This window comes from Lissotriton helveticus, chromosome 7 (genome assembly GCF_964261635.1).
Source record: "Lissotriton helveticus chromosome 7, aLisHel1.1, whole genome shotgun sequence".
Classification (NCBI taxonomy): Eukaryota; Metazoa; Chordata; class Amphibia; order Caudata; family Salamandridae; genus Lissotriton; species Lissotriton helveticus.
Window position 1 is genome coordinate 1,543,599,914 of NC_136068.1, and position 72,089 is coordinate 1,543,672,002.

General features: G+C 43.8%; 1 protein-coding gene across 1 annotated transcript; it reads left to right on the forward strand.

The window, feature by feature from the left end:
* The first annotated feature begins 23,862 nt into the window (after positions 1-23,862).
* Positions 23,863-50,304, forward strand: LOC144767532 (galactoside alpha-(1,2)-fucosyltransferase 2-like). The gene is made up of 2 exons (XM_078650955.1): positions 23,863-23,958; positions 49,194-50,304. Exons 1-2 carry the CDS (start codon positions 23,951-23,953, stop codon positions 50,251-50,253), a joined length of 1,068 nt encoding a protein of 355 aa, XP_078507081.1. The 5' UTR covers positions 23,863-23,950; the 3' UTR covers positions 50,254-50,304.
* Positions 50,305-72,089: the final 21,785 nt, after the last annotated feature.

The window sequence follows — 72,089 nt, forward strand, 5'->3', positions numbered from 1 at the left end:
TAGGGGGTGGGCGTGGCACTCCCTTACTTATGGCGTGTGCTCATGACAGCCCACTTACTAATTCGCCCGCACAGGGGGGGAATTAGTTCCACGTAGGCGGAATGTGGGCGGAGCGGCAGTTGATGATGGTTCCGCGCCGTCATGAGCACACGCCACCCGTGGCTCATGACGGCGTGGAGCCATCATGAGCATGGAAAGAGTTAACTCTTGGTGAGAGACCCAATGCCTTTCAGTGAAACGATGAAGTGCCACGGCACATATACACTAATTTCCCATAGATGTCTTCATCTGTCTGTGCGTGTTGTACTTATTTCAAGGCGTGAGCAGTATATTTAAATAAAATGATTTCACATATCGGCCTAAATTCTAAATATATGCACACACCTTGGTTAGATAATAAATAATTATATTTCGGTATTCGGTATGGCTCAACAGCACCGCTGTTTCCAGATAATACCTGATAACCAAAAGAGCTTTCAGGAGTACTACACTGAGGAACTGTGGCTCCGTCCAGGTGTCGTTCACTTGAGTAAGGCTTTTAATTTGGCTAAATCTGCGTTCTTCCACAGAAAGACTTCTTTCCCACCAAGCAGCCATGTGCAAAGTTTTTTAATTCATTTATCAAGCTGCATGAGCCACTTAGAGATGGGGCTTGCTCTTTAGATCACATGCATATCACTGCGAACAACCAATGTCTCCTAGGTAATTAGATAACTAAAATGTTGCTCTTCTCTTGCAGCAGCACGAAAGAGAGAAACAGTCAGAAGGAATGTGTTACTGTATTACAGTCGAGCACCTTCCCCTTCCATCATCAACTTCAGAGCACAGTTGTGGTCAATGAGAACACAGTAGGCAGTTTGTGTGTGCAAAGTGAGCATGGCCTGAGTGACGGGTGAGTGTGCAGGATGACAGGTGTTTAAGGGCAAGGTGATTGGTGTCTGATTGCACGGTGAGCAGTCTGTGAGTGTAGGGTGAGCATTGTGGGCGTTTCGGCTGAGTTTTGTGTTAGTTTATAAGGACAATGCTATGTGTGCAGGGTCTGTTGTGAGAATGCATTGTGAGCACTGTATGAGTGTGCAGAGACTTGTGTATGCAGGCTAAGTGGTATGTGAGGGCAGTGAGGTGTGATTGTGGTGGATAAAAAGAGGGTAAATGAAAGGTGAGGGGCCAGTGTAAGTTCTGCTTTAGTGGTGTGTGAGAGCATGGTGAGGTGGGTGAGTGGTGTATGAGTGCAGGATGAACAGTGGATTAGTGGAGAGTGAGCAGTATATATGTGTGTGTGTGTGTGTGTGTGTGTGTGTGTGTGTGTGTGTGTGTGTGTGTGTGTGTGTGTAGAGTTCACAGTGTAAAAGTGCAGGCTAAATAGCTTGTGTCTACTTGGTGAGGGAGGGTGAATGGTGGGTAAGAGGTGTATGAGTGCATGGTAGGCAGTTTGTGAGTGCAGTGTGAGTGGTGTGCCTGTGTGATTGCAATGTGAGTGATGCAATTGTATAAGTGCTGCGTGAGAGACTGTACAAGTGCTGGGTGGGTGCTGTGTGAGCGTCCGTATCAGTGCTGGGTGAGAGATGTTCCTTTGTGAATGCAAAGTAAGTTGCATGCTTTTCAACAACTGGATCACCTTCTGCGCTGACTCCCCGGCCCCCCTTAAATACAACAAGATCTAGACACAAAGCCAGTTAGTAAACAGTGGAACTCAGTCAGATGACTCAAAAATAGCATATCAAGATGCAGAAATATTGAGTTTTAAATATAATGATGCACAAATATCACTGACAAGATTATCGATTTTAAGGTAAGTAATATCAATGTTAAAAATATCTATGTTGTTTATTCCAAATGCTAAATGCTACGCTATGTTGTTAATATCTTTACAAAAATATTGTTGTTAATAATAAAGTTTTTTAATTATTTTGATGTAATATAGTATATATTTTAATTACATATGTTATAAATTGTATAATTCTTGTTTATGTTTTTTAATATAGTTTGTAAAAGTTTAGTTGTTTTTCAATTTAATGTAACAGTTTATTTTTATTTTTAGTGTCACAGAGGGTTGTGGAGTTTATAGGAATACAGTGTGGGAAGCACATAAATGATATTTAATATTTGATTTTTAATTAATACTAAATATTTAATTGATCATTGTGTATCTTTGTATAACAATGTTCTATTATTATGTTACATTTTTGGTGTGGGTTGTGGGGTTTGTAGGGGTATAGTGCGGGTAGTAATTTAATTATAATTATTTATTAATTAATTTTAAATTATTAATCATTGTTTCATTGATAATTATGTAAATTGTGCAATTCTTTACTTATTTGTTGATATTTTTGTTGTAGGTTGTGGTTTTTGTAGGGGTAAGGGATGCAAAATAAAGTTCTAATAATATTGAATAATTACTGTTAATTGTTATATGATTGGGCATTAATTATGTAAATGGTGTAGTTAAGACATTTTTAAAGTTATATATCAGGTGTGGGTAGTGTTTGTAGGGGTAAAGGGTAGAAAGTTAGTTGAAAATAATGAATTTAGTATTAGTTAATTGATATTAATTGTTTCATTGAAAATTAATTATTTAAATTATGCAATTAAGATATTTTTTAAAATATAGATTAGGTGCACACTTGGGTACGTAGCGATAAAGGGTGGGAATTTAAACAAACATAATTATTTTATTATTAGTTAATTACTATAAACTGTTTAATTGATCATTAATTATGTAAAATGTGTAATTATTATACATTTTAAGACACATTTTAGGTGATTGTTGTTTACTTTGTAGAGGTATAAGGTTGGAAGTTATTTAAGTAATAATAAACATAAAAATAGTTATTTATTGTCTAGAAAATTTGCTATTTGTTATGATATGTGCTAATTGTGTTATACTTTTTAATAGTAAATAACATTATATTTGTTGGTTGTTATGATTGGGAAAATATAGTATGGGATTTTAATTATATTATTTGTTTTATTGTAAAATATTTATTAAACATTGCAATGAATATGCAACTCTTTCATTTTTCATTTTTTTATATATATTTTATATGTAAATATTTATATTTGTTGTTTTTTAATGTAGTTGCGGAAATATTTTATTTGTGTTAAGTGATCTAATCTCTCTCTCTCTACTGTTGCACAGACTGGAGCTGAAATAGTAAATTTTACCCCTCTGCATCCAACGCTTTACCTACTGTTGCTCAAACTGAAGTAGGAATAGTACATTTTACCCCTCCTGAGTCCAACCCTTTCCCTACTGTTGCACAGACTGCAGTGGCAATAGTAGATTTGACCCCCACCCCGCAATTCAACACTTTCCCTACTGTTGCACAGACTGGAGTAGGAATAGTAAATGTTACCCATCCACAAACCAACACTTCCCTTACTGTTGCACAGAGTGGAGTGGGAATAGTATATTTCATCCCTCCTGAGTCCAATGCTTTCCCTACTGTTGTACTGACTGGAGTTGGAATAGTAAATGTTATCCCTCCACAATCCAACACTTCCCCTACTGTTTCACAGAGTGGAGTGGGTGTAGTATATTTCATCCCTCCTGAGTCCAATGCTTTCCCTACATAGCACCGACTGGAGTTGGAATAGTACATTTTACGACTCCGCAATCCAACACTTTCCCTACTGTTGCTCAGACTGCATGCGGGAATAGTAAACTGTTCCCCTCCTGAGTCCAATCCTTTCCCTACTGTTGCATGGACTGGAGTGGGAATAGTAAATTGTACCCCTCTGCAATCCAATACTTTCCCTACTGTTGCAGCAACTGGATTGGGAATTGTAATTTGTACGCCTCCTGAGTTCAATGCTTTCCCTACTGTTGCACAGACGGGAGTGGGAATAGTAAATGTAACCCTTATTGAGTGCATCGCCTTGCCATCTTTTGCACTGACTGGTGTGGGATTGGTAAATTTGAACTCTCTGCAGTCTAACAGTTTTCCTACTGTGGCAGCTCTTGGAGTGGGCATAGTAATTTGTACCCGTCCTGATTCAAAAGCTTCCCCCACTGTTGCGCAGACTGGAGTTGAAATAGTAAATTCTAACTCTCCTGAGTCCAACGCCTCCCTACTGTTGCAGAAATTTGAGTGGGAATAGTATATATATTTTTCCTACCATTTTATAGTTTTGTTTATATTGTTTATATTTATATTGTTATGATTTTCTGTGTACTTAACATTATATTTGTTTTATTTATTAAGGTTTTCAATATGTAATATATTTTTAATAACATTTAATTGTGTATATTGTTTACTTTTTTATGTGTAATTAATTTAATTGGTTTGTTTTTTAGAATTTTTTCCAATTGATTTGTTATAGTTTTTAATTAGTTGTGTGTGTGTGTGTGTGTATATGTGGATATATGTGTATATATACACACATATATATATATATGTTTTGGTATCTTTTGTAATCTTACACAAAATGTGTAACTTGTAATATAAATGATAAACATTATTTTAATAATAGATTTAAATTATATATGTTTAAATAAACATGCACACATATGCATTTTTTAAATAATTATAAAATGTATATAAATGTTTAAATATATTTATTTTACTTTATATTATTGGTTAATGCTAGTATAGTTAATGTTTAATGTGTTTAAATATGTATATATTAAAAATTATATTTTTGTTCAGATATTAGTGTATAATACATTTTTTCTCGATATTTTTTTATTTACATTATATGTATAGAATAACAATATTTTTGTGCTTAATATTTTTGTCATGATACTTATGTCCCATGATATTTGTGGTGTCGATATTTTGCCAGTGAACAATATGAAACGCCATTACAAACAACTGGAGTTCAAATGGAGAATAAGCCAGATCAATCAAGACAGGAGTATGTTCCAATCCGCCCGAGATGCTAGCACCAAATAATCCGGACCAACAAACGAACCGCTCTGGTGGACCACATTGATGCCAGCACCAACAGAAGCAAACAAATCTTAGCCATTGTGAATATTTCAACTCTCCTGTGGCTGTCTCCAACTTTTAGCACCCCTTCGCAGGACCTCTGCAACAATATCTCTCAATTCTTCAGCAACACAATCACTGTCATTTACAGCAACCTAAACCACAACCGGAACGACACCTCATGATCCAGCGGCCTATAGAAAATATGTCATAAACTATGCTACCTAACTTTATAACACACTCTAAAAATCACCACTTAAAAACATGGACCCATTAACAAAACCTGCCTTTTTTTTTTTTCTTTTTTTTGTTTTTTTTTTAAGTTTGAAGTTTATTGAAGTAAAAAGAGACAAAGTCAGAAAATGAAGAAACAGTCAAAAGTTATAAAAAATATAAGAAATCTCTCTTACACAATGGCGAAACTGATTAAAGCTATCGTATACATAAAAATAGGATAAGCAATAAATGTCAGGAACATATGGGAATGAGGGAACATCTTGAATAATAAAAAACATATAAATGATATGATAAAGCAATAGATGCAATGAACATTCTAAGCAAATAAGAAAATGCAATCATGGTGGTTTACGAACTTCAACATTACGTATTGGAGAGGTGGGAGGAGATCTGGCAATCGTAGATAAATATTCGGTAAGGGGGAGCCATAGAAGATCACGTTTGATTGCTAAGGAAATGGGGGAAACAAAATTAGTGTCAAGACGATGATTAAAACAAACTGCGTTCCACCAAGCAGTAAAGGAAACATCTTTAGCCTGTTTCCAATGTGATGTAATATGGTGAAAAGCAATGGCTATGAAGAGGTCAATTAATTTATGTTTGTGGTGTGTCCCGGTAAAAGCAGGAGAAAGGGAACATAGGAAAATGTGAATGATGGAAAAAGAAAAAGTAAGGTTGAAAATCTTTTGCAATTGGGACCAAACTAATTGCCAGAAACCTAAAATGGGAGGACATTTGAATAACATATGTTTCAAATCAGCCAAAGGGCAGGGGCAGGACCAACAGGTGGAGGGAGTGTCTGGGGAGAATGATGACAGAAGTAATGGAGTAAACAGTGTACGGTTATAAATAAAGAATAAAGTTTGTGTAGTGTTAGCCGCTCTGGATGTACTGTGAACCTTAGACCAAATTTTATCCCATAAATCGAAGGACCAAATTTGAGACAAATCTTTTTCCCAAGCCAACTCAACTTTAGATTTAGAACGATCGTTAGAAGACTGCAGAGATTTATAGATAAATGAGGCAGAAAGGGATTGGTCAAGGGCCCTAGAAATCGAAAGATGTGTGGCAGGTATAGAGTTGGTGATCGGGAGCGAAGAAAGGTATTGGGTAAGGGAAGGAATCAGTGATAAATATTGTTTGTGAGAAGAGGAAGGCAGCGAAAATTGAGTTTGAAGATTGTGAAAAGGAAGAGGTTGAGTATCTGAAAGAAGTTGGGAGATCCATTTTAAACCAAGAGAATGCCAGGTTTTCCAATATAATGAGCGATTACGAATTTTAAGGAGTTTATTATGCCAGATAGGTTGGGTGTGAGTAGAGGAAACAGAAGGGTATGTGGATAATAAATATGGACGAAGAAGAGAACAGGAGTGAGAAAAGATGGGGGAGCGAAGAGATGACACATTAGAGGAAAAGGATAGAACTTCTTCAAATTCATAAGGATGAAGAAAAGAAGATTCTAGTGTGAGCCATAGAGGAGGAAAATGAGGAAGATCAGAAGAAAGCCACCGCAGGGCTTGCTTTAAGGAAAAAGCTTTGTGATATGATTTAAAATTAGGAAATTTGACTCCACCGAGGGATTTATCCTTTTTCAAAGAAGAGAGTGCTATTCGAGATTTTTTACCCTTCCACAGAAATTTTAATAGAAGAGAGTCTATCGACTTGAAATAGTGGTCTGGGATATGAATGGGAATCATAGAAATAGAGTAGAGAACTAAAGGTGCTAGCATCATTTTGATGGAGTCCAAATGACCCCACCAGGAAAGGAAGAGGGGATTCCAACGATTGATTGACGTAGTGATTTTATCAGAGAGAAATATGCAATGGGCTTCTTTAGATTCCCATGTCTTTGAATTAACACAGACAAAGCACATCCCTCTCTTTCACTGCAATATAGTTCAAAATCTTTCTCATAATTCGGCATGCCTAGCGCTGGAGCTTCACACAAGCTTCTTTTTAGATTTTCAAAGAACTCAAACTCAGTTTCGTTTAAAACAATTGGGTCTTTTACATCTGATTTTGTCAATCTCTGTAGTGGTTTTGCAATTACTGAAAATCCACTTATCCATTGTCGACAGTAACCAACCATTCCCAGAAACATTCTGACCTGTCTTTGTGTTCTTGGAGGTTGCATTGCTTGAATCATTTTAATTCTCTCAACTGTCACTTGCCTCTTTCCCTTTGCAATTCTGTGACCTAGATATTTTACTTCCTGTTTACAAAACTGCAATTTAGCTGGAGACACCTTATGTCCCTCATCTGCTAAATGATTTAGCAGTATAATCGTGTCTGTCACACAATTTTCTCTAGTTTTAGCAGCAATCAACAAATCGTCAATATACTGCACCAAAGTTGACCTGCCAGGTAAATCTAGATCTTCCAAAGATCTTTTTAACAGCTCATTAAAGATAGAAGGACTTTCTGTATATCCTTGAGGAATTCTACACCATGCGAGGGTCCTACTCTGGAATCTGAAAGCGAAAATTTCTTGACTCTCAGGATGTAATGGTACAGTAAAGAACGCATTGCAAAGATCAATACCAGTATACCATTCTGCATCATGTGGAATCTGATATAAAATAACTGCAGGATTTGGAACCACAGGACAACATGGTACGACAATCTGATTAATCTTCCTCAAATCCTGAACAATCCTATATGTTCCATTCGATTTTTTAATTCCCATAATAGGTGAATTACAAGGACTACTCTCAATTTCTTTTAAAACACCTTGCTTAATAAATATTTCGATCACAGGAATAACTCCCTCAATTGTCTCCGCTTTCATTTTATACTGAGGAATATTTGGAAATTCTATTCCCTGCTTTAAAGTAATTTTGACTGGATCGACATGTTTCATCAGACCCATCTCATTTCCAGTCAAATCCCAAATTTCAGCTTTTACTGTTTCTTTGAGCTCTTCTGGTAAATTATCTTTTTCAAATGTAGGAAACAATTTTGTTTCTTCTGTTTCTACCAACATCATAGTCATTCGATACAAACCATCTTCCTCCATTGTTTGTAGTTCAACTCCCTCAGGAGAACAATATATTCTGCAATTCATCTTGCACAATATATCCCTCCCCAACAAATTCACCGGACTGCTGTTACAAACCACAAATCTGTGTTTGTCTTTAAAATTTCCAATTTCAACTGGTACTGGATCAGTTAGATCCGTTCTGGTCTGTTGATTACTTACTCCAACTACTTTGATGGTTTCCCCATAGAGAGGTAGGTTTTCAAATTCCACTGATCTAACAGTAGAACGGGTAGCACCAGTGTCCACTAAGAAAGTGATGTCTACATCATTAACTTTCCCATTTACAAATGGACCAGACTGGTCAACCTCAAGAGTGGCTCCAATAACACACTCTTCCCCCTCTCTCGGGCACCGTCAGAAGTAATCATCAGAATCACTTTCTTGTTGCTCAGTTAACAAAAACTGTCCTGAAGCATTTTGCACAATTTCCCTATGGGTTCTTATTACCTGATCATCTCCTTGAAATCCCACACTCGGATTATATTTTTGACTTCCCCCACAATTAGGAAAAGGAGGTTGCGGTATTTGATTTTGCTGGTGATTCAATTGGTTTTGCAGCTGTCGCTGAAGACTCAAATCATTTAAATTCTGTTGCAACTGTAGCTGTCGCTGCAGATCAACATCACTCTGCATCTGTGGATTTAACAATGGACTTTTTAAATTTCTAGGTGGTTTCTTACACTCGTCTCTCCAATGTCCAATTTCTCCACAATTGAAACAAGGTAATTTCTGTTTTAATTCCTCAACTTTAGGATTACATTTTCTGTTAATATTAAATTTTAATTTTCCTTGACCCTGATTTGAATTTTGAGTTTGAATAAAATTAGTATTTTTATTTCCAAGACTAGCAATCTGTTGCTCAGCCACTTTTACTTGAGCCCACATCGCTTTCTCCTTGAGCTTTTTCTGCTTCACTTCTAACTCATCACTGCAGTATTTTGCTTTTCTTAAAATGTCATCAACTGAAAGTGATTGCCAACCGACAATATTATTCCTGATCATTTCTCCAACCTCTGGTCTGAGACCATAAACAAATCTATAAATAAAATGACTCATATCCTTTTCATCCAATTTCTCATAGCCACTGTATTGTTTAAAAACTAACAGTAACCTCTCATAAAATGAATGAACTGATTCTTTCGGTTCATGATTTGTTCTATCTATTTTAACCCAATTAACCTCTTTTGGCGGAATTTTTTGTTTTAACCAGTAAATCACTTTTTCATAAAAATCCATTACTATTGGAGCTGGAGCACCTGTTTCTTTAATTCGTTCAGGTTCCTCTTTTGGCCAACTTATAGAAATTTTACATTCTGTCCAAAGATCTGATGGGACAACAATGTCAAAAAATCCATCCAGATCGATCCACAGAACCTTTGAAACTTTTATAAACCTGTCTACCTGACGGTACCATTCAACAGGTTTTTCTCTTAATCTAGGAAAGTCATTTGTAAACAATAGAATGTCTTGTCTTGACCAAGGGACATGAACATACCCTCCACCTGCAATCTCTCTCATTGGAAACTGTTTTGACATTTTTTCTAATTTCTCATCTTCCTTCTTTCTTGTCCATTTCACTCTCCACTTACTCAACTCACCTAATTTTTTGATGTAAACAATTAATTCTTTTATATGCATTATTCTTCCCATTGAATTCAAATTTTCAATATCCTTTTCTGTAAAATCTAATCTATAATGTTTTCCAAAATTCTTTTGCCTGTTCAAATCAATTTCAAGTTCTGCTGCCAGTTCTTCCAATTGATCATATTTGTTTTTTGTTTTCCACTGAATACTCTTACAGATGAACAGGAGTTCATCATCACGATAAAATTTTAAACTGTCAGGACCAATCGTACCAATAATTAATTCCTCCAGATTTGCTTTTAATTTTGCAACATCGAGTTTAGAATTTGATCTTCTAATGTCAGAAGTTTCAGCATCAGATTCTGCACCCATCGGTGATTTGGAAAAAGAACCCTCATTAAAAGTCAGATCAGGCATTCTCGTTTTTCCCGAATTAATTTCAGATATATCTGAGTAAAATTTTTCAGCAACTTTTTGAATTTCTGCATTTAAAGGAATTGTTAAACCTGGCTTATTAATTTCCCTTTGTTCAAAAATAGGCTGAACAGGACCAATCGTTACTGGAACTGTCACAGCTTCCATGCCTTTTGTCATTTGCCGAATTAATTCTTCTTTTGATCGGAAATATTCAGAAGAATTTTCAACTTCTTCATTTTTACCTTCTCTCATATAGTTTTTTGGAGCTTCCCTTTCTCTTGGAATTAGTGAAAAATGTTTACCTCCAATACAGACATCAGCATTTGTCCCAGATTCTAATTTTTCTGGAGTTTCAAAAGATTCAGAATTATTTGGGTATAATTTAGAAGATTCACTAATCGGAGGTGCACTCGGTGTAGTCTCTGTAGAAACCATCGGAGTAGACCATGATCGAGGAGGTCTCAAAGGTTCATTTCTTTTATTAGAAGTGAAAATTTCTTCTAAAACTGAATCTTCAGTCTCACTTTCTAATGGGGAATTATTTTTCTTTTCAGTTCTTTTTTCACTAGGAGATCCTAAAACCATTTCTCTAATTAAATAAAGTCCTTCGCTCATGCTTCCCTGTCTCCACATTCGCATTCTGTCTTCATGTGTTTCCCTTCTATAGCTTGGTATTTTAGGAGGTCTTTTAATACCACTCGCTTCTCTTTGTAGATGAAACATTTCATCCTCCCATTCAACTAAAGCTTCAAATTGAGTAGGTCTCGGCTTTGGTACAAGAGCATTCATCTTTTCTCTTAAATTTCTTAAAACCTTTACATTAAAAGAACCATCATCCGGCCAAGTTAAAACACCATCATCTTTTGTGTAGTGTTTCCAAATATCAAACCACAAAACAGTATGATAACCATATTCACCTTCCATATACGCTGCAGGTGTTTTATATTTATGAAGTAATTTACCACCTCGCGTTTCAATTTTCTTGTCCGGTGAAATAAAATTTTTACGTTTCTGAAGCAACGTAGGCTTTTTCTCCACATGTTTAAAAGGATAACTCATTTTTTTTTTTTTAAATCAAATTCAATTAATAAAATTGTTCGTAAAATATTTCCGGGATGTTCCGCAAAGTCATCCAATCCGTGCGCGAAACACACCAACAAGCCAATCAGGATTGAGCTATGTCACCACTTTGCTCACCCAATAGAAATAGAGTTTTACTGAAAAGCTAATCAGCTTATAACTCGTCAGAGATTCAAGAACCAATCAGAACACAGTTCGTGACGTATGTCACCCAATCACAGCGCGACCCTGTGACGTACACAGCAGCTGCGGTTTCTCGCGTCTCACCCTCAGCTCTCACCCCTCCTTCACAAAATCTTTTCACAGCGCCATTTTGAAAACACTTTTTTCGATGAAAATTAATTTTAACAACGACAAGAAAGACTCATCTGTCTGTTTCTCTAATAAGTGACAGAATTTCAATCACACAAGAAATTCTTTGCGTGTAATAGACGACGCTATTCTCACAGAATATACATTTGCTAGTAAAGTAATCTCTTTACTCTACCCTTCAAGCAAGTAATTAATGAACTCGTTTTCCCTCAGAATGCACAACCAAGTGACAATTCGAAAGTTCGACTTGAACACAATTACAAAACAATCACGCAATTTTAAACGGAAAGACCCTAAAATCAAACACACATGAAATCCGTACAGGACTCTCACCTGTTTATAGATATCATGTACCGTTAATAAAATAAGCGACGTTATCCGTACAGGACTTTCACCTGTTTATAGATATAAAACATGTATCCCTACAGGACTCTCACCTGTTTATAGATAATCATGTACCGACGTTATCCTACCCTTCATTCAAGCTCGAATATATACTGTTACATTTATCACAGTGAGTTTTATAACAGGCTCATTGTCCCTATAGGAATACAAAAGGGAGGTTGCTGCACTGTTCCAATGGAGAGTGAGAGAAGAGTTAACTGGCATGACCACAGATGTCAGAGTAACATCCTGGGGCATCCATTTTGTTGGATGTAATTGCCTCACACATCCCGAAGGATGTCATGCTTCATCATCGGCGGTTGCTCCTCGTCGGGGAGGCGGTGCAATCCCCGACGGGCTCACCTCAAAGAGGGGCTCTTTGGCGGAGATCTTTTTCCAACAGCCTTATGGTGAGGTGGGGGTGTGTGGGCTGGGCTAGGTGTAATGGTGTGAGGGATATTAAAATGTAGCAAGGGGTACCGGAATTCAATTTATTCTGGGGGTCCCCTGGCTGCAGTTAAAAAAGTGGGGTTAGCTCACTAGGTGTCAGCAGGTTAGGTCGAGTGACCCTAGATGAGACTAAAGGTGATGCTGGTCGACATGTTTCTCGCTGTGGGTCTAGTCACCCGCGATTCATCAGGACCTTAATAAAGTGCAAGGGAAAACATGCTAGTGTCATGTGTGTCAATCGTTACCTCTGTGGGTACTCCTATGCCTAGACATAGAACAGAAAGAGGAGGACAATGGTTAATTACAAATCTGCATGTAAACAACTCAAGTCAATGCCAGGATGTATGACCTGTGGGGCATGCTGTTGGTGCTGGGGATTAATGTGCAACAACCAATGCATGCCTTGCAAATTGAGTGTGCAAAAGTGCATAGTGATCGGCACACACAATTATTGAGTCCGTGAGGAGGTTTGTGGTATAGTGCAGGCTAAAACCATAGGTTTAAAATAGGTAAAGGAAGATTAAAAAATGCAGCAGTTTGAGAGGACTGAACCCGCTTATAGTTGGGTGGTTGCTAAAGCTGATGTTAATAAATCTCAATGCAGAGTTTGGGCTGAGAGGTAAAGGACCTCCACGCTGTCTCCCTCCGTTAAATCCCTGTCTGGTAGACTCACCTCCATATTCCTGTGTCCGCGTAGTCAGACCTACCCTTCTCCGCCGAGCTCGAGTAGATATGGGAGCTCGGCGGCCGGGGCTATTTAAACCGCGCTGACAGGTCGGCGTGTGACGGCGCGTCTCCGCCTCCTCTGTCAGGTCACGTGGTTTGGGAGCTTTATGTGGCGGCCATCTTACAGCGGTGTGCTGGGGCGCATAGCGCTGAATGAACTTGATTCATAGTGGCTAATCTAGAGCATATTATTGTGCCAGGTGGGCAAATAAAGGGGGGTTAAAACGCCCCGTATTACCGGTGATAAATCCCCGCTGATGTGTGTGAGGAGCAGCTTTGTTAATGAAAACATCCTCTCTCATTTATGAATGTCCATGGGGACACGAGGAGCACGAGCCGGTCAGGACCACAGTAAGCTTGGTGGTCAATCTATCTGACCGTCCCCTCACACAGGGTGAGGAAGATGTCCTACAGAAAGGTCTGGGGTTTGTCCCCACACCTAAGATTGACCCGTTCGAACAAACTAGAGAACTGAAATCCTTTTTCAGGAAAATAAGATTGAAAACCTTTTTTGAAGGGAGGCCCTGTGAACCCATTGCTGACTCTGGATTACACAATCCCTCAACCTTCACACCACACAACGGATTGGTGCCGAATGAAGTACTCACTTTTGAACAAGCTGTGCTCAAAGACATCTCCAAACTGAACTTGAAAACACCGCACTGTAACATCTCTGGGAATGAGATGGCCATATTGAAATCTTTGGCGGATGACCCGCTCATAACCATCAAACAGGCAGACAAAGGGGGTGCCACAGTGCTTATGAATACTAAAGACTACGAGTTGGAATGTATCAGACAACTGAGTGACAATAGATACTACACTCCCATTGCCAGTGACCCTACCACGCGCCTACAAACCACGATTACAAGCCTGGTCACCAGCGCAGAGTGTGAGCAGTGGATCACTAGGAAAGAGGCAGACTTCCTGGTTAAAAAAGACCCGAGGGTACCATATTTTTATATCTTACCCAAGATACATAAAGCAACGAGACCAGTACCAGGGAGACCCATTGTGTCAGGGATAGACTCAGTCTTGGAGCCCCTTTCGCAATTTTGCGATCACTTCCTCCAACCCCTTGTCAAAAGCATTCCCTCTTACGTCCAGGACACCACAGACGTATTACGCATTCTGGATAACATCCAGAACACAGGAGATATTGATCTCCTTATCACCCTAGATGTAGAGGCCCTCTACACAAACATTCCTCAGAGGGCCACTCTAGAGGTGATTGAGGAAAGACTAGGCTTGGAGACTTGGGACTCAAACACTCCACAGACCTTTATTATGGAGTGCGCCACCCTAGCCCTGACTGAAAATTACTTCGAATACAGAGGCAAATACTACCACCAGACCCAGGGGACATCCATGGGCAGCACCTTTGCCCCTTCGGTGGCCTGTCTTTACATGGCTAAGTTTGAAGGGTTGCATATACACCACGAGACCAATCCTTTCATGGACAACATCAAGATGTGGAAGCGCTTCATTGATGACATCCTGATTTTGTGGAAAGGCCCACCGATGTCACATGAAGCCTTCCTAGTCTGGGTCAACTCTTTAAATCCTCACTTACGTTTCACGATGGCCTCCTCACCCAAGGAAATTGCCTTCCTGGATCTTACTATTAGACTAGAAGATGGGTCCATTAGCACCACCATGTACCGCAAACCTACTGACCGCAATAGTCTTTTACACTTTAAGAGTCACCATCCGAGGGCCTTACGCACCAATCTGCCCTTCGGACAATTTCTACGAATAAGACGCAATTGTAGTAAGGTATCTGACTATAAAAAGGAGTCCGAAATCCTCTCAAGGAACCTACTTGATAGGGGCTATCCTAGACGCGATGTCCTTAAGGCCAGGAAACGCGCTAGGAACAACAACAGAGAAGCGCTTCTAGAGAGGCAAGAAAGAATCCCAGTTGAGAATCAACCTATTACATGTGTAACAACATATACCCCTTTATCCACTAAGATTAGGGGAACCATCAGACGTCATTGGGAGATCCTGAACACTGGGGACTTATCCCTAGAAGAACCAAGGTTCGCCTTCAAGAGATCTCGAAACCTGAAGGACATCCTTATCAGTACTAGACCTAAGTGTACCAGAAAAGAAACCCAACAAACTTTATGGCACCTACCCCCAGTGACAGGTCACTATCCTTGTGGAATGTGTGGTGTTTGTAGGTACACCATGACACTCAAGACCATCCAGCTCTCTGAAGCCTTCAAATGGGAGACCAGACACCACACTAATTGTAATACATCACATTGTATATACATGCTCAAGTGCCCTTGTGACCTACTCTACATCAGGATGACCACCCGTCCCGTTAAAACGAGAATTATTGAACACCGCAGCAACTTTCGTTGCAAAAAGACCCATACCAAGATGTGCAAACATTTTGTTGAACAAAACCACGATGAAGACTCCATGAGATGGGTGGTGCTTGAAGCCAGTCCGAACTGCCCAAGTAATGCCCTGTTCCGGAAAGAACAGAGATGGATCCATCGATTGTCTACAGACAAACAGGGCCTTAACGAGGATATTCCGTGGCACTCACTATAGGATATCTAATACCTTATCCAGTCCCTTGTGAATCCAACGGTCCAGTGCACTGGTTACATCTTTGACAGTGATCCACCCTAATAGTTTTAACATCAGCCCCCGTTGCTGAAACCAAACACTATGCAACGCGATACCACACACTATGTAACGTGTTCCACATGCCAGACTTGATTCTTAGTTTGTAGGCTCACCAATCCATAGCATACCGCTACAATTCCATAACCATACTTGTCAGTCCATTCTGTGCCCATCACAACATGGCCGCTGAGTATTTCATAAATGAGAGAGGATGTTTTCATTAACAAAGCTGCTCCTCACACACATCAGCGGGGATTTATCACCGGTAATACGGGGCGTTTTAACCCCCCTTTATTTGCCCACCTGGCACAATAATATGCTCTAGATTAGCCACTATGAATCAAGTTCATTCAGCGCTATGCGCCCCAGCACACCGCTGTAAGATGGACGCCACATAAAGCTCCCAAACCACGTGACCTGACAGAGGAGGCGGAGACGCGCCGTCACACGCCGACCTGTCAGCGCGGTTTAAATAGCCCCGGCCGCCGAGCTCCCATATCTACTCGAGCTCGGCGGAGAAGGGTAGGTCTGACTACGCGGACACAGGAATATGGAGGTGAGTCTACCAGACAGGGATTTAACGGAGGGAGACAGCGTGGAGGTCCTTTACCTCTCAGCCCAAACTCTGCATTGAGATTTATTAACATCAGCTTTAGCAACCACCCAACTATAAGCGCTATGTTACACTTTATCTCCAGCTAAAACCCTGGGCTCTTCCTTGATGTTCAGTCCCGCCGACCCCTCATGTGGCATTTAATCCTTAACCATTAGGTAAGTGGGGCACGTGAGACTTCTAAATCTATATATACCCCTTGTGGTCACAGTGTGTGAGTGTTGTTCATGTAGTCACATTATATTACAAACGGTGCCCTTAATACTATACCTGCTTAAATCCTTCACTAGAAGGACAGTTCAGTCCTCTCAAACTGCTGCATTTTTTAATCTTCCTTTACCTATTTTAAACCTATGGTTTTAGCCTGCACTATACCACAAACCTCCTCACGGACTCAATAATTGTGTGTGCCGATCACTATGCACTTTTGCACACTCAATTTGCAAGGCATGCATTGGTTGTTGCACATTAATCCCCAGCACCAACAGCATGCCCCACAGGTCATACATCCTGGCATTGACTTGAGTTGTTTACATGCAGATTTGTAATTAACCATTGTCCTCCTCTTTCTGTTCTATGTCTAGGCATAGGAGTACCCACAGAGGTAACGATTGACACACATGACACTAGCATGTTTTCCCTTGCACTTTATTAAGGTCCTGATGAATCGCGGGTGACTAGACCCACAGCGAGAAACATGTCGACCAGCATCACCTTTAGTCTCATCTAGGGTCACTCGACCTAACCTGCTGACACCTAGTGAGCTAACCCCACTTTTTTAACTGCAGCCAGGGGACCCCCAGAATAAATTGAATTCCGGTACCCCTTGCTACATTTTAATATCCCTCACACCATTACACCTAGCCCAGCCCACACACCCCCACCTCACCATAAGGCTGTTGGAAAAAAGATCTCCGCCAAAGAGCCCCTCTTTGAGGTGAGCCCGTCGGGGTTTGCACCGCCTCCCCGACGAGGAGCAACCGCCGATGATGAAGCATGACATCCTTCGGGATGTGTGAGGCAATTACATCCAACAAAATGGATGCCCCAGGATGTTACTCTGACATCTGTGGTCATGCCAGTTAACTCTTCTCTCACTCTCCATTGGAACAGTGCAGCAACCTCCCTTTTGTATTCCTAGTGCAATATACGGACACAAGCTGTAACTGGACCTTCCACCACCCTGTGTGGTAAACCGTGTCCGCTGATCCATTGATCAACTACCTTAACTCCCCCCCTTTTTGATATAGTCATTGTCCCTATACTCATGCTGTTCAAATTTCTTAGATAATCCTCACTATACAACTTTCACACCTAACCCTAACATGTGTTGCACGGCCACAACACTAGTGATACACGGCGATACCACTACACTGAAACAGATCAAATGTACTGTGTGACTACCTTCTCATCACACTATCTGTACCGGTACAACTCACATGTAGCACGAAAACAAACTCAACATGTGTTAAACATCGATCCTATATCCATACCAGAACGCATTGGTTACCATAGCAACCATCAAAATCTGCTACCAGAAGAATTGATCCAGCGGCCTATAGAAAATATGTCATAAACTATGCTACCTAACTTTATAACACACTCTAAAAATCACCACTTAAAAACATGGACCCATTAACAAAACCTGACATATTTTGACCAACTGAATCATGTGGCCTAATTAAACTTATATACAATTTATATACATTTATATACATCCGCGGTAAAAAATGTCATTATTCAAACAAAATCCTAACTATTTAATTGGCCACTATGGCGATGGCATCTAGCTAATGATAACCTGCTCTCCTGAAATGACAAGACCAGCTTGTTTCAAAAGTAAGATTTTATTAGCTATTTATTTGAATTATAAGAATATAGTTTTATTTATGCATTTTTATTAGAATCATTGTAAGCATATTTGTAAGCATTTTATAGAATTCAGATTATTTGCAAAGAATTATAAGTTTAGCATTTATTTAAAACCTAAGTCCCTAAATTGGCTAAATAAATGGAAATAAAGTAAAGTCTTTAGGGTTTCTTACGTGCTCCAAGTAAAGTCCAACAGCCGACACCCTCATCCAAAGGTTAGAAAGCAGCAGCGTGACCCATCCACGGGGCATGGGTCTTTATACCTTTCTGCATTAAGCTAATCTAAGTAAAAGTAAATCTTTCTGCAAAAGTCGATGTCCCATTGGTTCGTGAGTGACAAGTGACATGTCACCCCATAATTTCAAAACATCAGATCCGTCACTTTCTTAGACTCCATTGTCTTTACTGTACGTGCTCCGAGGCTTCCTTTGCTTGCAACAATTTTGTAATAGTTTTTCACTGGTTTCATTTCACTTCCTCGGATGCCAATTTATCAAATGTTCCTTCTGCCGGTTCCTGACCTTGGCCACGTCCGGCCAGAATAATGTCAGAGCCTCATCGTAGTTCAACAAATGTTACTTCGATGGAAAACTTTAGAAAGGACATCTCAGGCTTCGTGCAGAAATTAAATTCATCATTTTAGTAAACTCGAGTGAACTAGGCCCAAAGCAGTCAATTTAATTTCTCTAATGTATAAACAAACACAAGAAAATAATTAATGAAAGAAATATTATTCATTTTGTTTCCACCCTTTGTTTACTAATTATTTATCCCACCCATTAATCTAATGTTACCTAGCAAAAAGCAAACAAATAAAGCAGCATTTTATATCTACCAGTCTTCATGATTCCACGAAATCCTTTATGCACCTATAGAGAGTAGAATGACATCACATAGACAAGGAAGGCAAAATAAGCACATGCCACTTTTAAAATTCAGCTGCAGTTAGTTATGACATGACAGAATCGACAAAATTAATTTATTATTTTTGCACGAACAAAAGATGCAACAGTAATGCACATTTATGAGCACATATGTTAATGTTCCCGCGTGTAAAAGTTTAATCTAAGTTGATTTAGTACAAATACATCACAAATCATTAATAGGATTATTTTATTTTATGGAAGTATGACTTTGCGAGTTGGAATGAAAAGAAATTCTCTATCTCGCTCCATCACTCACTAAATGCCTCATGATCTTATTTAAAGAGCCAATGCCAGCCACATGGCCCATCGTCGTCTCACAAGAAACTGCCCCACCATGAAATCCATCAACTCAGGGGCCCCATCGGACCCCTTCCCCACCATGCTTACTCCAGAGGACTGCAACCCATCAAGGCCATGCTCACTCTCATTCATTCTAAAGGCCTCCACCTCTTCTGTGACCTGCCCAGATGCTGGATACATGCAACTGCCCTCTCATTGCTAAAGAAACCCTTCACAGACACTGTAACGCTCCCCAACTACAGACCGATCTCACAGCTATAATTCCTGGCCAAGAAATCATCAACAGACACCTCACCAAATACCTCAACGACCACCAACTTCTCAACACTACTAAGTCTGGTTTTAGACTCAACCACAGCATGGAAACTGCCATGACTTACATCAGCACAGAATAGACAAGGCAGCCCTTATCATCTTAGACCTCTCCGCAGCATTTGGTATGGTCTCGCACCCATCACCATCCAATGCCTACACAACATCAGAATCCAAGGATATGCACTCCAATTGATCTGAAGGTCCCTCTAGTCAGCTTGGCACTGCACACCATACACAAGTACAATATTATCAGGAAACAATATCATTGACACTAATATTGTAAAAATTGTATATATATATATGTCCCAAAACCTTCCTCCACAAAAAGAAAGACGGGGCCACAGCAGGGGAACCATTTGAAGCAGGCTTTAATGAGGTAACATCCGTCCTGGCGAATGCATTTCGGCATGTGTGCCTTCCTCAGCGCCCGGGGTGTTTGTAAGGATGCAGGCGTCAACTGTGCAGGTTTTGAATACCCCGCCCCATCCTTAATTCTCATACTCTCTCTGCCCCTGTCAGGTGAAATCCATTCGCGTTTGCCTCCCGATGGACGCCCTATCTCCGGCGCCTACAGGTCCCAGAATGCAGTTTGTAGAATTTGGTAGGCATTGTATATGGGACAGTTGAAGGCTAATTGCCGAAACATGTTGGCTACCCGTACGTACTATTGAATATAAATTAAATTGGTATTGACCTGGACTAGAAAGAATTTGCTTCTATTTTTAAATACCTTTTTAGTTCCCATCTATACCAAATTATACCCAGGTCCCAGCGTCTCTTAGTTTACTCCATTATGTTGTGATGGCAGGCCCACTAGTAGCATTGAATTTACAGGCCCTGGTCACATGTAGTGCACTTTACTAGGGACTTATAGATAAATTAAATATGTCAATTGTGGATTAACCAATGTTACCATGTTTTAAGTATAGAGCACATGCACTTTATCACTGGTAATCAGTGGTAAAGTACCCAGATTCCTAAAGTCAGCAAAAACAAAGTCTGGGGAAACAGTAAAAGCAGGAGGGCAAAAGGTGAAAAGTCTGGGGATACCCCACCTATGACGCCTGGGGTAATTAATGTCTTTGTTCAGTGAAAGCTATAATTTTTTTAACTCACCTATCTAAGTGCACCCATATAGAAGCATTGGCAAAGCCAATAAATCTGGCATTGGCCACCAGCCTTTTGTCAATTCTTGTTTTGTTTTCTCATGGTTTTTGCAAAACGTTATTGTACGGAAGCTGTTGGGCCACATCAATCTAAACATAAACACTGACTAAAGGCAAAAATTGTGTCTTGGTCTCAAAAAGGTACACGTTGCCATAGTACTCCCTGGCACTGACAGGAACTATTTTGTATTTTGATCTGCTCCTTCTGATAGGGCACCAAGCTGTAATTCATAGCAAAGTCAGCCAATGGCTGAAGTCGGGTGAAACATTGTCCCTTAATGCATGCTGGAGTGGGTGGAAGAAAAATCTGGATTACAGAACCACAGACTAATGGACGAAGTCTGGGTGGAACCCTCTATAGATTACTATGTTATACACATAATTTAAGTAAAATCAAAATGTCTTGGCTAACAAAGACTTAGAAAATCCAATCGGTCTGGCATTAGCAGCCAGCCTGTTGTCTTTGTGAAAGAAGGCAAGAAACAAAGAAGAACAGAAAGAAAGAGATGAAGGGGAGAAGGTATGCTGTGAAAAAAGCCTCAGTAATATAAATAAACAATGGCCACTCCAAATGGCCACTCCAAGAGCAATTTACGACATCATTGGCAGGAGACAGGAACTGATAAACCAGAAATTTGCCCTGTGCTCTTATCTGGGATTTCTTTAAAGGCAATACTAAAATAATAATAAAGGAAAAGAAAAAACACTGGCACTGAAGGGAACTAGCTTTTGTTTGTATCTGCCCCTTGTGAAAGGGCTAAGTGCAGTTACTCAAAGGGAAGTTAGCCTGTGGCTAAATTAGGCTGACCTATTACCCCATGCTGTATGCTGCAGTAGGCGAAAACAAAATGTGAATGACACAACAGACCAATGGATAAAGAGAGGTCTCTGAAAGCTCCATTATGTAAGTATATTATACATATAAGTTTATTAAAGTCAAAAAGTATTAGCTAACACCAGACTAGATGAGAGTTTTCTTGGCAGCATTTGTTCCCCAACTATTTTGTTGCAATATATACACATAATTACATGAAGCTCCTGTTGGTGTTGCTTGAGTTGAGTTGGCAACTTAAACATGCATTGGCAATGCCAATAGGTCAGGTTTTAAAGACATTTCGAGACATACTGTGAAGCATTACAAGTAGCATGGAAATGGATATGTATTTGCATGGAAGCAAAGAACTGTATAATAATAGCGGTGTAGGTTAAAAGGTTAGGTAATGGTTGCACTGTCAAGCCAGACCTAAAAATCCATGTATGCTAAACAAAATGATCACAGCTGTGTGTAGGGCAAGCACTTTTTTCTATGGAAGCACACAACTTTTGCTCAATCAAAATATGTACTCCCGATCCCCAATATGTGGGTGGGGACAAAACCCCTCTCCTGTGACAGTTGCACTCTTGTGCTTCAGCAGTGACTTCTGGAGGAAGGTGGGTTTGACTGAGGCAAGGTTGGATTTCTTGTGAAATGTAAGTAGGAATTGGACGTTGGAGAAAGCGAAGTTGTAGGATAAAATCAGTTAAGGCACTCGACCCTTTACCCAGAGAGAAAATAAAGGAAAAAAAGATGCTAGTAGAGAAATACAGTGTCTAGAAAAGTATTTATTACCAACTTTCGGTCTAAGGGTGAAATTTCAGAACTCTTTCTGTTCAGGCAGAGACTGGATCGTTATCAGACAGGTTAGTGCACAGGGCTGTTAATGGAAACAAACACGTGCTCTCAGAAACCACAAGATGGTGGCAGGGGAGACAGAAATTGATGTCATCTGGGTGGTCGGTAGTTTGCTAGTACATATGTGTTATTTTACCAACTCTGCCCCTCGAAAATTGCCAGATGAGGAAAGTGTTATAGTGAAGCTGGTGTAGTTGTTTTCGGATGACAGGCTGTTGTTTCAGGTAGTTTACAGGTTAGGGCGGGGAGATCTTTGCGTATGCAGCCAAAGGGCACAGTGCTGCTAGAAGAGCTCGGTTGAGGTGGTTAATGGTGGAGAGATTTGTGGGTAATAGCTGAGGTTTTAATCATCATAAAATAGCTTATAGGGTTACCGTTCCTGTTGCAGGCACTGCGTTTGAATTATGTGTATGACAGCTCAGTGGGTATTGTATACATCGCAGAAAGACTTCTGTAATCTGCAGGGCGCAATTTACAATTCAACAGCTCTGAGAAAGTAAAAACGAGTTCATATTTCAGCATAGAGTGCCGTGCGTGCATTCAGCTTTGCTCCGTTTCAGCTCCAAAGCCTGCTCCCAGCCTAGATATAAAAGATGTCACTGATTGTCCTTGAAGTGAGTCTCTCCCAGCCTGCCTGTACTGGGGGGAAGAACCAGCATTCACCTGGTCAAGGCCGGGTTCAAGCATGAGATGAGCTACTGGAACTGAAATCCGGGTCGTCTCTAAGGCAGTCCTGTCTGTGCCTCCTGCAGATTTCCAAAACCCACAGGTCACCAACTAACTAGACCCAGCAGGGCCTAGTTGTCAACTAGTCCGTTGCAGTTTCCACCGGAGTGTGGTTGAAAAGCCCGTCTTGCAAAATTGTGATGCAGGGATTAGGAAAAATGTGCATCTCCGGTTGCATTTCCGGAAGTCGAAAGACAGGTTTTCACAGTTATAAGAACAGTGCCTCTTGCTGTGGACTTTAGAGCGACAGAGACAGGGTGGAGAGGCCGGGAAAGGTTGCTTTTTCGGACTCCTAAAGTTAAGCGCCTGCGCCCGGATCCGCAGCCATTTGATGCGTCTACTCGAGAAGGGGCCTCGAAGTTGTTGCTCTGGATGGCGTTTGTCGGCTGTGTTTCTCAGAGGCTCATAGTTTTGCAGTAAACTCACTGGTACACTTTGCACAAAGGGCGTGTCTGTTTTTTTGCAGAGCTTGGATCGTGGAGGACTGTTGGACACCAGCGAGGAAGCATCAAGGCGCTGGGAGAGTCGTGAAAAGGCGGACAGGACCTATGACATGAGAAGGTAACTGTGTGCATGGAACACCCTTGCAGCCAATGCTTCTTTGAGCAGGTGGGGCCACTGGCACTCATTTTTAGGGCCGGAACTTAATTTTAAGCATCAGAAATTTACTGAGAAGAAGAGAAGGAAAAACACACAAAGGGTAAAGAAGGAGGGAGACAAAGACTAAAAAAACGTCACAAAGGGAGAAAGGAAGAACCCGCAAGCGTGGAATAAAGGGGTGGGAGTGTCTGTTAATAGATTAAAGAGGTGTGAAGTAGATCAGGACTACGCAGCATTGCTATTCGCCACGCTGACATTTAATTGTGCCGGCCCGGCTTCTGAGCAGAGCTTTGGGCACCAGCACTTATTCTTTTACAAATTAAGCACTGCTTGCAGCCCTAGTGCTGAAGAACCCCATCCCATCACCCCAGCCATCCCAATTGTACACCTATTGTACTTCCTTCGCCCTTTGGTCACCCTTCATTGGGCAAACATCAGCCACTTTAAACTAGCCACACTGGCTCTTTCCACATTGTGTTGTATAATTGTCATATTTACCATCTGATACTCCAGGATTCTGTGTCAGCCCATGTGTCCAGATTACCTTGCTGTTTAGGAGAGTTTAATGCCAACATCATGGACAGTACAGGTTGAATAATCAAAGGGTGTACATTGAGCACTCATGATAGAAGCACCATCTGTCTGGTTCTAGAGTCACACCCGCCTACCCATCAGTAGTGTGGTACATGTTGCACTATTTTTTGAGCCAGATACAATTCACTTTCTCAGGGGGGATTTTCCCCAAATAATCCTAATCACAGTTGTCTCATATTGGCATGCCTGTTAGCAATCTCTGCAAAGAGGGCCGAGTTGACATTTTATGATTAAAAACATCTATTCATTCTACGGAAAGCAAGGCAGTAAAACTGTAAACTCATTTCGTATTAAGACCGGCGCACTCATTAGCAGTGATTTCTTGATTAAAATCTGATCATTTTTCAAAATGTCTTTATTTTTGTCCATGGATGGTACTTAGTAAGTCATTATATTGTATTTATATTTTTAATTGTTAATAAAGGATACTTTTGCCATTGTTTTGACATTCTTGATAAGCATTTGACATGTCAGGGTTATTTCTATTGATAACATTCTCCTTGAGCCAGTGAAAAGTCGGCACATGTTTTGCTCCTGCTTACTGTAGCTTTCTCAAGGAAGTTAGTTGTATCAAACTTCCAAATAATAGCTGTTTGAAGTATTTATATGTAGTTGAAGTGGAAGAAAAGGAGATAACAAATATAGAGTGAAATTTCCAAGTACAGAGAAAATATACAAGGCAGCCATTTTGAAACCTTTTGAAGATGTTTTACTCACGGCGTGAGTATTTTGAAAAGGCTAAGGGACCCATTAGGATGTCGGGCGGATTGCTCCCCCCCCAGGCTGGCGGTAGCCACCGCCAGCCTGGCGGGGGCAACCCGCCCGACATTCTTCTCTGAATTCCCCCCCCGCCATATTAGTATGGCAGGGGGGACCACGGCGGAAGTAAACACCACCCGCCACTTTTCCGCCCCGGTCGCCTTGCGGCCGGGGCAGAAAATGTTGAATATGGTGGTGGTGTCTATGAGATACCGCCAGCCATATTACAATGGCAAGATTGCAAAGCAATGCCGCCATGGAAAGGCAGGCGTTCTTCACTCTGGGGGCCCTCTGCAGGCCCCCAGAGTGAAGGTGAGTGGGGGATGCACACGGGGGGGTAGCTGTGATGTATCCTGCATCCTGTATTCTCAGCATTGTGGCGGGCAGTGCAGAGAGCACAGGATGTGCCCGCCACTGTGGCGGGCACATCCTAATGGCACCCCCGGGACCCCCGCCCTTAAGGCGGGTGGTCCCGTTTTCCGATAGGGTGGCAGGCAGGCAAAGCCCGCCCGCCATCCTAATGAGGCCCTAAGTGTATAAAAAAGATTAGTCGTGCAGCATTTTAGCCACTCCAAAGGCATGACAGGAGAATTTGTAATATCCGTACTGAGTTCCTCATTTTTGTCACTCAAGCTGATTTTGTGGTTTAGACTTTTAAGTCTGCCTTTGAGTATAGATACCAAAAAAGTGGTGCAGAGACAGAATATCGATGTACAAATATCGACTTGCACAAATATCGAAGTAAAAATATTGTAGGTCAGAAATATCATAAGAAAATTGTGGTCAAGAATAACGATTTTAGGTAAGTAATATCGATGTTTAAAATATCGAAGTGTTTAATATCTTTTGCAAAAATATAGTTGTTAAAAATAACGATTTTTTTATTTTTGTTGCGTATTTTGGTATACATTTTATATGTATGTGGTTTATTTGTTTTGTATAAGAATTGTTTGTATTTTTATTATATGTGTTAAAACTTTAGTACTTATTGATTGTTTTTATTAGAATTTTGCGTTTTTAGTACTGGAGCGGGTTGTGGGTTTATAGGGGAATAGGGTGGGAAGTAATTTAATTATATTAAATGTATTGATTATTTTTAGTAGTTATTAATTTTTTTTATTTGAATTTTGCATTTTTAGTACCATAGATGGTTGTGGATTTATAGGGGAATAGGGTGAGAAGTGATTTAATTATATTAAATGTATTGCATTTTTTTTTAGTTTATTAATATTTGTTTAATTGAGATGTTACAGTGTTGAATGTGGAAAGTATTTTTTTATGAATTAATTAATAATTTGTTAATCATTTTAACTAATTAATTGGCAATTAATTATGGTAATTGTGTGAATAATTGTGGGTGTGTGTTGTGGTATGTATAGGTGTAAATAGTGGGGAGGGTGGAAACTAATATATTTTTAATTGATGATTCAATAATTAGTTGTTAATTCATTTTAATTAATGAATTTAGTAATTAATTATGGGAATTGTGCAAATAACTTTAGGTGTGAGTTGTGGTATGTATAGGTGTAAATAGTGGAAAGAGTGGGAAACAATATATTTTTAATTTATTAAATAATTAGTTCTTAATTAATTTTAATTAATTAATTAGTAATTAATTATGGTAATTGTGTAAATAATGTTAGGTTTGTCTTGTGGTGTGTATAGGTGTAAAAGGTGGGAAGGGCGGGAAGTAATATATGTTTAATTGATCATTCAATAATTAGTTGTTCATTTTATTTAATTAATTAGTAATTAATTGTGATAATTGTGTAATCAATTTTCTGTGTGTGTTGTGGTCTTGGGTGGGAAATAATTTATTTCTTAATTGATGAATTATTCATTATTTGTTAATTAACTAAAATTAATTATTTAGTAATTAATTATGGTAAAGGTGTGTGTTGTGGTGTTTATAGGTCGGAAGTGTGGAAAGTAATTTATTTCTAATTGATAAATTAATAATTAGTTCATTTATTCTAATTAATTAATTAAAAATAAAGATGGTAATTGCGTAATTAGTTTTAGGCGTGTTTGTTGTATATATTTGAGTGTTAAAGCAAATGTATTCAATGCTTTTTAACATTATTTTATTAATCATTTTTTAATTGATTATTATTATTTTCATTATGGAAATACATTTTAATACAACTTCTAAGTGTTTTTTTAATTGGTGTGGTGTTATAGGGTAGGAAATAAATTGAAACATTTATGTTTTACATAATTTTTTTGTTTTTTAATATTTGCTCCTTTTAAATAATTGTTGTTTTTAAATGTATTTATTAATTATTTTATATAATATTTGTAGTTTTTTGTTATATGTAATTTATATTATGTTTAAAAATGTTAACTGTATATTTATTTAATGTTGTTTATTTATTTTTAGGATTTTTAAATTGTTTCTATTGTTTAAATGTTAGTAGTATTTTTTGTTTCTCTGCAATCCAGCACTTTCCCTACTATTGCACTTGTATTGTGGCATACTTGTATAGCGCAACCTGTCACCACAAAGGGCATCCTGGCGCTTTGACCCACTCACTGGAGTGGGAATAGTAATTTGTACCCCTCTGCTATCCAGCACTTTCCCTACTGTTGCACTAACTGGAGTGGGAATAGCAATTTTTATACCTTCGCTTTCCAGCACTTTCCCTACTGTTGCACTCACTGGAGTGGGAATAGTATTTTTTACGCCTCCACTATCCAACACTTTTCCTACTGTTGCACTCACTGGAGTAGGAATAGTAATTATTACCCCTTCGCTATTCATCACTTTCCCTACAGTTGCATTCATTGAAGTGGGAATAGTATTTTTTTCCTCTTTGCTAACCAACACTTTCCCTACTGTTGCACTCACTGCAGTGGGAATAGTAATTTTTACGTCTCCGCTATCCAGCCCTTTCCCTACTGTTTAACTCATTGGAGTGGGAATAGTAATTTTTACGTCTCCGCTATCCAGCCCTTTCCCTACTGTTTAACTCATTGGAGTGGGAATAGTAATTTTTACCTCTCTGCTATCCATCACTTACCCTACTGGTGCACTCACTGGAGTGGGAATAGCAATTGTTACCCCTTTGCTATCCAACATTTTCTCTACTATTGCATTTATTGTATTGAGAAATGTAAGTGAATTTATTTTTAAATAATTTAATGTTTTAAATTATTATAGAATGATTTATTTTATTTTAAAATATTGATTATATATATAATATTAATATTTAATATATTTTATTTTATTTTATATTTATTTTTAATTTGATATTTTTTACATCTACATATCTTACTTTGATATTTTTGAATCAATATTTTTGTACTTATCTGTTTAAGTATAGGGAGTCGATATTTTTGCATTCTATATTTTTACTTTGATATTTAGAACATCGATGTTTGTTACATCGATATTCTATCGCTGAACCCAAAAAAGTCATGGCAATTATCTGTTGCCCTTGAAGTTCAATGTTCTCACTGTCAATATAAAATCAGCGACAATTCTGTAATGTAAACACGTCAACTTTTGTACAAGAAAGACAAATATATTGTAAAATAAGCATAAAAAAAGAAAACCTTGTTTTTATGTGTGCTTACCATTTAGCAGTTAATTTGTGGTGGAATAGGCTAGATTTGAAATTGTAGATGCGCAGCTGTCACCAAGGGGAAATGTTCCTTAAGGTCTGTGATGCCACTTAGGAGACCTTGGTGAAAATCATCTCCTTGTTGACAGCTGCCGTACTATATTCCTGTAATCCTGTACATCGCACATAAACAACATGATGTAAGTCACAGAGGTGGGTCTGTGGACTCTAAAATCCCCTCTAGCTGTCATGGACAAGGTATGATGTATATTGTGAGCAATGTAAGGAGCAGGAGTCGATGGGCTGTGTGACAAGCTGACTGTGATTGGCAGTTTGATATGCAGGCCCTAGTGGGTAGGGTGGTCGTTAGAAATGGGGGTCTCTAGTTGGCAGTGGCTTGCACCCTGTCCAAGCAGGGGCCCTTCCTTCTAGTTATGATAAGGGAGTAACACACTCAAGATAACCCCTTCCCACTCCCTTGGTAGCTTGGTATGAGCAGCCAGGCTTATCTCAGAGGCAATAGATAACGCATTTGTACATAAGCACAATATGGAGGACGACAGAAAAAATGTGGAAGGAAGGGTCCTAGGGGAGTTGAAGTTTTTATAGACCTGCTTGTATCTTGTCCCCCAACTGAACTACTTGAAAAAACACGGAAGATGCCAAGTGTCTAAAAATGGTCGGTACCTATTTCTGGTATACAGACTCACAAATACCTAGTGGTTATTTAAGTGACATAGGAGAGAGAAGGTGCTCTTAACTAGAGAAAGAAGAAACCCATCAGCCCACCAGTTGGCAGAACCTCATCATCTGGGGTTTTTTTGACAAAGAATGATGTCCGCTAGACATCTCCTCAGTACATCTAGTGAGGATAGCTAGGGTCGGATCATCATGCAGAAAAAACCATTAACCGGAAAATGAGTTTTATGAAAGCTGATAGGGTAGGTTGCAGTGCTCAAAAAGTGTAAAACAAAAATGGTGACAATTAAAAATGCCTGTTTTGATGCCTAGAGAACAATTTTAATAGGAGTGGCCATCAGAACGGCATATCTAAAAGCAGGGTGAATATAGTATTTGAGAAATATAACTATTTATCATAGATGTAGAATGGTCGACATGTTTCAGCCCCTCCGAGCTTTCATCAGGACCTACAATGTACACTACTGCAACACTTACCACAAAACGTGATACAAACAAGAAGGATTGTGTAGACCTACCAGTTGTATGGTCTTTTAATCCAGGAACTCTCCTATGAGACAGGACACAAACAGAGAAGAAGAAAGTGTATATACACAGCACAATACCAATTGCAAAAGTTTAATGACAGGTACATTTGCTGTATCATACTTAATGCGTCCACATATATATAATCCACTCACCCATCGTTGTAGGGAGGAATGGCCTCACCTTGCCTGGCACTCGCTCAGGACAAAGAGGCCACGCACTAAGTAGAAAAAGAAAAATTGAAATTTCCACGGTTATATTTATTTAAATTCCGTACCTTAAGATCAGAAGAATGAAGGCAGTCAGGCAGAAAAAGCAGGTCAATGGGACTTTGAGTCGAGACTCCTCAACATATTGTCACATACTTAGTTCAATGTTTGCAATGAACAAAAGCTTATCAAAACATTTGTTCAAAAAACCTATATTAAATTCTTATTTTTTTTTATGGGGGGAGGAGGCGAGGTATGGCTGTTTGTAAACCACAAAGTATTACAGACATGTATTTTATATATTGTATAGCGCCTCTCAACAAAATGAACCTATTTCTGGCTTGAAAATGGCCATAAAGAATAAAAAGACTCCTGCACGCAGCGCTCACTTACCTGTCCGTCGTTGCCTCGGTCTGGTAACTGAGCCGAGGGGAAGGTAGTGAGGCAGCGTGCAGTCAGAGATTAAAAATGTCCAGAGCGGACCTTGTTGGGAACTCGCTTTAGTGTTGACCCTCTCCTGATAGGCTCGTGAGTATGGATGAGAGCCTATAATTGCAAGGTAGAAGGAAAGTAAAGTTTCACTGTCGCCGGTGTACCAGCTGTGGTGATTGGACATCAGAAGCGGAACCGGAAACTAAACACATGCCGGTCTCCGCCGTAAGCACCTTTCCATCCCCAGAAAAGTTTCTTATAGGTCGATTTTTTTCGCCGGCAATGAAAAGGTGCAAAAAAGGGGCGTCTGAAACTTCAGTGCTGCGGACTCAGCAGAGAGTGGAAACTTTCTGCGGACCGCTAATCAGATGTGCATGCCCACAGAACACACACGCTAAATGAAAGCATTATGTCGAAAGTGCTGGAATTTGGTCAACAAAAACTGAACAAATGTCAGTCTTCGCCGTAAGCACCCTTTTCATCTCCTGAAAAGATTCTTATAGGTCGGTCTTTTTCGCCGGAAATAAAAGGTGCAGAGAGGGGCGTCTGAAACTGCAATGCTGCGTACTCGACAGAGTGTGACAACTTTCTGTGGACCGCTAATCAAATGTGCAGGCCCACAGAACATACCCGCTGGGTGAAAGCATCTTATCGAAAGGGCCAAAGAAATTTTTGGTCAACAGAGTCACCGATAAAATTGCTTATATATGAGCGTTAGGGCACACCAATTGAGTTTATTAACAGATTATGAGAAACATCAAGGTTGTCACGTTTTCTGTTCTGTTCGTTGACAAAACCAGAATGTGCTGCGTGAAACATGGTTTCTTACAGGGAAGACTCTCTATATTTCTGAATTTGACCTTGCACGCATCCTGGAATTCTATCAAACTGATGGTGCGTGCATCGCAATGTCTTATGGAGATGCCCTCTGTTTCTTGTAAGTTTAACTGTAAAGTGAGGTACACACCCCAGATCTCCACACCAACCTTGGATGTAAGTAGGGGTAGCCGGTATGTCAATTGTTGGAAACAGTGGTGCACAGATGGCAGACAAATTCGAGTCTGTGTATTGGGTGGACATCAGAAAAATATATATATATATATACGTATATATATAAATTGGTACTCGGTTTTCAACATAGTGCCCAAATTCCATACACACAGCCTTGGCTCCTTACGGTGTCGCTGGAGACTTGGTGCACAGGTGGTATGAGTGGAAAATCCAGAAGCGCTGGGTAGATGTGGCGGTGAAACAGGTGATGTGCATCAATTTTCTTAGCTGCATGCAGGTGACGCATTGATTCCTTCAGCCACACAGCAGGGCCTGCATCGGAGTCGGCGCAGGGATCTCTTAAGTAGGAAACATGGTGCTCAGGACTCTGGCTGCTGCCATTCCTCATCCGCTTAACCGGAGCTGTGTCAATTCTTTGGCCACCCCACAGTGATACATTTGTTTTTCAACTTTACGGTGGGCTTATAGCAGGAAAAATAGGCGCTGAACTGCGATGTGTGAATTTTCAGTCCTTGAAGCAGCAAAACCGGCTCCAATGGCCCAGAACTGGAAATCCACCGACAGAAACAAAGCACTTCACTTCACAAGTCACCATCCTAAAAGTCTCAGGCAAAATCTGCCGTTAGGACAATTTTTAAGAATAAAAAGAAATTGTTCTAGCAAAAATGAATATTTCAAACATGCAAATGACCTGATGGAAAGGTTACTAGAAAGAGGGTACCCGAAGAAATTACTAAAGAACTCATTAAGAAGAGCCTGGTGGGTCCCTCGGGAAACTCTTTTACAGAAAAAGGAACGTGCTGACTGTAACAGGATAGTATGTGTCTCGACGTTTGGGCCTAACACACACCAACTGAGGAAAATGGTGATACAAAACTGGCACCTGGTGAAACATCTTCACTGTGATCTACAAGAAACACCACTTTTTGCCTACAAAAAAGAAAAAAGTGTGGCAAATGATGTGGTCCGGGCAGCCTTACTGCGTTAGACAAAACCCACTCTGAGAGGAATGCTGGGACTTCCACAAATATTGGGACACCACAAATGTGGTAATTGCACATGTTGCGATCAAACGGAAGAGGGATCGGTGTTTTCTTTCAATCGGATACATTGGAGGCATGACAAATTCACAAACTGCCAGACTAAGAATGTGGTATATGGGATAGTGTGCCCTTGCCCGAAACTGTACATAGGCAAAACCACACAAGAGGCAAGACAGCGCATTACACAACACAAATCACGCTTAAGGAGAGAAGTCCCTAACGCACCTTTGGTTCAACATTGGCTGCTGAAGAAGCATAGAGAGGATGAATTACACTGGACGATTATCTCAAAGGTAGACCATGATCCACGAGGAGGGGACACAGAGGCACGATTAGGACAAAGAGAGGCTTTATTGATAATGAAATACAATACTGCGGTAAACGGCCTTAACGAAATCTCGGAAATTTATAGGGGTACCCCTTAGGTCTGCAACCTAACCCAATAATTTCGAGGTCCGTCACCCCAAAAATAATGACTTGATCAATTACATGCTTCTGGATGTCAATTACGCTCGGGCATTTAGGTTGGACCTAGCAATAACTAAAGGATCGATGTCATTTAAAGGAACCAATTGGTCCCTTGTCGTCCGTCGAAAAACTAGCCTAGTGACACCTCATTGAAGTTATGAACTGCGTTTTTTCCGCAGAATAAACGCAAATGTACCGACTGCGCTTGCATTGTATTAATAAAGTTTTCACTATCTTTCAGGGACAAGGTCCCTTTAAGACAAAGATGATCACATGTCCTGCCACGGTAGTAGAAATAATAGAGGCACTTCACAAACACGAAAACGCTGGATATTGTTTACGGCGAGGAAACTATGTCGAAAATGTAAGTCTCTCTAAGATTAGGTGGACAGCGTGTGGTCGCGCCGGATTGAACTAAAGAAATAACGAGTCTCCCTGTGCCTTTCCCCGTAGGATTGCCCGGATTTAAAACGACCGCGGACAAAACACATTGTGAAGCGCGGGTACGATCCACTGGGAATTATACCAGGTAAGCAGTCAACCGCCATCAAATAAGACATAGGCGGCGTTGAGCACAAGTCCTCTAATTAATTACGGCGTTATGTATTTTTTTAGGAGTTGGCCCTTGTACTACAAAAAATAAGGTCAGTCAAAAATCTTTGGTTTGAGTGTGGAAACTCCTCTCAAACCATTAACACACAACCCCTAACACGCTCCTCCCTTTCTTTCCCCCCCTGCTCAGACTTCGGTCGTCAGTTGACAATGATAAAGGTTAGTTCTCCAATTGGTGATGCGCAGTAGATGTCTTGATTGTGAATATGTTTTCGAAGTCCTATGTTTACATAAATGTTTGCTTTATGTTTAGAATTGAAGAACCTCACTACATGATTTCCTTTTTGGGATTTGCACCCTGTTGGTTCAGAGGTAGGCGGACCTCTTTTTGCCGGTGGTGGCATGTTGTGGTTATATATCTCCTGCATTTTAATCAGCTTGGATAGATGACTAAAACATTGTCTTTTGCTCTTTTTAGATTTATATGGTCCTGAGGAGAACTCCGCAATTAGGGAGTTCGAAACGCGTCGACTATAGGTGGCTCAGTGTCAGTTACTAGGATTAGTAGGACGCTACTTTCAAAATTGTGATTAGCCTTGACAGCTGCACATCTGTATCCAAAATTGGTGTAATGTAAAGGGTACTAGGAAACATTAAGTGGAAAGAAATACTTGTGTTGACACAAAGCCATTTTTCATTTTTCTTTGTTTGTTATTCTATTGACGTATGTGAGGATGGTATGATTGTGGAGTGAATGAGATTGTAAATACAGAGAGGTTGAACTGTAAATATACATAATTATGCCTTGTTATGGTTATTGATCGTTTTCTATTGTACAATTTTGTATATGCACTAAATAGATCTTTTTTTCCAAAAAATGTAAAAGAATGTAAAAAATTAGTGGAAATAAGAAATCATTAAACAAGTGATGTTATAATAAACAGACCAGTATGTTTCATTCATATAGGTTCTAGCGGACTTCAGAAAATAAGGACCAGCACTGGCACGTGTTTTTGTTTACTTTGTTATTTCTGGCTTAGCCTTGCTGTAGTAGGAGCCAAGACCCTGTTTTGTTAAACTTCCAGAACTGGAATTGGCACTACTTGGCAGAGGAGTTCAAGGGAGCTGCAGATGATGTCTTTTATCGTCCTGTGACTTCCAACAGGAAGCAAACACACAAAAGCCCTTGGAGAACCTTGACAAGCAGGATAAGAAAGTAAATTCCAGTCCTTCCTCTGTCCAAGACAGAAGCAGTAAGCAGCAGGCCAGCACAACACAGCAACAAGCAGAGTGGTGGTTTTCTTTCTACAGCTTTTCCAGCTCTTCTTCTTGGCAGAATCTCCTCTTGATCCAGAAGTATTCTCAAAATGTGGGCTTACAGGTCCAATACTTATACTTCTTTCTGTCTTTGAAGTAGGCATACTTCAAAGGATAGTCTTTGTAGTGCACAGTTCCTGCCTTGCCCTGACCTGGCTCCAGACACACTACAGGGGTGTGTGAGGACAGGCACAGCCCTATTCAGGTGTCAGTGACAACTCCTTGCACCACTCTAGCTCAGGAAGGCCCATCGGTCTGGTAATGGGTATTCTGGTTATTCAGGGCACACCTCAGCTCCCTTTGTGTGACTGTCTTGAGTGAACGCACAAACAGTCCAAAATCAGACATGTATTTCACAGGAAGACAGAGGCACTGAATGGCAATGGAAGATAATGCCCTCTTTCAAAAAGTGGCATTTTCAACGACACACTTTAAAAACCTCCTTCACAAAAAGATGTATTTTTAAATCATGAGTTAAGGGAACCCAAACTGTGACTCTCCATCTCTTCCCAATTAAAAGTTACACTCACTAAGGTGTTACGAAGCAGCTCCAATGATAACCTATTGTAGAGATAGTTCTTGCAATAGGGAAAAATGAAATTAGCAGTATTTCACTATCAGGACATGTAAAACACGGTGCATGTCCTACCTTTCACATACACTGCAGCCTGCCCATGGGGCTACCTTGGGCCTACCTTGGGGGAGCCTTACATGTAATAAAAGGAAGATTTGGGCCTGGCAAGTGGATGCATTGCCTGGTCGATATGGACGTTCAAAACTGCACTCACAGACACTGCAGTGGCAGATCTGAGACATGTTTGCAGGGCTAGTCATGTAATTGGCAAAATCAGTGACGCAGGTGAACTAGTAGCATTAGAATTATAGGCCCTGGGCACACACAGTGCACTTTACTAGGGTCTTACCAGTAAATCAGATATACCGATGACGAATAGTCATTCACAATCATATTTTACCCAGGGAGCAATTGCACTTTAGTAGTGATCAGCAGTGGTAAAGTGTCCAGAGTACAAAAACCAGCAAAAACGAAGTCAGAAAAACATCAGAGGAAAGCAAAAGGTTTAGGGATAACCCTGCAAAAAGGGCTTGCCAGAATAGCCATTTTGTGGGACTGGCAGAGTCAGTAGAAGGGCATGGTGAGCAGGGTGGGAAGCTGGCAGAGCATTTAGAGTGTGAAGCATGCATATGTGGACCATGTTAGAAGTTGACAGAGAGCCAGCGACAAATGCTAGCATGAGTGGGAAGTGGTAGACGCTGTCAAAAGTTGGCAGGGTTCAAAATGGCATCAGTGAGGAGTTAATAAGTGAACACAGGTGGGCAGTGTGACAAGCTGATAATGGTGAGCAATTTGATAAGCCTACATAGTGTAATCTGGTGGCTTTTGTGAAAAACTGCACTGGTGGGCTGTGTGAGAAGCTGGTTCTTGAGGGAAGTGAGAGAAGTTAGCACAGGTGTGAATGTAAGAAGCCAATATACGTGAATAGTATTAGGATCTGAAACGTGTGTAGCGTGAGAAGACTGTACTTGTGACCACTGAGAGATCCTGGGTGGGTATTGCGAGAGCCTCACATTTGAGGGCACTGCGTGAAGCTTACACTGAGATAGACAGAGTTAGAAGCTGTCACTTGAAAATATCTAACCACTAGCACCAGTGCCATCTTCTTGCATATCCACCAAATGCCAGTTTTTCACACTACCTACCAGTGCCCACTTCTCACACTATCCACAAGTGTCAACTCCTCATGCTGTCTACAGTAGCTTACTCTAGGGACAATAGTGGGCTCACACCGGGGGCATTATGACAGACACAGACACGTGAACAGTGTGAGAATATGTAACCAGTGTGAGTGCAGGGGAATCATACTACAGGGCATCATTAGAAGTTGATACAGGTGAGTACTTTTACAAGATGGAAATAAGGCATCATAGTGAGAGACACTCATGATACTGAAGATCAGTGAGATAATCTGGCAGTTGTGTGTAGTGAGAGGCTCTAGTACATAGAGTCAGTATGGGGCTCATACTGGAGGGCAGTGTGAGAAGATAGCACTGGTGGGCAATTTGATACAACAGCATTTCAAGGGATGTGTCCTGAGCTGATAATTCTGGGCAGAGTGAGAAGCTGACAGCGGTGTATGGTGAGAGAATTTGGCACTCAGTCATCAGCATTCTAAGAAGTGAACGTAGGAATGTAGTGTGAGAAGCTGAGGTTGATTTGAAGATATGACAGCAGTCATTATGAGGAACAGGCAATAGTGTGCTGTGTGAGAAATGGCATGACTGAGAACATTAAGACACTGCTGGGCTGTGTGAGAAGCTGGCACACATGGGCAGTGGGATGAGTTGGCACTCGTGGGCACTGTGATGAGAATGCGCTGTCAAACAGTGTGAGAGGATCACATGCGTGAACATAATGAGAAACAGGCACTGATGGAAAGCGTGAGAAGATGGTACTTGTGGCCTTAATGGCCTTGATGAGCTTAAATAGACACTGGCACTTGTGTACGGTTGGTACTTCTGCACAGATTGAGGAGCTGGCCCACTAGTGGACAATCTGTCAGTGGCAGACAGTGCCCAAAGCAGACACTTGTGAGCAGTGTCAAATTTGGCACTGGTGGTCAGTGTGAAAAATGGATCTGGTGTACAGTGATAGGAAATGGCACATATGGGAACAACAGTATAAAAAGGTCCCTTGAGTAAGAAAGGATAGAATTAGAGAAGAGTCCTGTGGGCACTAATCATAGCAAGCGCAACTCTGGACAGTGGTGCATTTTTGAAGGTTATAAATGTGCCGTTCTTTAATGATCCACCACATCCCTAGAGTGGTAACTAGTAAGTATGTGAGGGCAAAGAAAGGACCCATATGTTATCAAAAGAGACTAGCTTAAATATGACCAATATTGTTAGGACTCTGATTAGATTTGTCATGGGCACCTCGTTGGTGAGTTCATGAAGCCCTCACCCACCAACCTGGTTCACTCACACTAAGGTGTTTCTCTAAGTGTGAGAGGGGGGATTCCCTTCTCATATATGCGCTTACATTTTGCAGCCAATGCTTCCAGGTGTGAAGCGGTAAGGGGTTGACCAGCTTTTCTGGTCAGAGCCTGCCTTGTACCTGTTGCACCGTCCTCGTACTCCGGTAGCTACACCTTAGTGAGTGTAACACATAGCCTGGATTACACTCCCTTTTACCCTGCACTACACTCTATTTTAAAAAGGCACTAAGGAAAGCCAGATTTAGTTTAAGGCACTGGCTGAAACATGTCGACCAACTGATGGATGTAGGAGGTAGTAACTCGCCTCCCTTAAACATCCCCAAGCCTTATTTTAACTGCTGACGGGGGCCCAGTTATTAAAATTTAATTTACCCTCGGGTACTGGGACCCTCGCCAAGCCGTTTTAACTCACACTTCATTTTACACCTCACACTGCACTCTCAGTAAAATACCAGCTCCGCTGTAATCAGGCGTCGCAGCACACCCGGGACACATTAGGTGTCACTGGGTGGGCCCGATGATGAAGCATGCCACCAACCAGGTTGGTGGGTGAGGGCTTCATGAACTCACCAACGAGGTGCCCATGACAAATCTAATCAGAGTCCTAACAATATTGGTCATATTTAAGCTAGCCTCTTTTGATAACACATATAAACCACGGGGACTCGGACTAGCTTTCTAGTCCTCTCTCTCCCTCTTGATACGCGCAAAGAAAGGATCCATACACCTCTCTTTTATGGAGGTGAGCAGCACTTTTGATAGCAAAAATCAGTCAAATAAAAACTCTGGTACCTTATGACATCATTGGAGTTGGAGGAACCCATAGGTTGTCTATTTAGACCACCGGTACTCACAGTTCGGCCCACGGGCCGCCAGCGGCCCGGCAAGCCTCCCTTGGCGGCCCGCGGACCTTGAAGACATCGTAGCCGTGTTTTTAAAAAAAAAATTTTAAGAGTGTCAGCAAACACTGCCCCCGTTGCAGCAGCGCGACTCTGAGACTCTGCTGCTCTGTGGAGGGCCGCGATTCCAGTAATAGTCAGAGTGGAGCTACAGGGGCACTAAGAAGAGGTGAAATAAAACAAAGCCTCATTAACATGCAAATGGTCTTTTAAAGACCTGTGAGGTGGTTGGGTGCGGCTCTGTGTGTGTGCCCGGGAAGCTGTCTCAGCCCGGGCACACACAGGCAGGGTGAAATGACAGAGGGTGACAGAGGGAGGTAGAAGGAGGGAGACAGAGGGAGAGGGAGGGTGGGAAAGGGAGGGAGACAGAGACAAAGGGAGGGAGGGGAAAGGGAGGGAGACAGAGGGAGAGGGAGGGAAATGGAGAGGGAGACAGAGAGAGGGAGATAGAGAAAGGGAGATAGAGAAAGGGAGAGGGAGGGAGACAGAGGGACGGAGACAGAGGGAGACAGAGGGTGGCAGACAGAGGGTGGCAGACAGAGGGTGGCAGACAGAGGGAGACAGACAGAGGGAGACAGAGGGAGACAGACAGAGGGAGGTAGACAGAGAGAGACGAGGGAGACAGAGGGACATGAGGGAGACAGAGGGAGACAGAGGGAGACAGACAGAGGGAGAGAGACAGAGGGAGGAGGGAGACAGAGGGAGGGAGACAGAGGGAGGAAGACAGAGGGAGGGAGACAGAGTGAGACAGACAGAGTGAGGAGGGAGACCGAGTGAGGAGGGAGACAGAGGGAGACAGACAGAGGGAGGAGGGAGACAGAGGGAGGAGGGAGACAGTGTGAGGGAGACAGAGTGAGGAGGGAGACATAGGGAGGAGGGAGTCAGAGGGAGGAGGGAGACAGAGTGAGGGAGACAGAGGGAGGGAGACAGAGGTAGGGAGACAGAGAGAGGGAGGCAGAGGGAGGGAGGCAGAGTGAGGGAAACAGAGTGAGACAGACAGAGTGAGAGAGAGAGGGAAGGAGAGAGAGGGAGGCAGAGTGAGAGAGAGAGAGAGGGAGACAGAGAGAGAGGGTGTGAGACAGAGGGAGGAAGACAGAGGGAGGGAGACAGAGGGAGGAAGACAGAGGGAGGGAGAGGGTGACAGACAGAAGGAGAGGGAGGGAGGGAGGAGGAGGGAGATAAAGGGAGGGAGACAGAGTGAGGGAGACAGAGTGAGACAGACAGAGTGAGGAGGGAGACCTAGTGAGGAGGGAGACAGAGTGAGACAGACATAGGGAGGAGGGAGACAGAGGGAGGAGGGAGACAAAGTGAGGGAGACAGAGTGAGGAGGGAGACAGAGGGAGGAGAGAGACAGAGGGAGGAGGGAGACAGAGTGAGGGAGACAGAGGGAGGGAGACAGAGGAAGGGAGGCAAATTGAGGGAAACAGAGTGAGGGAGACAGAGTGGGGGAAGGAGAGAGAGGGAGACAGAGTGAGGGAGAGAGAGAGGGCGACAGAGAGAGAGAGGGAGACAGAGAAAGAGAGAGTGAGACAGAGAGAGAGAGGGAGTGAGACAGTCAGAGTGAGTGAGACAGAGGGAGACATGGAGAGAGCGAGGGAGAGAGAGGGAGTGAGACAGTCAGAGTGAGTGCGACAGAGAGAGACAGAGGGAGAGAGGGAGAGAGATAGATAGAGAGAGGGAGGGCGACACAGAGAGAGAGAGAAAGAGAGAGAGAGAGGTGTGTATGCTGGGTTTGGTGACTCAGTGGACGAAGGCGTCCGCTGCAGGGACTTGTGTTCAACCTCATGGTCCCAGTTTTTTTTTGTTGCTCTAGCCCTGGCCCACTACCCCACTGACCCCACCCCCACCAGTGCGGCCCTCGGACACAAACCACACTTTAAGTTTGGCCCCCGAGAGAAAGTTTGTGAGTACCCATGATTTAGACAAATGCATTTTGATGTATCAGCTAAGAAGAGTTTTAGACTTAATGGCGAATGCACTGAATTGTTTAAAATTAATAGAGGATTTTGCAAGGCAGGGCTGTGAACTGGCCCTTTTTCTTTTTATGAGTTATGTTAATGACCTAATGAATGTTTTATTGGCCAATGGACAGGACATGCCTCAGTTTGGTGTATGCCCAATCCCTGTACTGTTTTATGGAGATGATGTAATCCTGATAGCAATGGCCTGCAGAAATTACTTGATGCTTTTACTTTTTTTAGGGATAGGCTGGATTTAAAAACAAATGTAACAAAATCTTTTATTATGATTTTTTAGCCCAAAACTGTGAAAATATGTCATCTTACCATTGGTGGTACACCAGTGAGGAGTGTTCGGACCTTCACTTATTTAGGGATGCCTTTGGACCCAGCTCTCAGTTGCAGTCACTTACCAACTGTCAAGACACAACAGTTTGATAGATTGATAGAGGCTGTTTTCAGCATTGCGGCTAATTTTGAGGTAAAGCCTATCAGGGAGATCATCACAGTATAGAAAAGCAAATGCTTAACTGTAGCTCCTTAGCCTGAGGCCACCCAAACAGTCGGTTTGTACAACAGTGGGCAAGCCACTCCCCCCTGCCCTCGAGCAACACTGCCCACTCTCCCTGTTCTCTATACATAGAGAAAATATGACCCGGGCGGGGCGTGGCCTCACCAATCACAATGTTGCCATTGCAGCGTTGTGATTGGTGGAGAAGAGGGAGGCTGCCTGCAGCCTTCCTGATGACGAGCGATGCAGGAATTCAACGTGCAGGATGGCGGGAGTCGGGAGTCTCGGGACGGTAAGTTATGCTTTCATTTGATATTTTTTTCATTAAACCCCTCCCGCATCCCCCCCATCCTCTCTGCGGCGCGACGACCCCATTTCCACACACCCCCACCACCCGTAATGCCGGCCGCGACTGTTAATTGCTACAACCACTATTAAAGGGGGCAGTACCCGACTGGAATAAAACATCAACATAACGGGACTTCGAAAGGGCCTGAACAGTATGAGAAGACTAATAATTGCTCTCTTCTTTTAATGATGCAAATAATTGTGAAATCGAATATACGAGTGGTTTTTGGAAGTTTGCAAGCATCGTTTTAAGAACATGCACACATAAGGTTTAATTGGAAACATAAATCACAAAGTATTACTATAAACAACGTTCACTATTAAAGCCTGCAGGACATATACAGCTATAATATGGTCACTTTTTCCAAGCTAAGGGGGTCATTAGGACGACGGGTGGCCTTAGTCCGCCCGCCATCCTATCGGGACTAGGGACCGCCCGTCATAAGGGCGGGGGTCCCGTGGGTGGTATTAGGATGCGGCCGCCCTTAATTAATACAAGGCGACCGGGGCGGAAAAGCGGCGGACGGTCTTTCCGTCCACCGAGGTCCCCCCCGCCTTACTAATATGGCGGGGGGGAAAACGAGTGTGGATGTCTGGCGGATTGCCCCCGCCAGGCTGGCGGAGGCTACCACCAGCCTGGCGGGGGCACTCCGCCCAACATCATAATGGGCCCCAAAGTGTTCTTTGTAATTATCCGAATCGAAGAAATGTTGATTTTGTTGCTCTTTCACGAGAACCTCAACACGACAGAATGCCTAAATTTGAACCCTTATGAACAGACAGAAACCACCAGCACATGGTAACATGCAAGGAGCAGAAGATGCTGGAAAATGCTGCACCAAGATAATCTACTATTTTTCTGACAGCACCTTTTATTCTGGCCTCGGCCGTGGAACGTGCAGGGGGCATGCTTTAGATCGGGTTGTAACCTATATCCCAACTAGATTTGGAAGTCGTGTTTTAATAGGAGGAGAATTCACATGCAGAATTTCTTCTCCCAATACTGAAAGCAGGGTGGAGGAAAATCTGCACACGTCCAAATCAGGCCAAGGCTGTGTGCTTTACACAGTAAGATATCTGTCTGCTTCCTTTGCCTACTCCATACTTTCGCGGACTTGTAGTGCAGGCAATTGAAAGCAATGAATGCACACATTCTAAGTCCCCTTATTGGCTAAACTAACCTCAGCAGCTCACTGACCTATTTATGCATATAACATACACTCCAAGAATGTACTGCATATGGGTAGCATAATAGCATGGACATCAATTTGGCTTCTCTCTTGACCATCAGCATAGTTTGAATGGACGAAACGGTCAGCAGACACTGCTAGCGCTGGAAGGTTGGGGGTGTTGGAACAGGCAGGACGTTGAGTGGGGTGGTTTTAACTCAACAGACCCTCCCGAGAGCAGGAGATGGGAAAAACAGAAATGGAGCACTTATTGTGGGCTTGCAGTGAACAGTTGAAGAGCTGAGAGGGGTGGCTGAGGAGAGCAGGTTTGAAAATGGTCTGGGAAGTAGGCCTGATGTGTTGACCATATAGGCAGCCAGGAGGGGTTTTGTGTTTTGAAATATAGCATTATCAGAGCGGATAAGGAAAAAGGTGTGGGGCACAGACAATTGGCCAAGAGGGACGGACATTTTCATGTAGTGAGAAAAACCATATATTTTAGCGTGCCTTGATGCAGTGTCTTACTTAGTCTTGAATATTTTATTTCAATCAGGCGACTCGAGTAATCAGGCAACATGTGCTGGGGTAACTTTAGCAGTCCTCCAGTCTCGCTTGTCCCACTCTCTCGCAAGTCATCATTTGTAGGAAATTAAAGGAAACACAATAATGAAAAGAGAGCACAGCCTCACAAGTGGGATTTGTAAACTGAATAACTCTATAAATGAAATCATTAAGATGATATATCCGGTATGAGGTTGCGCTTTATGTAGCAAAAAGGCCAGGGTGAGCTTGTGTAAAATGAACTGCATCACTATGTAACGATGGTACCATCTCAATTTGTTATCTAAGCTTCTTAAAACCAAGAGTTTGGTTTATTTTTTACCAGCAAAATAGAGAAGTAAGATGTGATATGTGAGAGAAAAGAATGTGGCGGGAGCTGCGTGCATTTAGTTAAATAATTAATGTACAACACTCGTGGCAAAACATTTGTTAGACCTGTCACCATTGGCGTGGGTCTCCCTTCCATTTTTGCTGTTGCCTCATGTGTTTTTCTGGTGTTCGATGCTTTGGGATTTGTGCCACTGCTGTCCTGTGCCACAGTGCGTGTGCTCCCTACTGTAAATTGATCTATTAATTAGTGGTTCCATGATTGGATATTTGGTTTACTTGTCAGACCCTAGTACAGTGCACTGAGTGTGCCCAGGGCGTGTAAATCCAATTGCTGCTAGTGGGCTTGCAGCGCTAGTTGTGACACCCACAAAAGCGACCTTGTAAAACGTGTCTAAGGTCTGCCTTTGCGCAGCCTGCGTACAGTCTGGGACTGTCATGCTGACTGGGCAAGTGAATCCACTTGCCAGTCCCTAAACCTTCCCTTTTCTTCATATTAGTCACCCCTATGGTAGGCCCGAGGGCAGGGTGCATTGTAAGTATAAGTTAGGACAAGCCCTGATGTGTGTGGCATGTCCTTATAGTGAATTACAGCCATTTTACTTTTTCACTATTGCAAGGCTACCTGTTCTCCATAGGCTAGAATGGGCTGCTGGATTGTTACATGTTTATAATCCTAGCATACTCAGAAAACATGGTAGAAATTCGAGTTTAGTATGCCTGGAATAATAAAATACATATTTTATTAAAGTTTATTTTAATATTCTGTGTTTGCAAATACCACTTTTAGAAAGTAGGTATTTGGTTGCCTAACCATTTGAGCCCGCCTCTGCTAGGTTGTGTATTGCTTGTCTGGGTTTGTGTGTGACAGGACTGGGGAATTCCAGGAGACAGGCTGGGGCAGCCCGGTGGAGAATAGGGAGATCTGCAACAAGATGGGAGGGAGGAGTTGCACCTGGGACCTGAATAGGACTGTGCCCGCCCCCCACAGTGTTGGCTCCACCCCCTGTGGTGCGTCGGATGTCTCTGCCCTGCACACTGAAAGAAGAGAAGGAAGACTGTCAACAAAGTGATCCTGGACTGTACTTGCCTTCCACAATGCTGGCTCCACCTCCTGTGGGGCGTCTGATGTGCCTGCCCTGTGCTGTGAAAGGGAAGGAGAAGTCTGGTAAACAGAGTGCTTCAGAACTGGCTTGAACTGGGCACAGGCCCCTCTCCCCTCAGAGAACAAAGGATTTTGGGGTATAAGTATTGGGACCCTGATCCCATGAAATTAGATCACTCCTGGAACTGACAAGAAGAAACCTCAGCTGAGAAGTAGTAACCTGAAGAAACTGAGGAGAGACTATTCCCAAGCTGAAGTGCTGCTTGGGAGATTGGCCTGCAGTGGTTGCCTGGCTGCCTAGAGAGGAGAAAGGACTTTGTGGATTTTACCTTTGCTAAAAAGATCTCCAAGGGCTTGAAAGAGAGCTTGCCCCCTGACGAAGCCCCAGGACCAGTGGACTGCACCAGCCTTTGTGAATTGCTGCTGATCCTGTGGCTACAGAGGCAGGAAGCTGTGACCTACTCTCACGACCGGCCCGGTGTCCTGTTGGCACTGCACTGAGCAACGTCCGCCTCGAACAACGCAAGCTCTGCGCTCACCGACTCTGTCTCGACGCCGTCAACGAGCCGTAGCCTGCATCGCGTCTAGAAGGACACCGCAACGTGCAACGCCTCGCTTCACCAACTCGAACTGGTCTGACCGACGCGTCACTGCTGCTGACTTCGAGTCCTGTGACCGCACCGGAGTTGGGCACCGCCTCGCACACTTCGCGACGCACCGCCCGACTCGCACCGCTGTCCAGACTGACCGACGCCAGCTCCTAAACTCCGGCTCGAAAGCTGTACCGTAAAGCTGGAAGCACCGCAACAAGCAACATCCGCCCGAACAACGCCTGCTCTGAGCTCACTGACGCTGTCAATGAGCCGTAGCCTGCACCTTGATGGAAGGGACACCGTGACCTGCAACGCTTTCTTTTTGTACACCGCGACAATCCCCGGAACTGGCTCGCACATCCGTGCCGGCAGCCTCAAGGAAAAGGTACTGTGTTTGAGTCTGTCGACATCTGAGCGGGCCCGGACCGTTGCGGTCCGCTGGATTTGTTAGACTCTGTGCGATACATTATCGCCGCTTTTATCGGCAGGAAACTGCCGATAAAGCGGCGATAATGGGCTTGATAATATGCTCTATGAATTTCTATCGAAGCCCATATTAGATGTGAAGACATCTAACATGGGCTTCGATAGGAATTCATAGAGCATATTATCAAGCCCATTATCGCCGCTTTATCGGCAGTTTCCTGCCGATAAAAGCGGCGATAATGTATCGCCCGTCCTTGATAATATGCCCTGTGTTCTTTCAGCACGCTGTAGCCGGACAAGGCTACCGACTCGCACAGAACTTTGATTTACACCTTTTTAACCAGAACTCTTGAAATTTAATAGTACTGTGGATTCTTTTTGTCGTTTATTGGTCTTGTGATAATTCTATATAAAGTATACTTATTTTTTTATATAAACCTTGTAGGGTGTCCATTTGTAGTGTTGTCACTGGGTTACTGTATGTGGTCACAAATGCTTAACTTACATTGCCTCTGAACTAGCCTTGACTGCTCGTGCCACGCCGCCTAGAGGGTGAGCAGAGGTTATTTTAAGAGGGTAATTCCCTTGCCCTGACTAGAGGAGAGGGTCCCTGCTTGTCACAAGTACCTTCCTGTGCCAAACAGAGACCCCCCAATTCTAACAACAGTGCAGAAATATCGAGTTATTTTTATTTCTGCAATAAGTTCATGAAACTCTTAAAAGAAAAAAGTCAAAGTGAAGTTTTCTGCGCTTTTCCGAGAGCTAGTGCTGCGGTTGCTGCCCAATGATATTCAACTCTCTTTCAGACGTCTGGAGTTAAAGTCTCTATCTGAGGATCTCTTTTTTGTTAAATAAACATCTTGAAGGTTTGAATCGGTTTTCTTTTGCTCCCCTTATTAGTTGATCTATGACAGCAAGTCTTGTCATTTACTTTTTGTCCACGAAGTACAAATATTGACAGCTTATTACGTTCAGAAATGTTTATATTTGACCCTTATTGTTTTTGTTAAGGTAGTTCAGTGGGTTACTGTTCCTGTTCCTATGGTCATTGTTTGGCCACCAGAAATGTAAGAATTAGGCTCACTCGCCTCATGTCATCCAAGAAAGGCATTTAGTCCTCACCACTTTAAAATGTCACCAGCCCCCACTTCTGTACCTGTGTTCCTTGAATGCCATCCCTTACCTGTTGGGAAATGACAACTTGAAAGACAACCAGGATGCCTCTAGGCAGATACTTATTGCATGCCTGGACACTTTGGATTTGGTGGCCAATAGCATGGAATCTTCGGTTGCCTGAGGGAGACATTCCTGACTGAGATCCACAGGATTCCCGGGTGATGTGCAAACAAGCCTAATGGACATCTGCTGGTCCCTCATAAGGCAGTTAGCTTCTATATTCACGGGACATATGTTCATATCTGACAATCAACTGTTAGTTGGATATGTGAGCAACAAGAAGGGTTAGGTGATCCAGAAGAAAGATCATTTTCTGCATTAAGATTGTTTATGCCCTTGCTGGGTAAGAACTACCAGGAGGCACTTCTGCTCAATCCACCACAGAAAAAGCATCAAACTCTTCCTTTCACACATTCTCCACGCATAATTACTTGTATTCAGATGCACGATGGGATGGCCATTTTGCTTGTTCTGTGCTGTGGAATTTCAGGGTCTGAACGTTCCTTCAGACTCACCACTTGGGAGGAAGTACTATTGTGGTATGTACCCAAATAATGAGGAATCTGCAGGTAGAAGCATTCATCAGAAGAATAATGTACTTAGTCTTTCTGGTGGGTACCCTACCCGTAGATTCCTCATTGTTCTGCAGGATGGTCTTAATGAGCAGGATAGAAAGGTGCCATATTAGAAATAACTGCACTGTTTATTCACAGTCAAATTAAGCTAACCTCATATCTGCCTCCAGGCGCTAAGAAAAATGGATGAGACTCTGACATCAATATGCCAGTGTGGCATGATATGTGTCAAGTGATGTTACATCTGTGTAGCAACCCATGTCGAGATGGAGTCGATGCCACCTACTGGCACAGGAGAAATACTGAAAAATGTTCCAGGGGATAATCTGATGCATGGGGATATTCAGGAGATGAGGAGACAGGGAGTTAGTGTCCACCAGAAGATTGTTACAAATGGTAAGTAGCATTTTCTTTCCGCTTTGCAGATCAATCAATAAATAAATCTGCATTTATATAGCACAACTCTATCAGCCCTAGGGGAATCTAGTGCTGAGGCTGCCATGTCTCTGCTGAACAGCATGGTCTTGAGTTTCTTACTGAAGTCCGCCAGGGAGGGTGCTGTTCGGAGGTGGAGAGGCAGGTCATTAAACGTCTTGGTGACGATGTAGCAGAAGGAGTGACCCCCGCTGCGGCTGTGATGGATGCATGGGAGTGTACATGAGTGCAAGTGATGAGGAGCATATGTGTCTTGTGGGTAGATGGAAGTTCAGTCGATGGTAATGTAGGCTTGTCCTTGATGGTATAGAGCTTTGCAGGAGCACATGAGGATCTTGAACTAGAATCTTTTCTGGATGGGGAGCCAGTGGAGGTTTCCGAGATGGATGGGTGGTGACGTGGGTCCGCCTCTTAAAATAAGAGATGGATTGGCTTTTAACAATAGAAGAAGAATTCCTAACAGGGGCTGCTTATGACGGGAAACATCCATTACAACGCAGCTTTTACAACGCACTACCATTACGACGCAACTTTTACAACGCAAGTCATTACAATTAATTGCGCTGGAGGGCGCTCTAGGATAGGGAATAGTTTAATTACTATCCAACACCTTCTCTACTATCCATGGGACTGGAGTTGGAATAGTAAATTAAACTATTCACTATCCAGCGCCCCCCAACGCAAGTCGTTGTAACGACTTGCGTTGTAAAACCTGCGCCGTAATGGCATGCATTGTAAAAGCATGCGTTGTAATGACATACATCCCTTATGACAGGCCGAGTCCACTGTATGCAAGGCATTTTAGAGGCTCTAGTGTAGTCAGAAAAGTAATCATTTTCATATATCCTTCAAAAACACATTTCCTACTGAAAATGTTTTCTCTTTGCAGTGTTATAACTTTTCCTTTTCATTGTTTGTTTATTTTAGGAGCAGGAAATGCCACTGTGATCCTCGAAGATTGATGCTGAAACACCGAAGACGAAAGATTTGCCTTCTCTTCTTAGTGCTATATCTGTCCCTGTGTCTGGTGACATATGTTTACTTCCTGCATATCAGCACATTATGTTCCTTTTCAAATACATGCCCCTGTACCATATCCTGGTCTGAAAAAAATAAATCAATACATTTTGATAACCACAGTAGTGTATGGACCATAAGGCCCATGGGACGTTTGGGCAACCAGATGGGACAATATGCAGCTTTGTATGCGCTGGCCGAGATCAATGGGCGCCCTGCATACATTTTTCCCGAAATGTACCAATTGCTGAGCCAAATCTTCAAGATCTCCTTACCTGTTCTTCCGAGGAGCAATGCCACTGCAATATGTTGGAAGGAATATGAGCTCCATGACTGGATGTCCAATGAGTACCGGACTATAAAGGGCAAGTATGTTAAGCTGATCGGGTATCCCTGTTCATGGACGTTCTACCACCCTATCCAGGATGAGATCCGCAGAGAGTTCACCTTCCATGACTTTATCAAGGAAGAGGTCAACCAGCACCTGAACCAGCTGAGAGGGGACCGAAAACATGTGACCTACATTGGGATCCATGTGCGCAGGGGGGACTATGTTTATGTCATGCCCAAGATCTGGAAAGGGGTGTTAGCAGATAAAGACTACCTCCAAAATGCCATGGCCTACTTTAGGAAGAAGTATCCTGAGCCTGTCTTCATAGTGGCCAGCGATGGGATGCAGTGGTGCAAAGAGAACATTGATGCCTCCAAAGGAGATGTTTACTTTTTGGATGATGGCATTGAGTCGACCTCAGGAAAAGACTTTGCCCTTCTCGCCCATTGCAACCACACAATTATGACCATCGGGACTTTTGGTTATTGGGCTGGATACCTCGCCGGTGGGGAGACGGTGTACCTCACCAACTTTACATTACCAGAGTCACCATTTCTCAGTGTCTTCCACTACGAGGCAGCTTTCCTCCCTCATTGGGTTGGGATTCCAGCTGATCTTTCAGTCTTGTATTCAAACTGAAATTGACTGGTTTGTTAAATAGTTATATAACACGGAAGCGGAGAAATCATACCTCTTATTTTGTTTTTTGTTAAATTAGTTTGAGAACACCGTAGTTAACACATCCAACCAATTTATATAGACTGATCCAATCAAGCGTTACTGCTTCGTACTTCATCGGATGACACACTTTCATAAACTGCAAAGGGCTTCAGTCTTGCAAGTGAGGGTGCCATCAGCGCCAAGAGGTGCTTTAGTCGCCAACCTGGGTTGCAACTAAATATCATCATATCACTTGACCTGAAACATCTAGAAAAGTAACTAAAGTTAGTAAAGAGCTTACTTTTTATAGGCCAACATAGCCAAATATTTTGGGCCGATTTAGAGTGTAGTGTACGGGCACTCTGTCTCAGACACGATATGCATCATACCCTAACACGACAGCTATCCTGTCCCCCTTATTACAAGTGCTTTACATTATAATGCACTCGTAATAAGGCAGATGGGATATCTGTCATGTTTGTCATGCAGTACCCGTCCACTAAACTCTAAATCAGGCCCATAATTTCCTATGTCCTTGTGTCATGGTGACTCTATGCTTACAGATGTTTAAATGGGTACACTTCCAAAGACCCTGTTCCAAAGTTGGGATGAACAATATGTAAGGGGAATCAAATATCCAAATTTAAAAAACTCACACAACAGTACTTTTAATTTCTATAACTCCCATGGAATGGCCCACTTTTTGAAAATGTGATCTGAAGTTATGCGGTGTTTTTTGATGTGTTACATAATTAATTCTAAAGTTATTGATGGGTAATCCCTTACTTAGAAGGTTGAGTGGCTTGTGGTCCGAAATGATGTATTAAGTAACCTTGTGAATAGTTTAATGAGCTGGCATCTACCCATCACAGTTGTAACTACATAATTTCACTGAGCAGGTAGACCAAACGCATTATTCGCCTACTAGACTTGGGTAGGAGGTAAGCCTAACAATGTGTTACCCAATCACTTTGGAGACTTGAGCGTGTGCCAGAAACCTGGGAGCAATCTTCGTGGGAGAACAAAGGAAGAGGTGGAAATGAGCCTTATTACATGTCTGGCACTAATGCTGTTTTGGGCTCTAGAAATGGGATCATAGTCTAGGTCCACACAATTATTGCTAGATGAAACCTGGAGAAAATCATTCTGGCAAATTGCACAAAAAATAATTTGTGGAGTGTTGAATGGTGTAAATCAAGTGATATTAGTATGTTACCCCCTGTATGGTCATAAACGTGGGATCATATGCAATTTCCACACCCTGTAAGTACCATAATTACTAAAGCCTACAGAATTGGTGTTTAGCAGGTTGTCAATTTGCACCCACGTAAGCACTTAACTTGACAGGACTAGAATACTCCAGTAATCCCAAGAAGTTTGGATGGATCTTCAGAAACTGTCCATTGACCTAATTGCGAGTGCCACGCTAATTTGAAAATTAGGTGGAAATGGTGTATGCTGCCGATTTCGAATTTTGAATTCCAAGTCAAGTGCAAATTGCAGATATTTGATTTTCCTTCCGAACACATTTTTGCAAGTATTACCTTGTGAAATTTCTAAAAGAATGGCTGAAAGGGAAAAAACATGCAAATGCACCTGATGGTAAAACTGAAACTGCATATTATTGTCCATCATGGCCTGCAAAATAAAGAAACGGAAGGTAAAACAGTCCAGGTTTAACACCACAGTGAAGACAGTGTATAAAGACACAGCAAGTCGCCTACAACCACTTCGGGCCGGCCGCGTCAATTGTAAGATTTGGTCTCGGATTTTTACTTTTTCTATTGTAGAACAAACATAAACCAAAATGGATCATTCCACTACCGCACTCCCCACCCAGTCGACATTATATCGTAAATAGACATGTAGTGCCTTTGCACAGGTGTCACAGCAGTGCTTGTAGGAGGAATGTTATGTAAAAGACATCAAAGACACTCAATCAGCGACATGTGCATTCAGGTAGGTCGTAAGATATACCCAATAGTCCTTAGGCCTGGACCTAGATGGCAACATTTCTTCATAAGTTAGTAGCGTGTCCTGGCAATAGGACATATCTCTCAGCCACTGTTTGACCGATGGTACATTATGACTTTCCCAACACATTGAGATTCTTCGTTTAGCCAAAAGCAAGGCCACCGCACAGAACCTACGTTTTGTGGCTTTCACATTATTCAGTAGCCCCAGGAGACAGCAGCGAATAGTACATTCAATAGCAACTCCTACCATTTCGGACAATATAGTCACGACTTCCACCCAGTAATTCTGTATCCTCGCTCAGTGCCATGCTAAATGAATAAAGTCAGGTTGGCTGTGGCCGCATCTTTTGCATCGTGCCTCGTCACGTAGACCATATCTATGTAATTGAACCGGGGTGTAATATGCGTGGTGTAGGTACTTAAAATGTATGATTCGCAAATTGCCGTTAGGTGTAAGCATTTTAGTCAATGTGCAAGCAGTCTCTCAATCCTTGTCGGTTAGGGGGTCTCCAGCACTAAATTCCATCTGTCCTGAGCTCTTGTTGCCCTACATCCTATTTCAGCCTGCGCCACTGTGTAGAGTCGGGAGACCAAGTGTGTGGTATTGTGGGACGTCAGAACGAATTGTAATGTGTCCAATGTTGACGGTTCATCAGGAAAGGTAGGGTAAAGTTGTTTGATCGCTCCTTTTAGCCTGTGAAATGTAAAGTGAAATAATAGTGTTGGGTTTTGTATATAGGCCAAATCATGTTCCGTGAGGAATACTCCATCCTAATATAAGTCTCCCATTGAGACTATCCCCACCTGATTTAGGAGACCCATACCCACAGCTTCAGTGGTTACCGACAAGTTGGGATGATGGTGTAGTAGCAAAGCAGGAGCGTATAGCGGCAGTTTGTGTGCTAGCTGACCTAATTGTCTCCATGCTGCATTTGTAGTGTCAATTGTATTGATATCTTTGTTGTGGAGTGGGGGCTTGTCATGTGTGATGATGGCGTCCAGTGGGACAGGCTCAGCGTCTCCCTCCTCGATAGCTACGTGGGTCAAGTACGGGGTTTTATGGTACCAAAAGGTGGCATATTGGGCCTGGGCACATAAGTAGTATAGCAAGAAGTCTGGCACTCCCCATCCACCTTTGGAGTATGGTAATGTCAATATAGCTAGGGTGATGCGTGCTTGCTTACCCGCCCAGATCAGTTTCAAAACCATTGTGGTTATATGTTTGATGACTTCCCTTGGCGGTTGAATGGGGATATTATTGAAGAGGTAGAGGAGTTTGGGAAGCACAACCATCTTTACTATTGCTATGCGGTCAGCTAGTAATAAAGGGAGCTGAATCCACCTCTTGATTTTGTCCTCTAGTGAGTCTATGGCTCTGCCGTAATTCGTCCGCATGACTAATTCTAGGTCTCTATGGAACCATATTCCCAGGTAACGTATGGGATCTGTTTGCCACTCCAATGGGAATTCCATCGCGTGTGGCAGGGTAGTGTCTGTCAGTGGGAATATGGAGGATTTTTCCCAATTTATCTGTAGCCCCGAAACCCCCCAAATTTAATGTATGTACGTAAGAGGGAGTCCAGATTACGTGTGGGATCGCGGACATATAGTAGCATGTCGTCTGCATTGAGGGATATAAGTAGGGGTCTACTCGGGAATTGGAGCGCCAGGTGATGATGCTTCTGTCGAACTATGCAGGCCAGGGGCTCCAGGGCTAGGGCAAATAGGAGAGGGGACAGTGGGCAGCCTTGTCTGGTCCCCCTTTCTATACTAAAGGCCTCCGAGACGTAGCCATTGATTTTAACTCTGGCCGTGGGTTGTGAGTATAAGAGTTGGATCCATTGAATAAATATTAGGGGGAAGCCCATCCTGTGAAGTATTGTGATTAGATAGGACCACTCTATGGAATCAAACGCCTTTGCGGCGTCCAGCATAACCGCTACAGCTTTCGTGGTCGGGAGCAGGTAATGAGAGACCGCAAAGAGTGTCCTGGTGTTGTGTGCGGTGTTTCTAGAGGGTGTAAACCCCGATTGGTCCGGTAGGACCAAGTTCGTCATGAGGGGTTGTAATCGTGTGGCGAGCGTTTTTGCAAGAATTTTCGAGTCCACATTCAGCAAAGACAGCGGGCGATATGAGTTACATCTGTCAGGATCCTTGTCTGGTTTAAGAAGTGCTATGATCAGCGCTTCACGTAGTGTGGATGGGAGTATTTGGGCATCATGTGCCGCACCAAACATTGCAACGAGACGAGGCGCCAGGATATCTTTATACGTTTTGTAGAATTCACACGTGAATCCGTCAGGGCCCGGAGCCTTGCCATTTGGCAATGATTGGATCACTTCTGTCACTTCCTCTACAGTGATTGGCAGGGATAAATATTCACGTTGTGCGTCGGAGAGCCATGCGATGGCAATGTCCTCCAGATAGCAGAGCGTTTCACGCTGTGTAGCGACCGGCTGTGACTTATATAAGTCACTATAATTTGAAACAAAGCTCTGCAAAATACCCATTTGATCCGTATGTGTAATATCATCATCCCCTTTAATCTGCGTTATAATGCTGGATTTGCGCCCGGCACAGATTTTAGACGCCAGTATCCGCCCAGGACGGCCACCCTCTCCGTAGGCTCTGGCTATGTGTCTTTTACTCAGATACTTAATCTCGTCCGCTGCAAATGCTTGATGTTCAGTTAGTGTGCTTCGAATTTCACTAAGTATAGAAGGATGTGGCGCTCTTTCATATTGATGTTCTAATGTACTGAGTTTGGACTCGCAACGGGTCAGCTGCGCTTTGATGTCACGCAATATCCCTGCCGTCGTGCTGATGCAGAGACCACGTATTGTGGCTTTACACGCCTCCCATAAGAGGCCAGCGTCGTCAGTAGAGTGTTCATTCATTTGAAAGTATTCTTTAATTGGCTTATCTATGGTATCTGCATAGAGTGAGTCAGTAAGCGCTGCAGCATTGAACCTCCAGCTGTAAGGTGGTGGCGTATAATTGGGTATTTGTAGGGACAGCTTGATGGGGTTGTGGTCCGAAAGAGTTTTGGGCATGTGTGTGATTTTCCGGGTCCACAATAGTAGGTCATCCTAACCCAGCCTGTAATCAATGCGCGACCAGCTGCCATGCACCGCCGACGCATGCGTCGCTTCTCTAACTCCTGGGTTACGTGCCCTCCAGATGTCTTTGACATTGAGATCCAACATAATATCATGTAGTTTGGCACGGGCCCGTGTGTGTTGTTCCGTCGTATTGCCCGACCTGTCCACACTATCATCTAGAGCAATATTTAGGTCACCACCCCAAAGCAAAGTCTGATCAGTCTCAGTATTTAGTTGCTGCCAAACCTCGTTATAAAAGTCAGGTGCATCAGTGTTTGGGCTGTATGTGTTAACCAGTGTCAGTTGCCGACCCCGTAGTCTACCCTTGAGTATAATGTAGCGGCCATTCGTTTCTAGTGTCGTTGTGTCAATTTTGAAATTTGTAACTTTCTTCACTAGAATGGAAACTCCTCTAGAGTATGATGAGTATTTTGAGCAGTGAATAGATTCCGCCCACCTCCTTCCCACCTGTGTATGCCAGTGTGGAGCGTCGTGTGTTTCCTGGAACATAACAATATCAATGTGCCATCTATCCAGGCATGTGAATATCTGTCGTATCTTTTTGGGGTTGGTGTATCCTCTTATATTCCAAGTGAGTAAGTTTATAGTTTGTGCAGTTAATGTAGTCGTAGCCATGGGAACTGCCAGTGTGATCTGTGGACTTTCTCTGTCTGATCTAAACAAGACCTCCTTATGTAAGAGAACAGATAATGCATGTAGGCACCATATATAATACAGCAGTCATACTCCGGTTGGATGTAGGCAGTGCATCTTAAGTAGTCTGATCCATTAACTAAAACAGTGATCCTCGAGTCCCACCCACCACCCACACCAGCAGCCCAAACCTGCTGATTCCATACCCCAATTAAACATCCCAATTGCATAGAACGTTTGTGGGTATCACCCATTGGGGGGTCCGCCTGGACTGCACATCTCCATCCGATCTAACGGACTAAGCTATCGATTAGCGACCTAAGTGCCGCATCACAACATTCAATACTGGTAACTATCAGTGCAATGCATAAAGTCCGCAGATAGCACAGCAGTCGGCAAGGAATGCAGCTCACTCTGCCTCACATGGCACAACACTTGTGGCATTGTACCAGCAACGTTAACCTGAGAGGGGGTACATGCAGTGCCCGGAACCGCAGTGGCAGTAGGAGCCATAGTATACCAAAGACAAATAAACAACAGAGCAAACATTATAGGGTGTCCTTTGCAGAGACTATCATACAAATGCGCGGAGTGATCCAAGCGCATCCTGCATATACTTCAAAGTTCACCTTCCCACCATGCAGCACATTAACCTCCCACTCCATCCAGTGGTATGGATACGTGAGCTATTGTATGAACGTGTCCAAGTCGCATACATAGTTCTCCATAGAGTACAGATATAATTGCATTACAACCAAGTGGCATCACTGTGTGTACCCAGTTCCCCTCAACCTAATAGAAGTGCATGGACATGAGTTACCGTTCAGCCACCTGTATAGAAATTTAACAGAAATCACACAGTACTAGAATGCTGTAACGCACACACACTTTGCCCATGGTGTGCTGAAAGCTTGGGACTGGATCGATCGGAAACGTTTGTGAAGGTGCATATAGCGCAATGACTCTGCAGCCTGTCTCTTAGATCATCAAGCGCTATGTCCTTATTGACATCCATACCTTCCCAGTCCACGCAGTGACCGCTTTGTTCCCAGGTCCGTACCTCCGCCACCTCTGCGAGGATGCGGACGCACCCACTCAGAGTACGATATATTTGAGACCCCATACCCTCCAGGCGATGCATCATCTATGGTATATCGAGACAGTTTATGCATGTCCACGCCTGAAAAGTCGTGCTTACTAGTGGCGGGCAATAGTGTAGAATGTGGACTTACCGCTGGTGGGGCGTACATCGCGAGTCAATTAAGCAGCCATATCAGCCACTGTAGTCCTTACCAGGTTGTCTGGGGTCATCCGTGAGAACCAGCGACGCCGACAGTATCCATTTCCCAGCAAACCATCATTCTTCATCTTGTTCTTGACCTTGACTTCCTCTGTTCTTCCGAGTGGAGACAATGGTTTTGATGAAGTCGTTTGCGGCCTTGGGTGTGGAGAGCATTGTCGGTTTGCCATTCCAAGTTACCTTCAGATGCGCTGGGTACAGAATGGCGTATTCTATTTTCAAGTCACGTAATTTGGCTTTAGCTACGGCAAATTCTTTGCGGGCCTGCTGCACAGCCATTGTGTAATCAGGGTAGAATTCCAGTCGGTTATTTTGGAAGGTGAGGTCTTTTTGCTCGCGTGCCATCCGCAATATAGCATCCCGGTCCCGATAATTCAAGATGCGTGCCACTATTGGCCTGGGTGGTGGGCCTGGTGGGGGACGGGGTGCCAGGGTACCATGGGCCCTCTCCACAAGAAATATCGGCGATAGTGCGTCTTTGCCAAAAAGTGCCAGGCAGAGTTCCTCTACATACGTCTCCATCTTGCCCGTATTTGCAGATTCTGGCACGCCTGCGATGCAGACATTGTTGCGACGCGACCTGGCTTCCAAATCCTCCGTCTTGGATCTGATGACTTCCAGTATTTTTTCAAAGCCAGTGCATTTAGATGTGCTTGTGCGTGCTTCATCCTCCACCGCTGATAGTCTTGTTTCCGCCTCATCCAGTCTTTCGCCATGTTTATCCATCTTCGCCGGCATATTGTCGACACGGCAGGTGAGATGGTCCAGCTTACCGTTTATGTCCTAGAGGCTGGACTGGATGGCTTTCAGAATGGACTCCATCCCCTGTGTTGCGCCACGTTCTGTGTCCGTCTCCGTGTCCGAGTGGGATGCAGGCGTCCGTGTCGTCCTGCGTTGCTCAAAGTTGAGTTTTGGTTGCTGCCTGTCCTGTTTCCCCATCTCGGAGCGGCAATCTGTGCTGCAGATCCGCAGTGAGGCGCAATACGACACAGCACTACAAAGGACGCAAAGCGCTGCCTCGCAAATGCACCCACTGGCGGCAGGGCGGCAATGGGGTGTTGTCAACAGTGAAGGAGTTACTACTCATGCGAGTACATACCAGCCTCCAAGCACAGTATTATGCGTGTAGGTGGGTCCGCTACACTGTGCTATGTCTCAGTGTCCAGAAAGTGAGCACAGGAGGCCACGTGTGCGCTGTTGTCCGATAATACGCCTCAGCAGGGAAGTGATCCGTACATATGCCCCGCATTACATTCCATCCGACGTCCTCACCAAAATGGCCTCTTGGCGCGAAGAGTCGTTATAAGCCGATCGGGGTAGATATTGCACGTGCAGATTTGTCAAAGGCGGCAGCCAAGTAATACTGTTTCCACATGGAGAGTGCCTTACACTAAAGGCGGTGCGTAGTTACCAGACATAGGAGGCCATTGATGCGATACGTTTATGTGGTGCGCAGTCGGTACGCTAATAAACAGGTGCACCCGATTACCATGACAGGATCTACTCAAGGCAGTGCAGCGTGTGCAGTGCGGTCGGCTCATGCGCGTCACAATTACACCAGGCAATGAATATCACAACCCCCGGTATCAGACGACGTTAGAGGGGTTCGATGATCTCCAGCGCACAACAGGAATCTCGGCTATACATGAGGCAGAGCCCGTCTCTACGCCGTCTCACATGTGGCGCGTATCGATGCCGGTACAGCTCTCACTACAGGTTTGGCAGGGTGTTCCATATGGCACCAGGCAATCTTATCCGTCAATCGGAACGCCGCGTGTGGTGCCATCCATACATTGTTTCCGTGTATTTGGCCATCTGCATCATAGGAGAGTGTGCGGTAGTCCGTTTTTTTTTGTTTTTTTTAAAACTCTTTATTCGTGACTGTGACAAGTATTACAGGGTACATTTAATCATTTTACATATTATCAGTCTTTTCCGTTTTCTTTAACTCAACTTTGGCATATCATTCCTCGTATCCGTTTGTTCGTCACATCTCATAATTCTTCCGAAGAACATTCTATTATAACATTTAATATTTGCCTTTAGAGTACAATATCGCCCATTTATAAACTGTCCCCCCAACTCTTCCCTCCCCCCGTCCCGTCTTCTGGCTATTTCCATGTACATAATCTATAAGTTGGATATATCAGCTTTATGTCTTTGCGAGAGGATGATGCAATCAGTAGGCGTGGCTACCGGTGTATCTAGGGTAGGTAGCCGCGCATGCTGGCATTCCACAGAACAGGTGTGCGATCAGATAGTATCTCCCTGTGGCATTTCTGGGTCTATATTTTCCAACTCTATTAACATACGTTCCCAGTCCTGCACAATAGGGTATTTACGTTGTCCTTTCTCTTCCTCCCTACAAAGCGCCGCAGTCTCTGCTTTGCCCCATTTCAGTATGTCGGACCGCCATATTTCTGCATTAGGGGGTCTGGGCGACTTCCATCTCATGGTGAGAGCTCGGAGTGCTAACAAGAGGGCCAGATCTACAAATTTCAGTTGTGCCTTACAGGTCTTGGATCTCTTTCTGTTACCTGTCAGGCAGGGTAGTGCGCCCTCAGGGATCTGCAGATCTGTTACAGTGTATAGTCTGTTTCTGATCGTCACCCAGTAGTTGCGTAGTCTTGGGCATGCCCATAACATGTGGATAATATTTGCGTCATCCTCATGACACCTAGGGCAGTTGTGGGGGGTGTCAGGAAACATCCTGTGTAGCCTTTGGGGGGTGAGATATGCCCTATGCAAAACCATGGCCTGAATAAATTTGAATTTAAGGTTCCTGGACACTCTCCTAGGGTGGCCTAGGATGATCTTCCATTCCCCTTCTGTTATGGCCCCCCCCTCTGTCTGCAATCCAAGCCTCCCTGAGTGTGGTGAGGGGCAAAGCTGCATGTTCTCTAATGCCCACATGGAGCCACTTTACTAGGTGTCCACCCGTCCCCATATAGTGGAGGAGATGAACCAGTTCATGTTGGTCTGGCTTGGTGCGTTGTGGAGCCCAGGTGCGTCTTACATAGTGGGTCACCGAGGCGTGTAGAAAGTACAGTCGTTGCGGGGTCCCTGTGGATTGTGCGAAGGTGGCATGATCTAATAGGGTATCATCCCCAAACAAGTCTCCCACTCTGTCTACCCCGGCATCCGTCCAGGGTTGTAATCTGCGTCGTGCCAGGTTCCCTTGCGGAGTTGGGAGGCCAAGGAGGGGGATGTTGTCTGCGTAAGGAGTGGTTCCTGCAGCGTACGTTAGTGCTTTCCGCCAACATCTCAGAGCTACGAGTAGTAGGGGGTGGCAGTCCCTGGGAATCTTGGCAGCGGGTAGTAAAAGGGAGTAAAGGTCTCCGCGTGCCAGTTTGTCCGCTGTAAAAGCGATCTCGTGGAGGTTTCTACCCGCCACCCATCTTGTCAGCCACAGGAGCTGGCTAGCATAATAGTAGCTTCGTAGGTCTGGTACACCTAGGCCTCCCTGTCTGGTGGTCAGCTGTAACTTCTTGAGACTTATCCGTCGTCTCCCCGACCCCCAAATGAGATTGATTAGTAACGAGTTTAGCGTGGTAAATATTTGTTGTGGAAGTAGGACTGGCAAATTCACAAAGTAGTACAGTATCCGGGGAAGGAGGACCATCTTTGAGATAGCCACCCGGCCCATTACAGAGAGGGGCAGGGACGTCCAGAAGGTCACGCCACTTCGAAGGCCGTTGATTGCTCTCCGCACATTGCCCTCAATCTGGTCTTCCGGACTCCGGTATACGTTAATACCGAGGTATTTAAATGTAGTTGGAGCTACCTGGATCTCGGGTGTGCCAAACTGTATATGGGCAGGCCGCTGTCCTTCACGGAAAAAGAAGCCCTGTGATTTTCTGAGGTTTACAGCCAAGCCAGAGATTCTTTCAAATCGTGTAAAGTTGGTCGCTAGGTGTGTGTGGTCATCCTGCAGATTTTGGAGGAACACCATTATATCGTCGGCGTATATGGAGATCAAATTATGGGTATCTCCAACCAAAATGCCCGCCTCTGCTGCCCTAGTCCGGAGTGCAATCGCCAGGGGTTCTAGTGTGAGTACGAACAGTAACGGTGACAGCGGGCACCCCTGTCGGGTGCCCCTGTGGACGTCATAACTGTCCGAAGTGTGCCTGCCAGCGCGTGCTCTAGCCGTCGGATTCGTGTATAGTAGACAAATCCATTTTATTAGGGCGTCTGGGAAGCCGAAGCGACTTAAGGCTTCAAACATAAAGTCCCATGTCAGGGAATCAAATGCTTGTCGGAGGTCAAGGGCTATGCAGCCAGCGTGCGGCAGTCCCTGTGGGGTGGTCGTCATGAGGGCGTGTAGTCACCTCGTATTCTGGGAAGTACTCCTCTCCGGGAGGAAGCCACATTGATCAGTGTGGATCAGGCCAGGGAGATGGGCTTGTATTCGCAAGGCGATAGCCTTGCTAAGGATTTTATACTCCGAGGAGAGCATGGAAAGGGGTCTATAGTTGCCCACGTCAAGGGCGTCTCTGCCGGGCTTCGGAATGGAAATGACTAAGGCCTGCATAGTCGAGGTTGGTAGATGGCCGGCCGCATAAGCAGTTTTGTAGATTTTTTCCAAGACAGGTGCCAATGTGTCGGAGTAAGTTTGGTAAAACTCCCCAGGCAGGCCATCCATACCTGGAGTCTTACCCCGGTTCAGTGTGTGAATGGCAATTTTAATTTCCTGTTGCGTTATGGGTTTGGCTAGGGCCGTCTGGATCTCCTGGGTCAGGGTTGGAATCGCCAATTCATCTAGGAAGTCTATCATGGCACCCTAGTATCTGTAGGGGGAGGAGCATAGAGTCTCTCTAGGTGGGTCTTGAACACAGTGTTGATCTCTAGCTGCGTGTTTACCTGCCTGCCTGTTTCATCCCGGACGCTCGTAATTACTGGGGTCTCAGGGGTATCTCGGATCAAACGAACTAGCAGTGCCCCGGACCTGTCCGCCTCCGCCTGCTGTCGTCGCAAATAATCCTTATAGTCTATAACCTGTAAGGTTTCTAGAATTTCTGCATGCTCAATGTTACACAGTTGTAGGTCGACCTTGCGCCCTGGGTCCATTCCCACCGCAGTCTCAAGCTCCCTCAGACGGCTTTCCACCTCACAGAGTTTTTTTTTAATTTCCTGTCTGGCTCCCACCAGCCGACCAATCGCGGCTCCCCTTACCACAGACTTCATTGCGTCCCACACTACCAAGTTCGAGGACGCAGAGTCCCAGTTTTCTCTGAAGTAGCCGGTTAAAGTGTCCTCAAGGTGAGCACGAAACGGGCCGTCCTCAAGCAATGAGGGGTTGAGCCTCCAGGTGGGTACCGGTGAGGGTATCCTTCCCCAGTGTAGATCAAGTATTAGCGGTCTATGGTCCGAAAATGTTTTGGCAAGGTAGGCCGAGGACGTACACTGTGCCGTCAAGGAGTTGGTGCAAACGAATCTGTCTAGGCGGGTGTGCAGGTTATGTAGTGGGGAGTAGTATGAGTATTCTTTGTGTGTTGGGTGTAGTGTGCGCCACACGTCCACCAGTCCCCATCCCTGGAGCTATGTGCCAAATGAGTCAGCCATTTTATGTACCCCTGTCGCCTGGAGGGGAGGGTGCGATCTATCTAGACCGACATCTAGTATCATGTTCCAGTCTCCTCCCAAAATCCAGGGGATGTCTATCCAGTCTGCCAGGGCCCGGCTGACAGTTGTAAGGAATCTGTCCTGGTCGAAGTTCGGGGCATAAATACAACCCAGGACTATCATTATACCGTCTAGTGTGCCCTTTACCAAAATGCATCGCCCTTGGTCGTCCACTTTCCTTTCCAGCTCTACGAAGGGGGTACCATAGCACACCCATATCGTGGCCCCCCTGGAGAAGGCAGAGTACGTTGTGGAAAATACGGTTCCCCTCCATTTCTTGCGCAATGTGTGCAACTCGGACTGTGTCAGGTGGGATTCCTGTAGGAATACTATGTGTGCTCTCTGGTGAATCAAGAAGGTGTGTACTCTATGCCGCTTCTGTATCACCCCTAACCCTCTTACATTCCACGTAACCAGCCTATACTTCCCTTTCTCTTCAGCCATATCCAAATACAGATGTCATAGGGGGTAACAGTACGCATTGCAGTATGTACATTGTCCGTGTTAGCCTGAAGACGGTTCCCTCCCTTCACCAATCCCCAACTCTGGAGGTGCAGCCTCGGAACCCTGCTGTGCCGAACATGAAACTGTAAAACGCAATCAAACAATTTGCGGTGCATACGCTCTTGGGGGGTCGGCTAAACTTGAGCCATATCCAATGGGCCATACTTATCTGTGCCGTCGGCTCAACGGCGCCGCCGGGAGAGTTATCTTTTAACCATCCATTGCTGCTGTCCGCTTCTTGGGAGGGGGGACACTACCCCTGCTTATACAGTGTTACATTCCTGCGATGTATAGGGGTGTGGGGCGTATGAGGGCCACACATCAGGGACAGTACATTGAGGGCAGGACTAGTTTACCTCAGGTTGCACCAATCATCATATAAACACATTCATAGGACTATAGGACCTTCACCCCCTCCATGGCCCGGCCGTGCATGCAGTTTACAATAAAGAAAAAGGATACCAGTTTGACCTGACGTTTCAGATCTCAACTATTTTAGTCGTTATGCCTGGGCATTCTCCAGAAGTTCATCAGCTGCTCTGGGTGTCACAGTCGGGAACAGCACCATACTGTTTTCCGAGTCTGAATGTACAGTGCTGTCTTCGGTGTTCGTATTTATTTGTCCACGTTCCTCTCTGAAGGAGCCCACCATCGCAACAGCATCTTCCTGTCCTTGTTTCTGTTCATGAGCAGAAGGCTTACGCCATTTCGGTTCCGTACTACGGGCACCTGACCTGTTTTCCACGTGGCTCGCCCCATCCTTGGATCTGCTGGCCGATGAGCCTTGGGTTGAGTCCAGGTCCTTCTCGATGTCCATCACTTCCTGCCACTCTTCCGCGTCCGTGGGGCTGTCGAAGAAGTGAGTTTTGTTGTCGTGGATCCCTTTGAGGCGTGCAGGAAACAACAGGGCATAACGGAGTTTGGCTCTCTGGAGTCTCTTTTTAATCTCGTAGTAGGAGGACCTCTGCTTCTGCACTAGATTGGTGTAATCCGGGTGGAGTGAGATACGTTTGTTTTTGTATTCTATGACAGATTTCATCCGGGCTTGTCTAAGCAACGTGTCCCTGTCTCGATAGTTGAGAATCCTCACAATCAGGGGCCGTGGTAGTCGGCCCGGTCTCGGTTGGCCAGTAGGGATCCTGTGTGCTCTCTCCACACAGAAGTACGGTGACAGTCCTTCTGCAGCCACATTATCCCGGAACCAGTGCTCCATAAATTCCGTTGCGTGGGGCCCCTCACTGCACTCCGTCAGTCCAATGACGCGGATGTTATTGCGTCGATTGCGTCCTTCCGCATCCTCCACCCGTTCTATAAGAGTTTTCACCTGATGTTGGATTTGTTGGATGGAGTCTGTATGTTCCGCCACCGTCGGGGTGAGGTCCGTCAGCGTCAGCCCTTGGTCTTTGACTTTGTCTGTCAGTTTATCATGGTCGGCTTTAAGCAATGAGAGATTAGTAGTAAGGGTGCCCATTTGCGCCTCCATCGCAGCCCTAGAGTCTCTGATTTCCTTAAGGATCAGATCCAGTTTGTCCCCCTGGTGGTCTCCTGAGAGGGCAGAGGTCAGTGTTAGAGGTGTGGAGCCACCCAGGGTCGCATCAGGAGTAGGCCCCGCAGTCGTTCCATCCTTGCCATCTGTTACCTTTGTGCCCTTTCGTACCATGGTGGCTGTTGCATGGCAGATTCCAATCACCTCCTGTGTCTCGTCTACTCGGGCTTCTGTCGCCGCCCCGTAGACTCTCTAGTCTTCAATAGGCAGGTAGCTTTACGAAGGTCTCGGGTATAGCATTATTGTACGGGAAGGCGCAGGCCTCACTCACGTCTGTCCATCTCAGTGGGGGCGGCAGGGACCAGTGCATAGGTTGGACAAACAGAGGCCGTCGCTACCCAAACACCGGGGAGGGCAGTTTTACAGTCTCCGCCCAAGGTAGCAATGGCGGTCTTCTTCGCGCCTTCAGGCGGCCCCCGGGGCCCGTTCCCGCGTTTTCCCTATATTTGGCGCCAGCCAGCCGCCTCCTCAATCCTCCAGCGCAGCGAGGGTCTAGGCCGGCAGATCCCCTCCGTCCGTCACCTCCTCCTTACCCAGGGTAATGGCGGTGGTCCTGCACCGTGTCCTCAGCCTCAGCCTAGGTCGCCGATTCCGGCAGTGTTCCGCCGATCTGGCCCACCAACAACTGCAGTATCATCGGGGGGGGGGGAGAGAGGACGGAGAAGGCAAATGGGGCCAGTGCGGCGCCGTCCTCGGTATCTCCGTGCCTTCTCCACCCGGTGGCAGTCTCTCGAGTCCCCACCCAGAACGTCGGTGCAGCGCAGGTCCGGGGTCCCACAGGCAGAGCACCCTCTCGTGCACCAACTCTGCTTTCCAGGTGGACCTGTCTAAGCCCCCGAAGTCGTGCAGTAAGGGGGCGCCGGGGGGGGGGCGGTGATCTGTGTTTTCGCCCCCTCGGCCCTGCTGTTAGTCAGGCCGTTCCCCAGACAGTGGCGTCCAATCAGTTCTCCGGCAGCTCGGCAGGCGGCGTCTCCGCGTCCCGGGCACAGACCGCACTCGAGTTCCCGGCTCGCGGCGTGGGTCCAGGCCTCATACCCCCTCCGTCGGCTTGCCGGGCACTCGTGTCACCTAGGGCTTCAAAAACGCCGTTGAGGCGAGCAGGTCACCGCAGGAGCAGCATCCGATCATCGGTGGCGCAGGGCGGCCCCCCGAATCGGCGTTCAGGATAAATTTACCCCCGGCGGCACTGGAGCTCTAGCAGTCTCCGTCCGCCATGTTGGCTTGCTAGCCAGGCCCCCCCATGCGGTAGTCCGTTATTTGCACTATCTGATCACCCTGGGGGCTGCCATCTTGTCTCGCTCGGCGCAGCAAATGTCTGTGTGTTTTAAGCCATTATTCTTCTCTTGTCGTCATTATCCAGCCATATATGCGCCGCTGCCGTACTAGGCGTACAGTTGTGTTATTATGCGGCAGTAGGTTGAGGTGTTCATATACAATTATTGAAATTGCAGCGACAACTCAGTGGCGCGCGCCATCTTACCCAACCAGCGTAGGCTCAACCGCGGCTCTTCCAGGGGGATTACAGGACAAAACTCCGCAATTCTGTACTTTAGAAGTCACCATCGGCTGCACAGCATGTTCCGATTGCACCACATGTCTTTTGATGGTGCACCAGGTCGCTGAAGTAAACGTAATTCGCGCTGTTTAACGTCCGTCCGGCGGAGCTGTCTTCTCAGCCAGCCATCCCACAGTGCGCCCTCTAGCGCCCCCCATGCTGCCCTATATTTAATAGAGAGACTAAAGTAGGAGGCAGCACCAAAATTAAGACCAGGGAATACCTGTACTTAACATGGCGAAAAGAGGAGGAATCATTTGTTTCTCCTGTTTTACTGTTCCTATGTATGCTGCATTGTGCAGCACACATGGAAACAGCAGAAAGCCATGAATGATTATTCATGTGCAGGAAGGTGACTCTTCCTGCACATAAACAATCATTAAAAAAATTACGATTTGCAACTTCTATTTTTGCTGCACAATGCAGCACACATAGAATTAACAGTTTACCATTCTGGATTGTTTATGTGCAGGAAGGGATACCTTCCTGCACATAAACAATCATTCCCCCCAATGCAGGCACACTTGCACTGTAGTACAAGGGAAGCTGCATTGGCGCTAGATAGCTAGATTTAGCGCCAGTGCTAGGGAAAACGGAGGATTGTTCCGCATTTTAATGAATACAGCAAATCCCTTCATTTTCAGAATGGCAGAGCATGGCATTAGCAATGTTTGCTAAACGCCACACTTCGCCATTCCACTGTGAATATACTGCTTAATCTCGAACTGCTGTAGAAAAATAGCTCTGCTTATTGGTTAGAGTTAGGATTTGGGGGTGTAGAAAAGATTGGGGTTTCTAGGTAAATTCCCAAAGCCTGGGTTCATCTCTTAGTAAAAAACTATCTGCCATTGCTGAACTCATTGGAGGGTGCAGGGTACTGTGAATAAAACACATAAATGCTTGATTCACAAAGAGTTTGCTGTGGCTTACTCTCAGACAAGACAGCAAGAATGACAATTGCCATGAGCCTTATATCCATCTTATTGCACCACTGGCCAAAAATTCGGTCCTCGCCTGGAATGTGCCAGAGAGTACTCAATCAGTTGCAAAACACATACCTGCCAGTGCCCTTGCTTTTCTGCATGATCCACTGCCAGTGCTATCCCACCAGTCATCCTCCATCACAAAGGAGTTAAGGCATAGCAAAGTCTTTACTAGTACCCTAAAATTAAATCAGATAACCTAGAATGAAATCTCTGAACAACCTCAACACCCGCTCTTACTTCACTGATTGTTCATCAACTGGATTACTGTTGCATTATCAAAACTGAAAGTAAGTTTCTCATTCCTGAAGTGTTAACCCCACAAAATCAGTGCCACCATTGACGGGAAACATTTTAGGAATACAATGCTTCCCCCTCACAAACTTACTTCTCCGACCATTTCTCTACAGATGGCTTACAATGGTAAAACATTAAAAAACCTTTAGAACCTGCTGCATCAGAGAAAATCTGAATTCCATATTCTGCTTCATCACCTAAATGCCAAATGGTCGTGCCTTTTCATTACAATTCACCAAAAAGGCAGCCCAAATCCTCAAAACAACTTTCTCCACTGCCCGAAGTGATAGGCAACTTAAATGTTCAAGAGAGCACCAAAGCCTTCTCTTTCAAGACCTTTGCCTGCTTTGTAACCTTATCCAGGCCCTTCCCCCAAAAATACTATCTCAGTCAAAGCGCCGTCAGTTTTGTCTTGTGCCAACATCATTCCCACTTCTTTAATCAGATTTTGAAATCTCCATAATACTTTTTAACATACAACATTTGTTTCCCCCCCTCATGTGGAAAATATATGTAAATAAATGGGTTATCTTACTATTCCCTGTAATGAAAGTTATCACCCTCTGAAGAAACTCAGTGGACATGTTTTAGACCACCTTTTAAAACATGTGGGTATCCTTTCCCATTTCCGAATGTCTTATCATTACCTTTCAGCAGTTGGCAAAGTATTAATATTTTGTGACGGCATTTCAGTTGCAAAATAATAATACATTCCACTGTTATTAGGTATTTGGAACTAAAATCCTAAACACGCCCCTTCCAAATACTGGATTAGTATGTGGTCATAAACCCGAATTGCAATTTGGTAACGTGTTACGGAAACACAATTTTAGTTTCTTACATACCAAAATGCTTTCTTGCCAGCACGGATGGCCTGATTCTGTCAATCAGGCCATTTGCAAATGCAAAAAGGCTTCATCCATCTGGCCCTTTGCGCCTCAACTAACCTACAAATTGACACCTCAGACCATCACATAACCCCACGTACCCTCATGCACAGTCTTTGCACAGCCCATGAAATACTCATAACTTGCAACAGAGCTACACAAAGACACATTCGACCCTCAAATAGATGCTCACACTACCCCCAACAGGTCATGTAGCACCAGACAGACCCTGACACCCTCAACGCCTCCAGCAAGCCCTCACCTAGCCTTTACAAACCCCTAACAATTATTTTCATAGCCTGCAAAAGACCCTTATATAGAGATTCTCACATGGCCCCAACAGAACCTCACATAACACTCAACAAATTTGCATGAGAGGCATTCCTAGAACCCATTACTAACCCTTACATAGATAAATCAGACCTAAAGAAGTTGTAATAGATCATCATCCCTTGCTTCTGTCCTATGTTCACACTATATAGTATTCCATTCTGTACATTCTGTATTTATTCTCAGTACACACACAAGTACCTTGGCGTAACCCAAACAATACAGAGAGCCCTTGAATTTTCTAAATGTTATTTGAAATGTAAATAATACTGAAGCACAGCTTTTACTATGCTAATTATAAAGTTTCTAAAGCTGAAGCTGTACTTGTGACATGGCCATACTGTAAACGCACTGTGCCCTTTATGTGAGTAGATAACAATTGTTGACTCACACCTCTATGAAAGAAAGATATAAAAAAGGTGTTTATTAAGAAAATCTATCACGTTACAGTCCTTTTCAAGGTTTATTTTGCCTCTAAGACTCTTACCAGGATGACTAAACCACTTTTAGTATGATGTTGAACTGCTCAATCATTGCTGACTTATGTGTCTATAATCGTTACTATAGTAAAACTTGTATGATAGGTAATGAGTTATCCCATTGATACAGTAGCTGTTGCTTACTGGTTCATAAACTGATGAAGTAGCATAGACAGTTACAACATAACAAAACTGCCAATACAGTATACATTTACACATTCTCGGCTACCAACATTTTATATATTGACAAATGTTGCAGGGTGTTAGCTTGGTGTGAAGGAGATACCTTCAAGAAGTAGGAGGACAAGACATTTTGCTAATGCTCTTTTATTATCATATGTTAACATACCACCCTGCCATGTCATAACCATCTAGATCACGTTAGGTGTAATTTCATATGATGGCTTCTAAAAAGCAATCACCTGCAAGCAGTTCTGAACAACAGAGGTCATATTAATTCATTTACAAACTCTATACAGCACCATGAATCACATGTGATCATACAAGCGTACTGGATTAACTGTATAAAAGCATTTTTATGAAAGGCAATATTATTTTTCTCTGTTATAGTTAAATTACAGAATTAGACAAAGCATTTAGTGTTTTCAGCATATTTGTTAACTGTGGCTGCATCCGACAGACAGTGTAAGCATTGTCTAGCAGGATTTCACTAAGTCTTGTTCAATGTAAGTATTAGCAAATCAAAAGGGAGAGAGAGGACTAGGTAAGCCAGTCCGGGTCCCCTGGTTATATGTAGGAATATCAATATAGGACTAGCTACGTTGTATTTAGTGGAACTCAGAAGGTATATCTGCGGGCAAACCCTTAGGTTTGGACATGAAGCCCTCACACACCAACCTAGTTGGTGTCATGCTTCATCATCGGGCCCACCACAGTGACACCGAATGTGTCCCGGGTGTGCTGCGACTCCAGATTACTGAGGAGCTGGTATTCTTGCTGAGTGTGCAGTGCTGGTGAGAATGAGGGTGAAAGGTTAAAAGCTATACAGGTGGTCCCAGTTCCCGAGGGTAAAGGTAAATTTAATACCTGGGCCCCTGTTAGCAAGATAAAAAGGCTGTGGACGATATGGAGTGTATTAAGAGCTCCTACGTCCATGTGGTCGTAGGAGCTCTTAATACACTCCATATCGTCCACAGCCTTTTCACCCTCATTCTCACCAGCACTGCACACTCAGCAAGAATACCAGCTCCTCAGTAATCTGGAGTCGCAGCACACCCGGGACACATTCGGTGTCACTGTGGTGGGCCCGATGATGAAGCATGACACCAACTAGGTTGGTGTGTGAGGGCTTCATGTCCAAACCTAAGGGTTTGCCCGCAGATATACCTTCTGAGTTCCACTAAATACAACGTAGCTAGTCCTATATTGATATTCCTACAATGTAAGTATTCACAAGTACGTTTCTGTACCTCAAAATAGTGAGATAATATACATGCTGTATACTTAAATATTTTTATACTTTTTTACATAGCTTGTATAAATAAATATATCTTTTTGAATGGACATGGTTCGATATTTTAATTGCCTATCCCAAGCATTTTAGTAGTTGGACAAGCAAAAATGTACAGTGATCAAAAACCCTTACCGAAGCCGAGCTCTTACCCTATTCTATGCCTTAATCCAACCTCATCCCTTATTTTAAATCTATTCTTATCTCCCAATAATCAACGTAACCTTTACCTTAATCCTAACTCTTTAACTTAACCAACTACCATAACCTTAACCCTAAACTCTTAACCATAACACCAAGGGGCCCATTAGGATCGTGGGCGGATCGCCCCCGCCAGGCCGGCGGTAGCCACTGCCAGCCTGGCAGGGGTGATCCGCCCGCCATCCGTGCACAAATGACCCCCCGCCATATTAACATGGCTGGGGGGTCCGCGTCGGATGGAAAGACCGCCCGCCGCTTTTCCGCGACCGGGGCGGAAAAGGGTTTATATGGTGGTGGTGTCTATTAGACACCGCCAGCCATATTACAATGGGCATTTTGCAATGCCTTTCCGTGGCGGCAATGCATGTGGTGTCTGCTTTGGGGGCCGGTTGTGGTCCCCCAAAGACTCCAGGGGTGGGGGGTGCACATGGGGGGTACCTATGGTACCCCCAGCATTTCAAAGAATAATGTGGCAGGCACCACGCGTTGCCTTTCACATTGTGCTTTGAGATGACCAACGTGTATTTTTACCATTGCACCGCCCGACGCAATGGGAAAAATACAGGATGCACCCGCCACCGTGGCGGGCGCATCCTAATTCCACCCACGGGACCCCCGCACTTATGGCGGGCGGTCCCTTGTACCAGGAGGATGGCGGGTGGGCAAAAATACGCCCCCCATCCTAATGGGGGCCTAACTTTTTATAATTGTTACATTAGTGTACACATCTACATGATGTTTGTATGCACACCACTTTTTTTTAAATTACAAAGAACTGCGATTTTGTTAAATTAATTGTGAATTCACCATTTTTTTAGACACAACTTTTTTTATATCATGCCATTATTCCCTCAACTTTGTTATGTACTGCAAACTGATTTGCAGTACATACATAACTGATGCCAG